The following is a 72,089-nucleotide window of genomic DNA, read 5'->3' as shown; positions in this document are numbered from 1 at the left end:
ACATCGGCCGCGCTCGGACCGAAGCTGAAACGAAGTATAGAATCCCGGGACAAGTTTCGTGTCCCTCTCTACTCCGTTGACCCCTGAGCTGATAGTGCGGTGGGAGCTGCGCGCTCGCAGAACCCTTCAGCCGCCTCTCTTCCGTCCCCTGACCCGCTCCCTGCGCGCTGGTGTGAGAGAGAGCGTGACCACGTGACGAAAGATAGACATGCGACTGGTCCCACGAGCCACTAGATTCCAATGCGCTGTCAACGTCGGGGGAACGGGTGTAAGAAATGGCGTGGGCGGGAGATTTTTTTCGAGGTTTCAAAGAAGACTATGATAAAAACACCCTAGTTCTTCGAGGTATTCCTCTGCCGATAAAGACGCGATTGCGACACTGCTGCGGAGCGTGGTGCGTTAGACTGGTGGGTTGGAGTGGTATGACCGATTTTTATGTGGCATTTCAGTCTCAACGGCGTGGTTGTCTCGCGTGCCGATAGGGATTATATAGGTTCTTGATGCAGGCCGTGGCTGGCAGGAAAGAGCGCTAGAGGGCCCAATTCATCTCGAACGTCCCGGAACAACTCGTATCCAAGTTTACGGCAATAAAAGCCTCTAAAGATAGTGATTCTTCAAGCATTGGCGGAGTTCCTTGGGTTCCCGATAAGTTACAACTATGCGATAAAACTTGCCGTTTGTACGGAGGAGGTTAGATTGCGATAGTTTTCTCTGTGACATGCGTTTACTCTAACTCACTCGCTGGTGTTTAGATATTTCGTTGTGGAAAAACGACTCGCGCAGTATTATTGCTTGTGTGGGTGGTAGATATTTGAATAAAGTAATAAAGAAAGAGAGAAATGTTTTTCTTAATTTACTATATGGCGATCCCTGCAATTTCTGCAGGTTTATAGGACCCAGAACAAGAATTTACTTCGGCTTCAGTGCTTTTATTTTTACATAAAGAAAACAATGCTCAAAACACGTCTGCTTTTAAACATTGACGGAAGGGGCCACCTGTATGATAAGCTTTTTTTATATAGTTACTGGAATGTTGCATAATACCATCTGTCAGCTGTCCGTGGTGTCTGCTTAAGATGGCAACATGGTGGTAGCTACACACGCGGCATGAAGCGTGCGACCGCTCTCGGATGATGGGAGAAGCGAGCGATTGTCAGACCTCTTATTCTAACCCGCCATACACTTGTGGAGGTTCTGCTGCTGGGGGAGTGTATTCGGTTGTATTTATTTCGCATCACTGATCTTATTCTCTTTGTCAAAGTAATCATGCTGGCGTTGATTGTATTAGGACGCTGTCAAACGGGGAAAATAATGATATTCACGGTGAAGGAGACTTGCACCGAACGTCATTTATGTACCGCTACGCTGGGACATTTAATTTCTTTATCCGAAAATTGCATTAGCTCCCAAATGAGTGTGGAGGAACTCACGCACGGTTGCTCTCAAATCGACTGAGTAATTTAGACAGCAAATAAACAGTAAAAAGATGCGACATGATATTTCAATAACAAGACGCGCAAATCAATAGTTATTTTTGTTTTTGTGTGTGAACACGCGCATGCGTGTGGGAGTGTGTGCATGTGTGTCTTTTTTTCTCGTGCAGCTGTATTACATGAAAAGGAATTACAACAATGTAATTCTGCGCTGAAAGCAAGAACCAGCAAGAAAGCCCAATGGAATTGCCCGGTTTTATTGCATTACCTACGCATTGGGTGAATGATTTCGCGAACACGACGTCTGGCAGTTTCAACCTCCAGTTTGTGCACTTGTTGTTCAGTACTATGTTTGGCGTGGAAACATGTGAGTGCCGAAGCGAGGCTTCGTGCTCGGAAAATATTCCAATCATATTGTGAAAAAAATTTTGATTCCAGATTTTCGTCACTGATCTGACACCAAGTAGCGTCAAAGTCGAGGAACACAGCACTAATACTACCAACTGATTCCACATCCATTAAAATTGGCATGGAAATAATTTTAATATCTCTGACCTTCAGCCTATGACCATGCCTTTTTCACTACTTAATAGGAAACCGAAAGATTTTCGTTTTTTGTATTGAATAGGCCTCATCGATACCATGGAGGCTATAATGACAACCAAAGTTTGCATGTGACACTATTTTCAGAAAAATGTAATTCATGGTTTGATTGATATTTGGTGGAAACTACAGTGACTTTTCTCTGTGACAGGGATACTATTCTCCACGCGTTTGACTTTCGTAAGTGAATCCGGACCGTCTGTATGTCCTTAAATATGTACAGCGTAGTTTAAGAGGTATGTACACCTAAGTGAAATACATTAACTAAATACCCCTACTTGTAACGCACTCAAAAGTAACTGAGTACATTACTTGTTACTGAAATTAAAACATTTACAGACACTTCGCCTTGAAAGTAATGCGTTTGTTCTCGTTACTCTGAATCTGTCGTTAGTTCTGATGCATTAGCGGCTTCAAATATATGTTAATGTTAACGCTCCCTTGGATTTTAACGCATTCAATGATGGATAACCATGGCAATTCTGACATTCTTTGTGCACATCCTTCTAAGGCGTATCTTGTGCACTCTATTCGTGAAAATTACAGGCCCGAGCTGGAATGAAAGCCACGTGTTGTACTTGTTCTTAGACGAACATTTCCCTCAAAAAGTGACTAAAACCGTCACTCGTTAGTTCATTAAAATTAACCAAATACATACTCGTTCCTTCGCTGAAAACGTAACAAGGTTGTTACTTTTTTACTTAAAATACCTAGGTATAGGTAACACGCTTGTTCTAACACGTTATGTACGAGTATGTTCCTCACATGGGACTTTATTGGAAAATTCAGCAGATGGCAATATCTACCATATAAGACGCAAATCGACGCTGACATTTTTTTTTTTTTTGTGGTGGTGACACCTTGTGCTTTTATCTAATAAGGCCAAGGGCATCTATCATCCAGTGGTTCTAGGTTTGCTACGTTACGCAACATGGTGAAACGCACTACATTAAACGTTCTTTTATTTAATGCATCAGCCTGGGGAGAGTTTGAAGAGAACAGGGTAGGAGTTTAAACAAAATTAAACTTGTAATTTCGAGGAGACGGATGGACTTTAGGTGTCGTACGCAAACACCGTTTAGTTCTAAAAGTCGCATATGGTGCCAACGCAATTTCGAACGGCTGAATGCATCAACACGGAGAGTCTTTAAAGTGGTCAATAGCTTCTACTTCGTTTCAGCCTGAGTAAGGACGCATTCACACGCTAGAATGCACACAAACACGGGTACACACACTAAAAGCACAAGGTAATGGTACATTCACCAGAGCTTGATGTTTTGGACCAGGGGTCTCCAAACCCAGGCCCGCGTACCGGATTCAGCCCTCGGAGGCGTTCCTTCCGGCCCGTGGATGGTTGCGGTCTTACCCGTGACGCCCTGCCCGCGGCCCGCTACTACCAACGCCAAAAATAAGCGCGTGTAAACAAAATCGGCGCTGCTACATGTACCAAAAGCGCGAAGTTAGATATCAGAAAGAATGAGAGAAAACCGAAGTGTTGTGAGAATAGACGAATTTTCGAATATTAGTTTCAAATAATACGTTTCGGGATTAACTCCGAGGCTCGTATTTTTCGAAGTGTTGACCGCGAACAACTCTGCACTGCGGATAACTAACACCCGCGGAGCTTGCTTCGGCAAATGTTTTATCTCCGCGGTGCTCCGGTGCTCAGTAAGAAGCGCACTCAATGCTGCTAACCCGCTGCTGTCGACACCTCGAAAAGTACAAATATCTTAGTCTTGTTATTAAATGGAGAGCCCACTTTCAAAGCGAAATGGTGCAGGCGCGCGCGTGGTATGTGTAAAATTAAATGATACTTTGTGAATGTAAATATCTACACTACAGTATTCTTTTCAATATTAAACTGTGGCTAATATGCAAGAGTATAAATAAGCAGAAATGTCCCAATAACCTACTTTGATCATTTATGATTCTCTCTGTTTTGTGTTATAAGATTCCGGATTTAATAAATGTTATTTGCAAAAATCTAGAAGATTGATAAATCCCCTCAATTACAAACAGCTGGGCATCTCTATGGGTTTAGTTTTATGTCAGATGCATCGTTTACTTGCCATTTTCATGTAGGCAATCTACTTTCTGTGGTCACAGCTCGTAAATATAGCTAGACTAAAATTACCTTAGATATGGACTAGTTGAATCTTGAAAACAACCTTTACGGGTACAGATTTTTTTTTTTCGTTTAGCATGGTGCAGTTGGGAATAACTTGAAGAGATTTCAATATTCTATTCAAAAACATTGCTGCAAACCACTGCTCGCTTCGAATTCGCTTCGAACACAAATCCAGTATAACGCAAAGACAAAAATTCCTTTGCTTTCCTTTGCGTTCTCGTGTATATCTTGCATAGTGATCTGATCTGCTCTACCAATTTCCATTAGTCTTCTGCCATATGTGAACAAGCCAAAGTTTCTCTGCGCTTTGATTTATGTCTGATAAGTTTCGAGGTCAGAGTTATTTTGTAATGTCATGAATGGTAAGATATTGCACGTAAAAATAAAGAATAAGCCATATTAAGTGCCTTTTCATTAACCCTCGCTCTTATTTAATTTTTTTTATTTAAATGATCATTTTGGTTTAATTTATTAGGTATTTCCTCGTTTATATTTTGTTACCTAGTTCGCAAACTTCGAGACTGCAACAGGTCCCGGTACCGGCCCTTTAGCCAAAACGTTTGGAGACCCCTGGTCTATAGCAAAAATAGTCCGCGCACTGAAACATGACAAACGCCTTGACGCTGCGTTTTGATTGCTTGCGAGATGTGACCCCGTCAAGTCGTAGTCTGAGATGAGACTACGATAAACTCGAGTAGTTTTCACTTTACCCAGAATTATAAACAACACCCTCGGCACAGTGATCGGTGGTTGAAATTTTTCTTTTCCTTCAAGAACAATTGTGCCGCTAGTGGGCGGCGTCATGTAACGGCAGGAAAGGAATTGTGATTTTGCATATTATGATTGACAGCTCAAGAGTTGCGGGTGGGGCGAGTCCGACATATCGCAATTATCGCTCCGAAGTCGTTAGAATTGCCGCATTAGACGATACAAAAACGCAGTAGAAGGACTCACATAGCAAGGAACGTGAGCATAATAAGCAGCGTACCTCCAGTTTGTTTAGCTGTCGGTATGGAAAGTTTGATAATTGTCCGCTTCGTGCATTGACACGGGAAAATGGTGGCAGTCAATCCAAAAGGCATGGGGTGCCAATGGTAACGTCGATGCTTACGTAGAGATGCGGATGTGCTACCTTGGATGGACAAGACCGTTTTGTGAATACAGTGCGAGGCCGTAAGGGGCATCACATTTAGCACGCCTTGTAAAATTGTTTTTCAAATAGTACAAACCTCAAACTGGGCATACGAACTCAGTTGCCAAACATGTTTTATGCCGATTTTTAGCTCACAGTAAAAAACACCGCGACTGGGGCAAGGGGAAAGAAAAAATAAGAAAAAAACAAGTTTTTTTTAGATATGAACAAATAGAAGTAATAAAATTAAAAATAGTGCAACAACTACGACCGTGCATATTCTTTCTCATGTACCGGTTATTCGCCTGCTGCACACTGGTTGGCCAGCTTTTTCCAGGGGATCATTGTTGGTTTATTTGGTCAAAAATATTACTTATCGAGATTATTCTGCTCAACGCCAGCCTATACTAGGCGTTCTTGGAGATTTTGCCTTCGGCGAGACACCCGGGAACGAGCTCGCAAACCGGTGACCACACGGCAAGCACGCCGGTATACGTAGTCCATAAAAAAACACAAAACCGCTGTTTTTGCATTTTTTGTTGTTAATTTTCCGCCACGCCGGAGTTGGGTTTTATTAGAATTCCACAAAACCTTCTAGCGAAACAACGTCCGCGTGCCAAGCTTAATGTATGCACGTTTGGAATTCGAATTTTGCGAGGCCTGCCAAAAGTGCTGTGCTTACAGCCTCACTTTTACATTGAAAACAATGGTAAACCTTTCCAGTGGTTTAATGCAACCATTGAGAATGATGAAAACAATCCCTGGAGAAGGGGAACAAGATGGACAAAGCACAAACATAAATCTCCAAACCACAGCTTGTCCAGCTAACTTGTACCTTTGCATCTAATTGCATTATAATCATAACCATTGAGAAGGTGAGGGTTGAGACTTTACGAGTGACTGTACCGATAGTCAATAAATAGATGATAATTGCAGGAAGAAGCTTCAGCTGTCTTGCTTCGAGCGCCAGCCTCTGACCTTCAATAATGCTTCCCCGTCTCTGAATTTTCGGGTGTGCACGAGCAGCGCCAAAGCACCATGGAAGGCAATCAGTGTGTACTAAAGTGCCGCGCTGCCTTTCTCATCATCTTACTAACTACATAGATAGTAAATATTTTGAGTGACTGGAAATTGTCATCTAATGTAGCGTAGTAAACGATCGCAATTTCTCACGCGATTTCTTTTATGCACGCTTTACGAGTTGGGTATAGTTAGATGCACTCAAAGTGTGAGGACATCAATCTATATGGAAATTCGAGACGATGTTCGCTTGCGTGCGTTGCGTAAACAGGAGTCTCGTTTCAGCAGAAGAGAAAGAGAGTGAGAGACAAAAAAAAGATAGAAAAGTGTTGAAATTTTTGCCAGTGTAGTGTCGTTTTTGATACACAGTTTTATCCTTGCATGTCAGTAGCAGCTTTGCATACTGAGTGCTAAATTACGGAGCAAAATTTATCACCGGATTATTTATGGTAAAACACATCCCATGGTGTTTATTCTTTTTAATTCCCTCAGCAAAAAACCTCCAGTTTAATCCTTGCAAACCGACACGTTCTGTTCATGTTTCGCCATTTTCGAGTCCTTAACTTTTTTTTATGGCCCTAAGGCACGCCAGTGTTTTGTACCAGGAACTCAAAAAGCTTATGAAAAGTCATCAGAATGATGTTTAAAAACAAATCCTGGCTTTTTTAGGTTCCCGGCATATTACGAAGGCGATCAAGTACTGCCTATTTGCTCGCTTTCATGATATGCTGCAAACATAAAAAGAGCGAGTGCTTGTTTTTAAACGCGAGTGGTTACACATTTACTGTCCAGATATAACCAGATGGTTGCCTTCGGTTCAGTTATTTGACTACCACTGCGGGCCCCTTTTTAATATTGAAATAAAATATTACCCACTGAAAAATACCATGTTCACAATATAACCCATATCTTTTAATACCATACAAAAGAACTTTACAAAGAAACATCTGAAAATTAGGTACTTTTATTAACGGATTTAAAATTTTAAGTGGTTTAAGACAATACACGTTAGCATAACCCTTATTACGCACATAAAACACGCAGAATATTGTCAGTGCTGTGTGTCACACACACGTAATTAAAATATAATTCATTTAGAAAATCAATAAAAACTGGGTGAAGAAGACAATGGCACTTGCATGAAAACTCACAGGGAAAGTTTGGAAGACATCCGTGGCCATACATTGAAGAACCTCTGCGTTTTTCATTGAGAAAAATGCACACAAGGGGTCATATGGTTTCCTCATATGGGATTATGGTCGCATGGGTGCGTATGCTTTTTTCAATAGGATTAATTAAAATTTGGTGCTTTATATGCACAGTCTACAGCGTGTTTGTTGTTTTAATCGACTCTTTCCAAAATTTAATCAGGCCACTTTGATCACTATGATCATCTAATAAATGACATATATGTCGTACTAATGGCGCCTTCTGTTTACGGATGAAAAAAGTAGTTGAAGATGCTTTTTTTTTTATTATTCGAGGCCTATACATTTGAGACCGTAGCACGATGCGAAACAGGAATTGGATGCAAGAGCTACGTAAGCGTTAATTTCTTCCTGGAGTTCGGTCAATCTTTTTAGAATCTTGATGCATAGAACTTTATCAAAACGTTTGTGTGGGTTTGCGCTTCGTTCTGAATGGTTGCGTCTTTGTAGCCATTGACACAGAGAGATTGAGAAAGAACTGCACAGTGAGGGGCACATTCTTGTTTGCCGTTGATTTGCGAAGGCAATGGTGCCGATAAAATACTGCAGCATACAGGTTCATTTCCGCCATTAGTACACAAAAGTTGAACTACCATTTCAGCCACCAGATGGTACTGAACTTTGAAAAGGGTCAATTCAGTTGAATAAGTTATATATAAACACATACGGGACGAAACCCGATGTATTAACAAATATTGAAGAATTACAAAATCACGAACCTCGCTGTTAACTTCGCGTTAGAAGAAGTTAAAAAGTAGCAGAAATATAATATAAAAAACACTTAAAAAATACTGGAAGTATGAGTTGATTTTTGCATTTTCTGAACCAAAAGATAATACACCGGGAAGTAATTTAAGGCCTTTAGAATATATCTTTTCCAAGACTGCTGCGGGCAACCCTGACACGTCGCGCTTTGACTATGTTAGTGGATACAACAGGCGAAATTGTCTACGCGGTGCGCGGCCATGGTAGTAGGAAGGGTTGCAGTAAATCATTTCGGCGCTCCTATAAAGATACCCTATAACGATACGATGCAAGTACCAGGACTCCGGGAAAGCATCGGGTATTGGAGAATTTTAGGGAACCGTTTTTGCGCATCCGATAAAGTACGATGGGTTCTCCGGTACGTACTGCGCACATGGGAGCCTTCTGTTGCAGCGCATGCGCAGTTTATACCGTAGGGCCCATCGTACCTTATCGGATGTGCAAAAACGGTTCCCTAAAACTCCCTATTCTCGTAGTTATCGCAACAATGTACTCAAGCTCTCTTCTGCCGATATTCTTGGTAGCCCGTCTACCCGTGGGTTAAGATACATCTTAATCAATCTATCCAATCAGGCGTTTAACTGTGAATATCAATCTCTTTCTAATGGACGCAGTTAACGACTACGACGGCGCCCTGAAGTATAGCTACCATAAATGGCGGCGTAGTTCCAAGTTTGCAACTAGCCAAAACTTCCAGCCATTATGAATTTAAGGGTGATATTTTTTGCGGTCTAATTCTCAATTTTGCATTACCTAATACTACGAGTCGTGCGCTCTAGCCTAGTTTGCTCTATCTATATCGTACTTCAGCTTTAACGAGTGCTTAGCATTAGGGAATTTATTTACATGCGAATCTAATTGCGCTTACGAGATGAATAGCTAATCTTTTCGCGCCACGTGCACGAGCTGCACGAATCGTCAAGAATAACGGCTCAAGAGATCTTGAGAGAGAAGCGCTGGTTAAGGCAAGTTTCCTTCACCCTTGACACGAAGGCGTCTGCGTCTATCCAATTCTAAGGAGCCTCCTCGAACGATAGCCGTCCACACTCACTCGCTCCTGCTCGCACACAGATACGAGCATAGAGACGCACACGTACAGACACACGCACATAGACACGTAAATAGAAAGACAAACACAAGCACACACACGTACTCGCACACACACCCAAAACATAGACACACATACTCACTCTCGCACACAGCTACTGTAGAATATTTGTATGAACTTACATCTGTTTCATTGAAGACAAAGAAAAGGACAGATACCCCCAACAAGCCCCCAACAAGTGTTACTTCAGACTGCTAAAGTACTAGCTAAGGGTCAAATTGAGACAACACTTCGAGTCGTGATCGATGGGGGGAGCCAGCGTTCCTTTGTAAAACGAACCGTCTCAGAAAAGCTCCGTTGCCGACCCGTCGGTGAAGAAGACCTCACCATTTTCGCCTTTGGTGACTCTGCACAAGGAACGAAAAGAAGGTGCCGCCGCGTCGAGATTCTTCTGAAAAGCCATCACAGCAGAGCACAGATTGTCATAGAGGCTTTGGAAGTCGTGATGGCCTGTAGCTGAGCCGGTTGGTTATCCATGCTTACTGATTACCAGCTGAACGTAATGAAAAGCGACGAAGAGAGAAAGAAACAAACTGCTGGTTTGTTTCTTTGGAAGTCCTTGGAAGTCCCCGAGATTTGTGGAGAAATTCTCTGCGTAACAGACACCAGCCTCATACAAAATCTACAGTCGAAGGGTATGACTCTGGCGGACCTTCCCTTAAAGAACGAAAAACCAGAACCTGGAGTGAACATCCTCATCGGGTCTGATTATTATTGGAAAGTAACGACTGGGAGTGTCAAACGTATCAACTCGTCTCTAGCTGCTGTGGAGACCATATTTGGCTGGTCTTTGCAAGGTCCCGTAAAAATGTGTAACGCCTCTAATGTATGCACTGCCACTGCTATGTTCACAACGAGCGTCGGCGAGGCATCTAAAGACGTCTGTTTAGAACTGCGCAAATTTTGGGAACTAGAAAGTCTGGGAATTAGGGACTCCCCATCGAAGGACCAAGAGTGTGGCTCTTTTCTGTATTTACTAAAATCGTTCAACTCCTCCGTGAAGAAGATAGACGGAAGATACGAAGCCCGGCTATTGTGGAAGTCCCCTGAACCTCTGTTACAAGACAATAAGGATGTTGCAGAAACTCGCTTAGCTGCATTGCTCAGAAAACTACGTAGAGATGACTGTCTGCTCATGCAGTATGACAAGGCTGTGAGGGAGTACCTTATTAAAGGGTTCGCCGAACGAGTCCAACCTGATGATGACGAGGAACACAGTGAAAAACGTATTACTTGCCCCACAGAGCCGTGATAAAAAATGATCGACAGACAACCAAGGTACGCATAGTGTTCGATGCGTCGTCTCATGCCCCACGTTGTACTTCTCTAAATCAAAACCTCCATGCAGGACAAAACTTAAATCCTGACCTGATGCAAATGCTGTTAAATTTTAGAAGGCACCCGATCGCCCTTTGCGCTGATATTGAGAAGGCCTTTCTACAAGTTTTTGTTGCACCCGAAGATCGAAACGCTCTTCCTTTTTTCTGGTTTCGAGACATCCCAAGGACTGCTCAACCACACAACCCTCCAGAAATCTGGAGAATGACAAGAATCCCGTTTGGAGCAACCTGCAGCCCGTTCCTCCTTGCAGCCACCATACGACATCATTTGGAGAGTGTCCGAGGCCGGTTTCCAGAAACCACCATGACCTTATCTAGCTGTCTTTACGTTGACGATTTACTCACTGGATCAAAAGCAGTCAAACAAGCTCAAGTGCTTCACGAAGAAGCTAAGGTTATCATGGGTGAAGCCGGCATAAACCTCCGTAGGTGGTGCGCAAATGACAAAAATTGACAATCCATCTTTGATAAGAGCGAATCATTAGAGGATACACAATTTTCACCAGACGACTCTACAGGGAAATTTATGAAAACACTAGGCCTTCTTTGGAACAGGGCCAGCGATCAACTTACAATTAACGTTGACAACATTCTGGGTGTCGTAAACCTTGCGAAGCTAACGAAACGCAACATTTTACAGACTTCAGCGAGAATATTTGACCCTCTTGGATGGATCGCGCCGGTGACCGTGAGGGTGAAGTTCCTGTTTCAACGACTCTGGGAACAGGCAGTAGGATGGGACGACGATCTTCCAGGTGACATCACCAGAGAATGGGTAGATTGGTGCTCGCATTTGTCAACTATCCACAAATTAACGATACCCCGGAGATACTCAAAACTAGACACCGAGGGCGATGGTACAGTCGTAGAACTTCATGTGTTTTCAGACGCAAGTCCAAGGGCATACGGTACGGCAGCGTACCTCAATATCGACAATGAGAAACATGTCACGACTGCTCTGATCGTATCCAAATCCAGAGTAGCGACCATGAAGAATCTTACACTTCCAAGACTAGAACTTATGGGGGCCTTGTTAGCCACTAGGTTACAACGCTATCTTATCGAGAATTTACACATACACATACAAACCGCCCTCCTGTGGACTGATTCAAATATCACGTTGCACTGGATCAAGGGTTCGAAGTCAAAATGGAAACCTTTCATTGCGAACAGAGTAGAAGAGATCCAACAACTAACGAATCCTATACAGTAGAGACATTGTCCAGGTACCGAAAATCCAGCTGATCTCCTAACTAGGGGTGTTACTTCTCTTTCACTTGCGTCAAGTGCAATATGGTGGACTGGACCACATTGGTTACAAAAACCATCGCGAGAATGGCCTGAACAGTCGATGAAAGATGAGCTAATGGAGGATAACATATCCTTAGAACAAAGACAAACAGTTCCTTGCACGACTCTCTTGATTGTAGAACCCCTTATTTCATTAGAAACTCACAACAACCTTAATCGCCTTTTACGTGAAACTGCCTGGATTCTCCGTTTTGTACATAACTGCAAAAGTCTGACCAAGAGGCAGGGAGGCTTGACTGCCGTCGAAATAAAAGAAGCCGAAATCACATTGATAAAACAAGCCCAACGTGAAGAATACGCCGATGATCTCATTACCCTCAAAGAAAGGAAGACTCTTGACAAAACATCACCTTTGAGTTCTCTCACACCGATTCTCGACTCCAGTGACATCATACGAGTGGGCGGAAGACTACAGAAGACACAGCAAAAAATAGAAGAAAAACATCCCATCATTCCGCCCAGCGCGCATAAGTTCACGGAACTATTAATAAGATCTACTCACGTGAGGCTTCTGCACGCTGGTCTTTGTGACACCTTAACCAGTCTCCGAGAAAAATACTGGATAGTAAGAGCACGGCAAGTTACTAAAAGAATAATCAAGCAATGTGTAACCTGCGATCGCTTTCGATGCAAGCCAGCTAGCGAAACAACCGCACGGCTACTGAGTATGAGGGTGAACCAAGCTGATCCCTTTGAAATCTCCGGCATGGACTTCGCGGGTCCCCTCTTCTCTAAAGAATGTGACAGTGTTAGCAAGTGCTACATTCTTATCATTACCTGCGCTGTGACCCGAGCGGTACATCTCGAACTTGTAAGTGACTTGACTACCCAAACATTTATTCTAGCTTTTAGACGATTCATTTCTTGCAGAGGAGTTTGCCGTGTGGTAATGACGGATAACGCGCAGACATTGCGCCGCGCAAATCGTGAACCGTCAGAACTGTGGAACTGCATACGTCGAGAGGAAGTCACAGCCATGTTTGCGTCTTTCCGAATTGAGTGGCGTTTTATAGCAGAAAAGGCAGCTTGGTGGGGGAGATTTCGGGAGCGTATGGTTCGTTGTCTGAAAACTTCACTGAAAAAGGTTTTAGGACGTAGTTACCTGAAATTTGAGGAGTTGATCACGGTATTAACGGAGATCGAAGCAGTGCTTAACTCCAGACCGTTGACCTTCGTATATTCAGAGGTTTCAGAACCATCCCCTCTCACACCAGCGCACTTCCTTGTTGGAAAGCGACTTACCTCACTCCCCCGCAGCGAACCTCCGAGCATTGTAAGTGCAAGTTCCCTTGACATTCAGAGGCGGTGGAAGCACAGACAAAAGGTAACAGATCACTTTTGGAATAGATGGCGAAGAGAATACCTTAACGAACTCCGGTCTGCCCACCATTCTCGTCCCGTCCTGTCACGCACTTTGAAAGGGGGGGATTTTGTGTTAGTAGATGAACATTTACTTCCCCGACGATGTTGGAAAATGGGTCGAATAGCACAAACGTTTTCTGGACGTGACGGCAAGGTGAGATCTTGTTCGATAAGTCTGCCATACGGCAAAGTTATCAAACGGCCTATACAACTTTTGTGCCCATTAGAGTCACTTAATGAATGAGCAGAGCTGCTCATTGCGGGGGCGGAAGTGCGTAGAATATTTGTATGAACTTACATCTGTTTCATTGAAGACAAAAAAAAAGGACAGATACTTGATCGCGAAATTTAAAAACGGAATGAGGAGGAGGATGAAGACGTGATCGCAAAGAAACGCCTCAACGGACCGCAACGCCTTCCAAATGTAAATATTGTATATAAATCCTTTTGATTACTCCTACTGTACCGATATTTTACAGCTACCAACACACATGCATACACAATACAAACGAACACAAATATCTGCACACGCAGACACGTACACATACACACGAATACACACCGCGCACACGCACACAAACAAAAATACATGTACACAAAACACAACCGCACGCACACGAACTGACACACACACACACACACGTGCACACACTTACACACTCACTCACGCAGAAAAAACCCAGCTGGATCAATGTTCCTATGCATCTCGCGGTGATGCGACAGGGTTTAGCGAAGCAGCTGCGAAAAACCTGCAGTGATACAACACACATCTACTGACTCAACTGACACACGAAAACGTGCAATCACACACACACACACAAAACACATTGCACGCGTGGTAAAGTCCCCCGAACGGGTAATCTATGTTGAAGGGATCAGCCGTCCGACCGGATGAGCGAGCGAAAAAGTGTCGGGTGAGGAACGGAATTTGTCCTCCTGTCCTGTCGAAACTTCTCCGCTCATCCCCACGCATTTCATTTGCTTACATTGGGGGCGCTGCCCGATTGGCTGGCCCCGCAGAGCGTGTGATGTCATTCTAAAAGCTTGGATAAGGGAGGGGGGGGGTGGATGCAACTCCACATAGAAAGTGGCGAACCCCTTTCGGGGAGCGATTTTGCATTTGAAATACGGGCTGCATGTGGCAAGCTGCGCCGTAGAGATTTGCGTGTGTCTCGTGATCGATATGCTGGGGTTGGAGGGCTTTGGCGGGAGAGCCTCGGCTGTCCCCTTTGCTTAGCAGATGTCCCATACGGTTTGCTAGACGACGTCGGGCATCTCTCGAGTGCGACGCGATCGATGCTCTCGAGGCAACGCGGTTCGCAAAACTGTGAGTCTTTGTACGATGATTTAGAAATCGGAGCCGTCAGGTGAGCAGTTAGCTCGCTCAACTTCGGCCCCTAGATTTTCTAGCTCCCCCTTCACCATACTTCGCTCGCCATTACTTGGAAAAACCGCGAACGCTACGGTCCCAGTGAGCCAATCAGCGTGTCGGACGGAATCACGTGACTATGTTTTTCATGACTAGTAGTGAGCTCTGCCTTCAAAATTAAGCCACGAGTGCGCGAGGGAGGAAAGCCGCTGTCGTGCGAATTTAGTGGCGAGCTAATCGTCCAGTTTGATCAAAAGCGACGTCTGTGAATCACGAAAAGGTGTTCGGGCAAGAGGAGCGTTCCTTCTTTCCCTCTTTTCCAGCTCCCTGGTTTCCGCCCTCGCCACTTTATTTTTGGCAAGGTATGAAAGCCACGTGCTTCGCCTCCGTCGCCTCGACTTGCTCTAAGGCCGTTCGCTCTTTGCCGAGTTACGGTGAAACGAAGTATGGATACAAGAGCAGGCCTATGACATGTGAAGAAGAGGTCAACAACAGAAAGGGATGGGAAAGAAGGAAGTTTGTAGTCATTCCCTGTATTCACGGCTTGGTCCACAACCTAAAACTCATTGCGGGCAGGTGTGACGTCGACGTTTTATTCTCTGCTCCGGACAAGTTGTCATGGTTGTGCAGATCTGGTAACCCCTCTTCGAGGGAGGCCGCGGCTTGCAGTACGAGGAATCGAGATTGCTTCGTCTCGTGTTCTGAGGGTGTGTTTTATTCTCTCCCTCTGACGCGTGGCAAGTGCTACGTTGGCCAGACGGGCCGCTGTCTCAATGACAGGTTAAGAGAGCACGCTTACAGTGTCTCCACAACCGTTTCTGGTCATCTGGACATTCATTGCCGCGAGTGTGGTTGCCTATACCCGACTTCCAACGGTGTGAGGTTGTTAAGCGTCATAGGGACCAGCTGACTCGTGAAATTCTGGAGGCTGCTGAGGTAGCGAGGTCGGGTGCTGCACTTGTAAGCAGTCCTCTTGTGGCCCTATCGGGCAAAATGATAAATTTTCTAGTTCCCTGACTTGCTCGTTCTTTAACACGTGCTCTGTACGGCTATGTCATGGCGCCTTTTTTTTATTTGTTATCGGTGATGTATCACGTGGGCTGAATTCTTCCTTTAGTTTCTTCTCTTCAGCGCTGCGTCCGTGTTACTTCTTGGTCTGGTCATCGTCTTTTCGCGCTGTTTTTAATTCCGACGTACCAACTGGCTCAAGCGTCAACTTTAGTAGGGATACAAAAGAAACTTTCTGACGTCACGCTACGGAGATGGCGCTGCTGTCGGCACTACGCATGCACAGAAGTGTAGGCTCAAACAAATCTGGTTTCAGTGCACGCGCTATGTCCATACCTGATGCGGGTAAGCGCGGGCTTGTTTGTAAACATCGTGTGGGTGCATGAAACAGCCCGTAGCATTCGTGGTATCGACCGTGGTTGCGCCATTCGTCTTGATAAGGTACGGTTCGGACTAACGGTACTTTAGCCACATCCCGGTTCTTAAAATCATCGTTGCCAGGCATCTGATGTTTTATCTAAAATTAAATAAAATGTTTTTTTTTTTTTTGTCTTTTGTCACAAACATTAAAACAGTCCGCAACAGCGCAACGCAGTACTGGGTGAGCTTCGTAACACCATATGCAAAGTTCAGGCAGTCGATTTTTTTTTTATCGTAGCAATGTCCGATACCAAATCGGGCAATGAAGTTTGGATGGGCAGGTCGTGCCATATTATGGCGAACTTTTGCAACTATAAGGCGACCCGTGGCCGCGTGAAAAATACATCACTTCCAAAACAAATGTCAGTTTACGATAAAGTTAACGTAAAAGAAACCTAAAGCCGCGACTTACAAACAACTAGTAAAGCTTGTACAAAATCAAGAGAGAATTTTTTATTACAGTTGAATAAAGCAAAACCCACAAATTTTATCAAACTTAATAATATGTACTTCTTTTTTGTGTCACAAAAAATACATCTGAAAAACTTATGATTACCTGTGTCACAATGAATATATCCTAATTTGCGTCTAGACGCCTTTGCGATCAGAGTGATCAAGACGGGAGCAGAACGTAGCGAATTATCAGCGCCCACACCGGTGGTCTCAAAGGAATAAACGAGAAAAGAGCGGAAAACGAAGGCCCACGCTATGTTATAGAGCGTGTTCATTTTGCCAGTTTTGCCGCGAGGGTTTGGAGTTGTCCTAGCGCTTGTCAACTTTTGCCACGTTGTAGTTTTTTACCAAGTACAAAATTGAGCTCGAAAACAACCGCTACAGACCTCGCAAATAATGATTATTTTTCCTGCTTCTTTATGTATATTGTTTATTTATGTGAAAATACTGCCAATACTTTAGGGATTTTAGCAGGAGGGACTACAGAAAACTAAGTACAAACTCGTTCACATTTCATCACATCTGCAACATAAGAATACGAGTAATTGGTACAATAAACCCTGAGATATAAAGAAGAGTAACGACACCTTTAAGAATAATGCAAGAGGGTAAACACAGTTTTTAAGTCAAATTACGCAACCACTGATCATACAGAAGTGAAACTGAAAAATATGCAAATCAAGTCCTTCTTAATTACACATCACAGTGTAATCAAGCATCCAACTGAGGCAGAAACTGTCTGATGGAGGTGTTGTTAGTAATGACAGGATCTAGTTGATTCCATTCTCTCGTAGCTAAAGGAAAACATTGCTAGATATACAGGTCCATCGGGACCACCCATGGGACCACCGCCGATATTCGCGTGTATGTCCCAAAGTGGCCGCAACGAATGTGACTTTTTCCTTTATGTTAGTCTATGCAGAGCGCAAGTTCATCTGCTTCTTGCACAGGGGTGGCGGTGAGGCCAGAATGCGAAGCTCTGACTGATTCTGATTGGAAGCTTAGTGGGTTGACCCCATGCACTCTAAAAAATGTCTGTGCGTCTACTCCCACGCACAACACTCGGAGAGCCGATCACCGCAACTTGCGGAGGCAGCTCAGCGAATGACGATGCCGAAACATCTGTTTAGACCAAAAAACGCAGACTGAGTTGTGACATTAGGCAATGCAAGCGTGATGTTTTGCATTGCTTAATGTCACAACTCAGACTGCGTTTTTTGGTCTAAACATATGTTTCGTCATAGTCATTCGCTGAGCTGCCTCCGCAAGTTGCGGTGATTGGCTCTCCGAGTGTTGTGCGGGAAAGTAGACGCACAGGGCGTTTTTAGAGGGTGGCACCTAGCATTGAGGCCGACCCACCACTCTCCGTCCAGTGAGAACCAATCAGAATTCGGCGTCTTGTCCTCACCGCAACCCCCCCGTGTATGAAGCAGGCACGGCGCAAAGCGTACTGCCAAGAAAAAGCGGACGACATAAAGACGAACTTGAGCTCCTCATTAACTTTGTGTAACGAATAGTTGTACAGGGCTCTCACCTCTAGTAATAAACTCCGGAAGTAAAACTACATGGAACGCAAGTAAAAACAACATAGCAACTACCTTAAGGTCGTCACGACAAGTACAGTGGACGGAGCATAACGCCGCGCGAACTACTTTGTTGTCATCATGCAGCGCTTACGCATAAACAACCTCCTCCGAACGAACACTCGCTTTGAGCAATGACTATCCGAAAACTAAGCTAAACTATGCGTTCATAAGATGGAGCGTGAAACACACGTGAAACCTTTGAATGTCGAGAGTTTCGCGCCCGATTTGCATCGGAGCCAGCGGCTTCGCACGACTTGTGACTGCCATCTCTCGACCAAAGTTTGATGGGATCGCTCCCCTCGGTCTCCCAGTTAGTCCGTTAGGCTAATGAGGCAGACAAAATATAGTAGCCTTTTTGTTATGCTCGAGTATATTTTATGTTCTAGCAAAGCTGGCTCTTAACTGTCACACCACGGGCCTTTCAAAAAACAGGCCGTTAAAGCGATGGCACACGTTTGGGTTGCCATCGGAAGCTTGACTGAGAGAAAAGGCCTCGGCCGTGCCAATTTTACGCGCTTATAAATCACTCGGATTAGTCCGACAAAACCAGCCTTACCCTGAGGCAGCCGGGAAAATGCGTCCCTGCCGTCAACCCCAAAACAGAAACAGGCATTTGAGTCGAACCGCCCGTCGCTTTTTTGTGCTTTTTATTTCATGGAAAGCCCGAGTTAAACTATGGCCTTTATTAAACTAAAGCGTGTTTCCTTCATGGGGGCCCGCCTTTTCGCGTCCCTAGCGGTACGGTTTGAAAGTTTGTCGCTAATGCTTACGTAACTACATAAATCGGCTTGTTTGGTGTTAAGCCCTTACGGCACGTTCTCTCGCTCGAAGTATTTTGCAGACGGAAAAATTATGACACTCAAGAAATATCAAGAAAGACATAAAAACGACAGTAACATGTGTAGAGGCTGTTGACTGCGCACTTCAAAGCTTCTGTAGCGTGTCTCGTTTGCCTGTTCAAAAATTAAATGTGTTGGATGCTTTAAACAGCGACTCTCTAATACTTTGCGTCACTAATACTAAAAGCACCAATTAACTTTTAGAGTATCTGCTCCCGCGTTTCCCGACTGTGTTGTGAACACCGCCATTCTGGTGCTTATTGCGTAAAGCGGGCGGGAAAGGTGGCTTCATTGCGAGACTAAAATTCCACTTCACAAGCTTTAGTATAGCACGTCACGAAGCTCGTTTGATATTGCTTGCTGTGTCGCTGACCGTAATAGCATTCCTGGCGTACGAAAAAAAAAGTTTCATGCTTACTAAAGCGGACAGTTGGGCTAGTTGGTAATAATCTGTATTGAAAAACCGCCCGAATGACACACGGACAAGGAGAAGAAAACACACAGGACAAGGCGCTGTGTGTTCTCTCGTCTTTGTCGAATTATTCGCGTTGTTTTTATTAGGTTTTGTGCAATTTCATATCAAGCTTCAATGACTTGCAACACTAAACTTATATGCCCAACTGGAAAATATTTTCAACCAGGGTGAAAAATCCTGCTCGCGACCCTTTCCGATTTTCCCTATCCCACTTGTGTCTCGACGGCGGGAAAACTTCCTTTGTTGCGGCATCTTAGGGCCGGATAAGCCGGGAGCTTAAAAAAAAGACCCTCCCCCCTCCCACCGTCAAGTGAAAGGGCCCATGAAATGAATTTTGGGCTGGGATAAATCAATTTAGATTGGGATTTTACTAATAGCACATCGTTCAGTGGGCCAAATGAAAAACGGTAAAAAGCCTGACTTTCTGTACGGAAATTTGAAAACACAGTGCACTATTTCGTACCTCCTTCCCTTTGTACGCTCTCTGCCTTTTTAGTGTGATACATCCGCGGACCCCGAAGCGCGTCACCGGGCCCCGAAGCGCGTCATCGGGCCCCGAAGCGCGTCACCGGGCCCCGAAGCGCGTCACCGGGTCCCGAAGCGCGTCACCGGGTCCCGAAGCGCGTCACCGGGTCCAAACGCACGTCACACGACACCGGACCGCATTTATTCCCTTCACGCCTAAGCTGACACTGCGATGGAATCTACGCGCTCGACGGACCAATCAGCAGCCTCCCTTCCGTCACCTGACTCCATTCGATGCGCGTGGGTATGCGCGAGAAAGCGTCATCACGTGGCAAGAGTGTGGCTGGCCTAACGAGCACGTAGCTTCCATAGCACTGTCAGCTTCGGGGTGAACGGGGTGGGGAAAGCAACTTTGGTCTGTATTTTGAGTGACGGGCTAATCTTCTAGGGGGAGAATAGCTGTGTCCGGGTACACAGCTTGTACCATCGGTTTGTTTTTGACCTTCGCGCTATTTATTTCGAAAATGCATATCCAACTAGGCCCACCTTAAAGGGCAACTCCGGCCAAAACTCAAAATGAATTAAATTACTGGTATCGCTTTAGTGACACAAAATACGACCCCAGCCAAAATTTCACGTCCGTGGGACGCCGCATTCTCAACTAATGCCGATAATAAAAACGCGACCCGCCGCGAGCCGCTGCTCCTTAGCGGGCGGCCAGCGGGTTGCCGATCGCTAAAGCAACATTGGGCCGTGATGTCAACATCGTTCTCTTTTTTTCCTCCGTTCCGGACGGGCGCACGGCGCAGCCGTCGCGCGCGCTTCTTTGTGCCACTACCACCGCTACTTCGGCTTGTAATTGCGTGTTTAGCCGTTGCTTTTACCTGTAGCCCGTGTAGCTTTGGTATAGCCTTTTTTTTATTTGCTTGTGAGGACTCCTAGACTCGTTTTAGCGGGCAACTCGGTGCGCCCAAGACTGCGCAGCTGTTCCTCGAAAGATGCCGAGCACAACTTAAAGCGCTGTGGGCTGCTCAAAGAAGCCGCTGCGCCACCCGGAGGTGCTTTTTCACTAGTTTCCAACGGATCGGAAATTGGAGAAGGTGTGGGTAAACGCTGTTCGACTCTCCCCTTTCCATCTTCTTGAACTGTTTGGTACAATGCGTGATTTATGAGTTGAGGAGGAAAGCTAAACTGGAAAAAGTTAAAAAAAATTGTTTCATGACCCCTTTAAGAGTGGGAGATTGGAAATAGGGAGGGTGACGAAGAAAATTTTCACCCTGGTTGAATAACATTTTGCAGGTCCGTCTGTAAAGGAGTCATGAAACGATTTTTAAACTTTTTTCTGTTCAGCTTTCCTCCTCCACTCACAAATCATGCACTGTACCAAACAGTTCAAGAAGTCGGAAAGGAGGGACCCCTCTCTTGCTGGGACCCTCGTTTGTGTACTGGGACACAACCATTTTTCTCCTAGAAGATTAGACCGTTGCTCCAAACTCGGACAAAACTTGCTTTCCAAAATCCATTCACCCCGAAGCCGACAGCGCCGTGGAAGCTCATGCTCGTTGGGCCAGTTACACTTTCGCCACGTGACCACCCTCTCTCGCGCATACTCACGCGTTGAGAATGAGTTCAGGTGATAAAAGCGAGGCGGCTGATTGGTCCGGCGCATAGCTTCCACCCCACGGTCAGCTTAGGGTGAAGGGAATAAGTGAGGTCAGGTGTAGTGGGACGTGTTTTGGGCCGGATGACGCGATTTGAGTACCGCGGATGTGTCACAGTGAAAAGGCAGGGAGCTTTCGAAGGGGAGGAGGTACGAAATACTCCGCTGTGTTTTGAAAGATTCGTACCGAAAATTAGGCTTTTGTCTTTCTACCTTCTATCTTTAGGCCCACTAAACAATATGCTATTAGTAAAATCCCAATCTAAATTCATTTATCCCAGCTCAAAATTCGTTCATGGGCCCTTTAAAGGGATGCTGAAGCAAACATTTCAGTGTCTATAATAAGTGGCGCACTATCTTTCAATGAGTAAGCAGCCGCCGGTGTGCGCGAGCACGCGCAACGAAATTGACGTCATCATATACGCTTATGAAGCGTTAATGGGGAATATGATGACGTCAATTTCGTTGCGCGTGCTCGCGCACACGGGCGGCTGCTTACTCATTGAAAGATAATGCGCCATTTATTATAGGCTCCGAAATGTCTGCTTCAGCATCTCTTTAAAGACCAAAATGGCTGGAGTGCCGTTACTCTGAAGCTTTTCTAATTCAGTGGCTCTAACCTGCAGCATTTTATTTTCTACGACGTTTGTGAAGCACTTCTTTGGGCGTAGGTCGCAAGATTAGGCAACGTTCGTTCACTCGAAAATCCGGAATCAAAGACGTGAGCATTCCAGCGGGCAAAAATACCTGACAATTAGCATGAAATTATTTCGGAATATCTGTTGCGTAACGCGAATCCAATTAGCTAAGGAAACCATCACAAAACAGAGACCGAAATCTTGTTAGAAGATTACACGACGCGAAAGTATGAGGCTGAACCGAGATTTGCCAAACAGCGGCTGAAAAACAAACAAACAAAAAACAAACAAACAAAAAAAGCACGAAAAAAAGAAAGAAGGAAAGAACGTAAGTACGACGCTCACGTTTGCTTAATTAGGTACACGAGATCCTGATTAGCCTGCAAGCTGCCTGACTCTGGCGCACGTAAAATGAAACAGAAATCTCTCCGAACTCATGCAGTAATGAAGAGCACGACGTAATGAGATTGGGATATATTCGAGCTAGCCTTTTTGCGCGCGCACGTAGGCAGGGTTTAGTCATCTCCGTATACACCGATGAAATCTAAAAAGTAGCCCCCGAGCCGGTTTTATACAACTCCATGGAAATATAACGAAAACCCGAAAGACATTAAAAGGTGCACTATTCCTACTGCTATTTTTACTATACGTCATGAATCTCAGACGATATTGCATGCTTGTCGCAGGAAGGGCGCCTGCGTGGCCCAACAGAGTATCTGTGTACCGTGTCCGGAAAACGTTTTTCACTGGACATTGTCGATAGCTTATTTCATGTGCCTCTGTATCGAGCGTTGTACTCTGAGGACAAGGACAATGTGCTCACCCGTGTGAAAATGAGGACAACCTGTAGGTCAGTTAGAACCTTCTTCACCTTGCGTAACGACAGCCTTCCGTAAAAACATGGCTGGCAAAAAGGGGTCTGCTGAATGTACCGTGGGTCGAAGATTGCAGCCTTTCTTGGAAGCCGCATACAGTGGAACACGAGTTCCTTGACTGTCGGGATGCCACCTTTTTTTTTTTTTTTGGGGGGGGGGGGGGGGGGGGGACGCGCTCCAGCGCGCCCTAAAAATAGACTTGCAACTCACTTTGCGTGGAATCAAATTTCTGGCAGTGCTGGATTATTCTTTCACTTATGACCTTGCACTGTTATTTGGCTTGCACTCCATATGGAGCGGTAGAATGTCCGTTCACCATGCTGATTTTGGATGTGCGTCCTGTACGATTTTACTTTATCGAGCATATTTCAAGGGTATGATCAATGTACCACAAAAGTTATCCGGGGATGGAATAGTTGCCGATATTTGAGAGACGTGCACTGCTGGGAGAATGTTAACGTCTTCACGCCAGCCGAAAGAGCGGCAGGCGGCGCTCTTTAAACCCTTTTAAGTTGCCAGCATGCAACGTTTTCTTAGAGTGTCAAAAGTGTTCATATCGTTCATGTAAAAATTTGAAACAAACAAAAACTTTAAAAAAGCGCGTGCTTGGCCGAATGGTTACCGTGCTTGCCCTTCTCGCGGAGGCCGCATGCTCGATTCCTGGGAGCGGACGCTTTTTATTTATTCTTTCAATTAATCCTTCTCGTAAGTTGGACAACTAATTATCCTCTCATCGAGGTACAAAGTTCCGAGTCACCGAACTTTCGACGGCGAATGTTTTGGAATCCCACGAAGGTACAAAGGTGCTTCGCGTGGCGGTCCGGGATCAGTATCCTCCCCAGCCCTCGATTCTGCTGTTACGCTGCCATCGACGTTAGCTTTTCTCCTTTTTGTTTTAGGTACAAGTTCGCCCCCTTAAAAGTTCAGTTTGCTTCAGTATTAGTCGCCTCATCAATTGTCATTCGTGACAATATCGCTTATAAATACACGTCCCCCGCGTTTATCACACGGCCAAAAAAAAATGACCGGCCCCTAAGCTGTGGACCCGTGCGCTGCGTCGGACATTACGCAGAATGTATATATCTATTTCGCGTTTTGGGCAACTTGGGGATCGAAAGCGTTGGACCGGGTGGCGCGCATGCCAGTTCGTTTACAGTCATTTTCACTGCGAGGTGGCAAAAGGCAACTGGCTACGCGAGCGGCGCTCAGCCGCCGATAAAAAGTCGTCGCAGCGTAAATATACGTGGAGGCTCTTGGGATCGCAGGGCGGGCAATTACTGTCTACAAAAGACCACGTGTTGTTGAACTGGTGTGTTGTGTCGTTCTTCGAGATGGGTTACAGCGAGGGAATTCCTTAAACGTTCGTGCCCAGAACGCATTCCACAACCCAATATATAGTTACCGACGTAATAATAGCCGCAGGGACGTCATTCGGTGTAGTCCACTCTCGAGTGCAAGCTCCCCTCCTTGGCTAATAAAAAACGCCCTAAAAAAAGCCTTTTTTTTTTATGCGGGCAGATAAATTATGCATTGCGGAAAGCTCTAGCTCTTTGAGAACTTGCCTCTAGCGCTTCAACTATAAAACGCTAAAGTTTGAGAATATGATGTTACCTGGATCAAACGATGCAGAGAAAGATGATATTTATCCATTAGCCGATGTCTATCTGAGCCTAAAAACGTCAAAACAAGAACATACACTGTGGACGCATGTGGGACATATATCAGCTAAAAACACTCGTCAGCAAAAAAGATAAAAAATTTTATTTCTTCATGACAATATTTTGTTTTTCACTGAAGTGGTTGCTACAGGCGCCGACCATGTGATTTCTTTTTTTGACGTTGGTGAAAATCGGCTTTTGAATAAATTCCGTGTGTCTCAATTATCGTTTGATCTAGTAAGAACATCGTGTTCTCAAGCTTTCGCGTTATATCCCACCCATTGACGTTACATTCTAGCGAAGTTTGAGCTGGTTTCGATTCATAATTTCTTTACCCGGGGCAATAAATCGTGGTTCACTTTTCTCGAGAACACCCTGCAGGTGAAGTCTACGCACTAAACAAAGCTACGATCTCGTGCTAGAGGACGGGATCACAAAAAGATACCCTGCCCTTCTCACACTGTTGGTGACTGTAAGCGAAGATGGCTGCGTGCAGGAGGCAACAATTCGAATGGTCCATATAGGGTAAATAATGGGTCTTTGAGGTGGGTGTTTTCCCTTGTCTTGCCCACGACACTGCGCAGTATTTCTAGCTCTGATGGGGGCGTAACTCAGCGTTGCCAGATCGGAAGGACGTGGCTACAAGACTCCCATCAAAATTTCAGCAGTCTTCACCTGACAACAAAAAAAAAATAAAGCCGCTTACAACTCCCTGTAACGCCGAATTAGAGCGCAGCTCTTGAGGAGGAGGAGGGAAGGGCACTGGGGGGGGGGTTAATCTAACCAGGGGGGGGGTCACGTGACCTTGGGGGTCACGTGACCCCCAATGCCGATGATGTCATCACTGACGTCACTGATGACGTCATCAGTGACGATGACGATGCGGGTACTGATGACGTCATTAGTGACGTCACTGATGACTTCACCAGTGATGATGACGATGACGATGCGAATGTCGGTGACGTCATCAGTGACGTCGCTGATGACGTCATCAGTGATGATGACGATGACGATGCGGATGCCGGTGACGACATCAGTGACGTCACTGATGACGTCATCAGTGATGATGACGATGACGATGCGGATGTCGGTAACGTCATCAGTGATGATGACGATGACGATGCGGATGCCGGTGACATCATCAGTGATGATGACGATGACGATGTGGATGCCGGTGACGTCATCAGTGATGATGACGATGACGATCTGGATGCCGGTGACGTCATCAGTGATGATGACGTCATCAGTGATGATGACGATGACGATGTGGATTCCGGTGACGTCATCAGTGACGATGACGTCATCGGGGCGTCACGCGACATCGGCGGGGGTCACGTGACCTCGGGGGGTCACGTGACCTCGAGGAGGGGGTCACGTGACCTCGAGGAGGGGGTCACGTGACCTCGAGGAGGGGGTCACCCGACCTCAGGGGAGTCACGTGAACTCGGGGGGGGGGGGGGTCACGTGACCCCCCCGCGAGGTCACGTGACCCCGGTGGGGGGCTCGCGCGGTGCATTATGGGACATTTCCCATGATGCATCGCGCGGTTACGCTGACGGCGACGGCGACGCCGACGCCGCTCAAGCCGGAAACGGGCCCCTAAGAGCTGCGCTCTAATATGTCAAAAAAAGTTCTATAAAACATCAAGCATTTGTATCCATGAAGCATATTTTAAGAATAACTCAATTTAACCCAGTCGGTTTAATGTACTTTTGAACAGCGCAGAACGAAACGAAGCTAAAATGGAACAAAAAGGTTCAGCGAAGCAAAAATGTCACCCTTCTCTTTGCAGTATAAGCACAAGAAAAAAAAAAGACATGTTCTACGTATAGTTCATGTACAGCACGAAATAGCTTTCAAAAAGTTCGGTTGTACAAAAAGTATATATATTGTTTCCGTTTTAATTTTGTACGTTTTGATAGAACCTCAAAGAACTCATCCCACAAGCCCACGTAGAAATATCCCATCAGCCATGTCGGAAAGAAAATTCATTGTCTGGCATGTTCTCCCTGGAGTGCAACTTTTCTCCAGTCTCTTGTTCTTTAATCCAGCACATTTGATTCGGTGTTCCCCGGCCCTACAGCCCTACTACAATCAATCGACGACTGGCACCAGCATGGGGTGGCTACTTTAATGTAGACAGGGTACCGTTTTCAGTTGCTCGTAGTTCTAAGATTTGTTTCCATATAATTTTGTTCTAGGTGCTTGTACCACAATGCTGTTTTGCAGTTCGTCATACTCGACCCAATAATTATTTCACGGATCTTCTAAAGACGACACTACGCGCTGTTCCACCCACAGCGGGTGTCCACCAGATTTTCTTAGAAGTCGTGGACAACCATATTCCTGTAATATGGTGACGAATTTCACTATCTGGCAACACTGACGTAACTTTTCAAAGAGGTAGTTAGATCCCTCACAGAACACACAGACATACAATGGCCATGCCTCGACAACCCCCCCCCCCCCCCTTCTTGTTTTTGTCTTCCCCAAATGACGTCATCTCCGCGGCGGCAAAAAGAAATAGACGAACGTGCGTCATTCCCGGCGGTCCAACAATATCCGCGTGGTTGGTTCCTCACCGGGCGTTTGGCTCTCGATGGAGCTATTTGTGGTCGGCCAGCTCGGCTGATTGCTGGCGGGAATGGCATCGGACGGCGGGGAAGAAAGCGATCCGGGGAGTCAATGGAGCAGGGACGCCTCCCCCCTCACCCAACCTCAGCACCGATTCCATTTCGGCGGCTGATGTCTGCGGTGTTCAAGACCGGAGGATAGCATCGTTCTTTCCTCCACTGCTGACGTGCAGTGGGACGTGGTTCGTCCCGGTCGATGGTTTCGGGCTGTGCGGGAAGGTCGTGGAGACGGGTGGTGGGTTTAGTTAGTTTATTTATGATCCTTTCAATGGCCAACACGTACACCCAGAGCAACACGACGAGGGGACAGAGGTGAACAAAGTAAAGGCAGCAATGTCAAAAACGAAACAAACGGAGCAATCATTAAGGCTATCGTCAGGGTCACTTCATTAGGTTTGTAATGGACGACATCGACAGGAAAACGATGAACCGCAGGGTTGAAAATGTTTAAATCTGGAAAAAGCAGTGTCATCGAAAAAGCAGAAAAAAGCACTATGTTTTACGTATAAGGTTTATTTGTACAGTCTTCTGGGTTTCCTGACATGGATAGGTAGACTCAACAAAATTGTCAGTTCGACCAGGTGGATCATTACGCAATGAAATCACCAAAAGACAGGTACAGAGTAAAGACTACTCAGTTTCGCTCCAAGTACTCCTCATTCACGCGCCATGTGCTGTCGTCGTCTTTGTTCTGTCCCCGTTTTTGAGCGCGTTTAGTGTGCATAGGGAGAGTCCTGTGAATGTAGCCCATCTGAGTACTGCCCTGCAAGGATCAGGACAAGTCCATCACTGCGATTTAACGGAAGGTGGTCCACGACCAGACGAGGCGCTTACATAAAGTGGTTGCTGAGATGTGAAATGCGTTCTAAGATTTGGAGCACATGAACGTCACGCACTCAGAGTTCCGTGATGCAGGTTCATTTTAAGAACACTAACGTACTCGCTGTATTCGAAACCATATAGCTTTTTTCGTTAAACCCTTCTGATTATGTCTATGAAGAGGTCGCCAGTTTCTGAAAGATGACATATTTTTTGTTGAGTTTACTATTTGGTAGAAACAGTAAAGGGCATTACGACAGTTCAAATATACACCACCGAAAACAGTAAAAAAATTTGTCTGTATTTAGATGGATAAGGCAACCATTTAACGAGGCATAGGTATTGTCTGAAGAAATATCAAAGCAGGCGAATACAAAAAAATAAATACCATATTTTAAGTATTCTTTTTCTTCTCCCATACACACCCAATTCATCAAGCAATAAAACAATCAATCAACCTCCAACTAAGTTACAAAACGTATTCCCTATTTCCCTTAATAGCACTGCTAACACTACTAAACCTTCATGAAAGTTTTCACTCAAAATACCGATGTACCTGCCATTTTAATTTTCGCGGAAAAAAACAGAACTACACTGCACGCTTACGACATCATTTGCTTCAGACGTCTCGTGTCCACACCACACGGTTCGAACGCGTAACACTAACCAAAGCGTACACGCGACTGAAAGCTGCAGATGTTGCTGCGCCACTAATGCAGCCAGTCATGCGAGCCGCGTTCGTAGTTTACGTATCTATCCTTGTGATAATATAACTGAACAAAACCGAAATACCCTAGAATCCCCTTCAACCCTCTCGCTTTCCTTACGCCAGTTGCAGAATGGCGACATCAAGCTCCTCCCCGAACAAACAAAATCCCAAGTAAACAGCTGGGGACAAAAGGAATCTCAACGCGCCCGTGCTGGAAATAGCGTTGCGTAGCTATTTGGTCTCCGCAGCTTTCTGCCTTCAGTCTGTCTCTTATTTCTTCTCATATTTGCTGGTGCAGTACTGGTGCCGGCCTCCAATATTGCCCTCTTTCTATTTAGATTGTTTAGTCTTTCTTCACCCCCACCCTTTCCTCTTTTGATTAGTTTTCCACCCAACAACTCCCGTCCCCATGTTACGTCACCTTCTCTTTCGGAACGCATTTTATTTCTCGCCTCCCACGCAGAGGACTTCTCTGTTACTCTCCCTTAGTGTTTTTTTGCGTTTCATAATTTATTTATTGGTTCTATTTTTGTACAGAAGTTGCAGCTCTCCCCACTCGCTATTTGATCATTCTCTCTTTCTCACAGCCTTTCACAACCTGCCACACTTCCTAATATTTTCCCATTTACTCTTGCTTTATTACACCATGGCTGCCATTCTGTCCCTTTCTCGTTCCTTCTATATACCCGCTTCCTGTTTCATCCGTATATTTGCCTCTCCCTCTCTATCAATTTCCCCTACCTTTCCCTCGTTTCCCTTACATATCATTTTTCTTTGTCTTTTCCTCTCCTTGTCTATCAATATTTTCGTATTTCTTTGCTTCTCTCTGAGTTTACATTACCTCCCTCAAATCTTCCTACTCTCTATTTCAGCCTCTCCTCTTAGTGTCTTCTTCGTTGTTTATCTATGTCCCTTCCTGTATCTTCCCGTTCATGGCTAGTTTTATCTTTCTGCACTTCTCAACATTTTCGCCTTTCCCTACTATCTGTCTTGAAGGTATTCACACTCTCACACCCAACCTAACACTCCGGTATAACTAGAGGACCTTTCCCATCTCCCCTTTCTCTTTTCCCTCTGATATGAGGTGACATCCCATCTCTATTCTTTTTCCTTCCCAAAAGATAGACTTGTTACAGTTGTATGTGCAGTCCATTTTCGAATCTCTTTCCCTCTCATTCCATCTCTCCCTCTGTTCCCCTTTCTCAATATCCCCAGCCCAGTCCCTCTCCCTTACTCACCCACATTCTGTTTTACTTTACATCGACCGCAGAGGGACGCTAATAACCATCGAAGCCACTGCAAGTTCGCCTGAGTGTCACGCGACATTCGGAAGGGGCCCGGCGACACGCTGGTTGCCAAATCACGTGATTCCTTCTCAGCGGCGGATTGGCTAGCTGGGCTCGAAATATCCGCAGCGGTCCATCACTAGATAAAGCAGAGCCTTCCTCGTCGTGCTGTCCTCGCTGATCGAATCCTGGCCTTTGTCGCTGAAAGTCATGCGGTAGAGACACACAGGCGGGACGCACCACTTGTTCGTCGCAATTCTCCCTCGGAGTAATCCTCCTCCGATCTCTCTTGCCGCCAACAGAAACTGCGCTATGTCCCTAAAACTCACAGAAGCTACGATGTATCTTTGCGACCACACTTCTTTTTTTCTTTTGTCTGATTTCCTTTCCCGTCCCTTTGTCGCGACTCGTTCGCGACGTCTGCTTCTCCCAGGCTTAAGGCCCGCTTCGAGGCGGAAGTTGGTTTACGCTCTGGTCTGTCTGGCATGTGTGTTTCTGTTGGTGTGCGCTAGAAAGAGCGATCTGATTGCAGTGTAGTCTTTGCGCCAAGCTACACTTATTCGTCACACTAGATTCTGGTACAACTCGTCGACACTCCAGACACTGTAAACAACCGGTCTTACTCTGCCGTGAAACTTTTCAGCTTTTATGTTTGAGAAGCATATTGTCTGGGTTCGTGCTCCAAGACGCGATATCATATGTGTGACGAGGCTCATGAGCCTCGTCACACATATGATATCGCGTCTTGGATATCGCGTCTGCAGTCTTTTAATGAAACCATAAATTCAGCATTTTCTAAAAATCACGAGCTCCGCAGACTCGACAGTAGAACAGAATGGCGTCTTACCTTGCGAGGGCCAGCCAGGGTTTCTTACATGTCAAAAACACAAACCGGAGGAGAGAACGCGCCGATTTCCGGTTGTCATACTTCCTGTCGCAGTCGCTAGACTTTTGGCATCTTCGAAAATTCACCGAGCTTTCGCAGTATGCGTGGCTTTTGGAAATCACTTATGCACTAAATATTCCCACTTAACCTAAGTCCCGCCACGCTTTCATCATAGCGCCCGTCTTCGCATTTGTCTACTGTAGTCTCTGTGCGCATCTGAAATGCGCCTCCCTGGCTTAGGCGCCTTGTCGTATTGGTCTGCCTTGGCCTCCGCCATTTGCGCGCACTCCTGTTAGACTGCATGATTGCCGCCGACGCGTCGCCATTTATGGCTCGAGCGAATTGCCTCCTGCACTACGTTCACATGTAGTCAATAAAATATCGGGTTGGACCTAGAAAGTAAAACCCGAATTTTCGGCCCACATAAATAAACTACGCACAGCAGAAAGCTGGAACTCTGTGAAAGTGATTGAGTAGGCGGCGCTGTATTTAAGGCTGCCAATCTTCGGGAAACAACAATTTATACTGTTTGCCTCTTTCTGTTTTTCTCTCTCTTTTTCACTGTGATAACGTGAAGCTACCAGTGGTAATAAAATGCGGAAGTTTGAACACATAACGTTATCTGAAAATCGAAAGAAAAAGATTTGACGAGTCAACGTTTTTTTAGAGTTCAATATTCACCACAAAGAATTTTCATATTGTGGACGCCTGCGGCATTCATTTTTCTCAAAACGACTTACAAGCAAAAGAAAAAGAAAGAACATTGTATTTCTTACTGACAGTTTTTTTTCTTCGCTGAAATAAATGTTTGTTTCTCACAAACTCAATTTTTTTTATAAATATTAAGGGTCGGCTTGTAGAAAAAATTGCTTTTTCGCACCTTTTGTTTCAAGTGGTACGATGTTGTCTACTTTCCGCATTTTATTATTAAAGGTAGAGCCACATCCTCAGGGAGATTCAGCGTTCAGGGATGCCCTGTTAAATTTTGAGGTTTCATTTTTCAGGATCGAGAAATCACCAGGTTTCATTTTCTCGGTCCAACACGGTAGACCCAGTGCTTCAAAGCCCGCTACCGTTCACCCGGTAATGCGATCAAAGACTGCACACACAAGTGGAACGTCAAAGTCTCTAAACCCTGGGCTGATGTGCCGGTGTCTGTGGGAATTTCTCCCGGCAGTTAAAATTTCCAAGAAGGAAATATCTACCGTTCCCGCCGATTACGCTCAGCAGATGTAAGTTTTTTCCGCCGTTTTTTTTTATTTATGGCACGCAACTTCCTTTCCATAAATGCCTTTACCCGTCGCTCGTATTGTACACCAGGGCAGTTCATTTCACTTACGTTTCGAGCCATATTAATAGGAGCAGCGCGTTATGAAAAAAAGACACAAGGAGATGATGCAATACATAATTCATTTTGTCCTTGTTTATAACCTCTTGCTACTAATATATTATTTTATCACCAACCCGCCAAAGCTTCTATCTTAACATTTCAAGCCACTTCACTTTTAGTTTTGTGCCCGTCGAGTCGGATTTTAATGTTCAAAACGAGGACTTCTTTATGGTAACCATTTTGCAGTGAAGATGCTGTCCCACTGGTCAAGTAAGGGTAAAGGCGCAGTCTAGCTGGTGAATGGTTATACTTAGGAAACCCCGAGACAGGGGAGAAAACAATAAGGAAAAGGGGACAACACAGACGTCGTTGTGTTAACCCTTTTTATTTTGTTTGTTTTTTCCCCTTGTCTCGGGGCTTTAAAAGTGTCACCGCTCATACGTAGTACAAAACACGGTGTTTGCTGCAAACATGGTGACATGATTATCTGCGTACACTCCTTGAAGAAGCGATGCAACAATTCGAACTTTGAATAAAACTTTCGGTTTTTAAGTATTTCATTTCATTTCATTTCATTTCATTTTATTACCTTAAAGACCCCCTTTTAGGGGGTATTACATAAGGGGTGGGGTTACAAAAATAATCAAACATAGGTGCTGGTCTTCAGGATGAGAGATGATTGGTAACATTTTCGAAGAAGATTGATGGGCAGGTGATGGCAGCAATGTGGTGGGGAAGGCCGTTCCAGTCTGGAGCTGCTCGGGGGAAGAATGACGCAGAAAAAGTGACAGTGCGAGCGCGTGGGCGAGCAACCTGGAGAGGATGACTGGTGCGGTGAGATATGCGTGTGGGAGGTACGATGTAAGGTGAGATACAGAGGGGGGAATTAAATAACTTGTGAAACAAACAGAGGGTAGCGATGCGGCGACGACAAGCGAGACTAAGTAAACCTGATTCGGCTTTCAGGGGTGATACGCTGGTATGGTACGAGTATGAAGAATGAATGAATCTAGTTGCGCGATTTTGGACTGCTTCGATTGCGTTGATGAGGTGTACTTGGTGAGGGTCCCAGACGGCGGATGCATATTCAAGCTTTGATCTTATTAGTGATTTGTAGGCGAGTAGTCTTACTTCCTGAGGGGCGTGGCGTAGTTGACGTTTAAGGAATCCCAGGGTTTTGTTAGCAGATGAGGTAATGTTAGTAATATGCGCACGCCAAGATAAATCGCTGCAAAGGGTGACACCAAGGTATTTATATGATTCGGTTAATTCTACGGGGGTGGTAGTGATGGTATAGGGAAAGAAAAGGGGATTGCGGCGGCGGTGAAAGGACATAACTTTACATTTAGTAGAGTTAAGTGACATTAACCAACGGTCGCACCATTGCAGGACGCGGTTAAGGTCGTTTTGGAGAGCAGATTGGTCCGATACGTTAGTGATGGAATGGTAGATGACGCAGTCATCTGCAAACATGCGAATATTACAGGATAAATGTTGCGGTAAATCATTAATATATATTAAAAATAAAAGCGGACCAAGAACAGACCCTTGGGGGACGCCCGATGTGACTGGGATGAGATTAGAAGACTGGTTGTTAACTAGGACAGATTGGGAGCGGTTGTTAAGAAATTCTTTGATCCATCGTAAGATATTATGGTCTAAGTTCAACTGAGCAAGTTTTAGTAGCAAGCGCTGATGAGGTACTTTGTCAAATGCTTTTGAAAAATCTAAAAATATGGCGTCAGTTTGTATGTTAGAGTCGAGGTTAATGTGCAGATCATGAAGAAAGAGGGCTAACTGAGTTTCGCAGGAGAATCCTTTACGAAAGCCGTGCTGCGAAGGATGGAAGAAGTCGATCGAGTCCAGAAAATGCATGACTTGAGAAAAAATGACGTGTTTCATGATTTTACAAGGCACGCTCGTTAAAGAGATAGGGCGGTAGTTTAATGGGGATTCTTTATTACCTGATTTGTAGACGGGAACGACCTTTCCCACCTTCCAGTCTTCCGGAATGTTACCTGTAGAAAGTGACTGAGAGAATAACAAGGACAAATATGCTGCAGAGATGTGTTTAGTATTTTTTAAAAATTTGGAATTAATTTCGTCTACGCCGGCTGATGATGACAGTTTAATGTTATCAATTACTGACGCAATACCATCAGCAAAAAAAGTGACGGGAGACATTGGATACTCGGTGTTTGCAGGGAGCATTGTAAATGACACATCAGATTCTGCAGTGAAAACCGATGAAAACGCGCTGTTGAAAACGTTCGCACATTCAGCATCATTCACAGGTTCGCCCAATTCATTGATAATGGCAACAGTACGCTTTTGCTGAGGGTTTATCACTTGCCAGAATTTTCGGGCGTTTTTAATCAACATATTTGGTAGGTCCACGTGGAAAAAAGAGTACTTGGCGTTTCGGATTACGGTTAAATATGCATCCTCAGCCGCGTAGTATTTTTCCCATGCACTAGGGCCAGCCGACAGCTTGGCTGAGCGGAAAATACGTTTTTTTCTGTTCTTTAATCTTTTGAGGCTTTTAGTGAACCACGGTTTATGTTGATCTGCGTGGAAACTGAACAAGGGGATGAAATTATTTGCTAGCTCGTTTACCTTTTTTTTTAAAAATCAACCAATTTTCATGAATTGACTGGTTGTGAAATGTTGCTTCAAAAACTGGAAAAAAGGTGTTCAGCTCGTTATTTATAGTTTCATAATTTCCTTTATCGTACAGGCGAATTGTTTTCTTTTCGATATGACGTTTTGCAGGAGTAAGCTCAAAGACAGCATGAATAACTTTGTGGTCACTAATCTCTCGAAGGTAGTTTATGGATGATAGACTGTCAGGTTGATTGGTTAATATGAGATCTAAAATATTTGCAGATTCGCGAGCGACGCGCGTTGGTTCTGTTACCAGCTGCGTGAGATTAAAATTGAGACAAACCTCAATGAATTCTTTTTCTTCTGAGTTGCTTACAGTTAAGGGTGATGGGTCAATCCAATTAATATTTGGGAAATTAAAGTCACCAAAAAGAAGAATTCGTGCATTTAGGTACTCTGCAGAAAGTTGACATAGTAGGTCGTTTAGTTTACGGGAAAATTCGGTACTATAATTTGGTGGTCTGTAGCAGATGCCCAGTACAACTATTTGCGGAGAAGCCCGACATATGAACCACAATGCTTCAATATCAGAGGGAATGGTAATGAGAGAACAGGACAACTGTTGGCTGACGGCGATGAGTACACCTCCACCTCGTGCGCCTTTCCGATCATTTCGAAAGATTTGAAAATTTGGCAAGTCAGCAAGGACTTCTTCGTCAGTGACGTCGGCAGTTAACCATGTTTCAGTTAGTAGTAATATATTGCTGCTGGATGACGACACGAGATTAGATACAAGATCCCGCTTTGAAAGGAAGCTCCGTATGTTGGTAAAGATAACAGATAAGGAAGTATTTTCACGAGGGGTGGATTGAGGACGGTTTATTGGTCGTTGATAGATTGGTGATTGTTATGCAATTTCTTTGACAGTTTGTGACAACTCGTCAAACATATAACGTTGTTTGCCAATGAATAATGTTTTGTAGCGTAGCGAGAATGGGACTGCCTTGTTTTTAGCAAATGCAACTAACTGCTTCCGGGCGTTTTGGACGGGGCGCGAGAAATCTTCGCCAATGCTAAAGACGGTGCCCTTTAACTTACGGCCGTTCGAAAGAATGACCTCCTTGGTTTTAAAAAAAGTTAGTGTTACGATTAATGGGCGACAGCGTCCGTTTGTGTGATGGCCGAGACGGTGAGCTCGCTCTATATCTGTAGGTTCAAGCGTCACGTGGAGATGATCAGAGCATAACTTAATTATTTTTTCTTCGGACTGGACTGAAGTCTCATGTGGGACGGGATCAGGAACGCCGTAAAATATTAAATCGTTTCTTCGTGAGCGGTTTTCAGCATCGTCCATTCGGGCGTTCATCTCTAAAACCATATGGGATCTTTGAGCAGTATCAGCGCGTGCCGTCTCGAGGTCCGATTGCAAGGTGTCAATTTTTTTGTAATGAACCTCTAGTTCAGCCATTCGCTCATTCAGGTTGGCTGTATTTCTGTCCGCAGTTTGCAGTTGGGCTTTGAGGTCTTGTACCTGGGAAATTATCTGAGCCTGCCCGACAGACAGCTTTTTTTTTAATTCAACAAGTATAGCTTCCGTAGGTCCCGGGTTGGTCTCTACGTCGCCAGACAACAATACCACTAACAAGGAATGCATGACTTCAACACACTCAGTGGCAAGAGACACACAACACTGCGGGCTCGGCAGCTGTACGAGAAAGTAATCACTTGATTTTTTAAAATAAATAACATACGGTTTACTAACCTGCATAGCGAAAGCGAGTGGATTAGTTGACTGTGTCGCAGCACAGCCACCGAGCTCACAGAGCCGCGCGGGTAGCTGTCGTAGCTTTATAGTTGACATGGCTGGGTCCGTTGATGATGGTGATGGTGTTCCTTGTGCTGGGTCGAGGGTGTAGTTTCCGATCGAAGGCGTTGCCACACGTGCCGTCACGCAGAGGGAGGACAGATGGCAATCACCGGTATCGCGTCCACAGTACGTAGGCACACATTCCGAGGTGACGCTGGGGAAGGCAATCAGTAGAGCAGGAAGTAGCATACGGTTGATGACGGAGGAAAACACCTGCATAGCGAAAGCGAGTGGATTAATTGACTGTGTCGCAGCACAGCCACCGAGCCCATTGTTTATGTTAACAAGGTGGCTTCAAAAACGACCTCTTTGTTTTTATCAGATATCGCTATTCCGTGGTGTAATAGCAAAGCCAAAGAACGAGATAATTTCGCGATTTAACGGGGTGGCGACCATGGGAAATAAAGTGACTGGGAAGAGGGTGCAAGAGTTCACAGTGGTTTGGAGGCGCCGAAAACGTACACGTTTGACAATTAGAAAAAAAAATTAACGGAACTAAGGAAGCAACTAACAGAACTAGGAGAAAAACTACCACAATTACTTGACTTAAGTCCAAACATTTTTGCACGGCCACTTTAAGCATAATAGAATGATATTTGCCTCAGACATATGTCTGCTTCAAACGTGTCTGAAGAGGTGTTTGTATGAAAAATATAAGAGGTCATTTGTATGCTGTATTATCTGTGGGACCACGAACTAACACAAAGTTAATTTAGCTTCCTCTGCCCACCCACGCAGACGGTCCTGCGACCAGCCAACCACTCTTGCGACCATTTCACCCGCCGGTTCAGATACTCCACAACGCTCAGCAACATCCCCCCCCCCCCCCTCCCCCGGTGTTAAATGACCATAGATTCGGATGTCTCAACACTCAATTATCTTTCCGGTTTTTAGGATAACGTGTGGGCGCTCGGAGTTAAGGACCTCTTTCGCTCAAGCATGCGGCTTGTCTCCCCAGGGGCCGTTACCGCATTACGTATTCCATTACCGGGAGGTACCCCCACGCGGGGAGTCTCTTTTTTACCGCGTCCTCGACGGTTCTCCGCACCTCGGCATAATCCGGCATATATACTGCGTGCGGAAGAATTTGCCTATCATTTTTGTTGTAGGACGGAGATTGAGGTTTACCCGTGGTCGTTACCTCTTGGAAGGACGTTAAGACCCTCGCTTACATTTTCGCCAGACTTGCTGGCAGGTAGAGAACGTTCTCTGGTCATCAAGAGGTGGGTGTGGTCGCTTAAAAAGGGTATGGTTTTTAAGTACTAATTCGCAACCTATAGATAATTTTAATAAGCTTTCTGAAAGGAGTAATCGACATGGTCGTTTTATTGCTCTCAAGATATGCACCTAAATTGTTGTTTCTATAGTCACTTTCCAGAAAGTTATCGTTTAATTCATCCCCATACTCTCGCTACTGTTCCTTCTTTTGTAAAATGTACACCTAAGATAAAACTGATGAAGCAAGTTACAATCGATATAGTAAAGTCACTTAATAAGAATCTACGGAAGTACTTAAGTTTTGGCGATTGTTACGTCGAGGGAGTCTTCATGTGGACTAAGTTTATTTTTATATACAACGTCCCAATATTTTTTTTTTTTTAACTTTCAAGAGCGTGTGTACGAAACTGCACCCTAAATTTTGCCAGTGTGGATGGCTGACTTTCGTAGCTGCTGTGTGACGTCAAATAACGCAATAGATCACCGGATGGCCGGGATAGCGTTAGTGTATGGGTGTCTTGTATTTTGTTTCGAACTATAGAGTCTCCTAGGTTGTACCCTACTGAACTGCGTTTCATCTAATGCAGTTCGCAAGCGTGTGCAAAATGTCGCGCCTTTTAGCGGAACTTTACTCGAAAACAGTCGTTAGCTACGAGCCGACGCATGCCGTTTCGCGCATACACAAAAGCAAAGGCCACTGATCGGACAAGGAGTGCTTGAAAAGAGATGGATGCAGATCTTGCTTCTGAAGCGGCATCTGGATTCCCGAAGTGGCATCTGGGTCTACATATCGGCGCGATCCACTGGATCGGTTATGTGGCTGCGGGACATCCCCTCGAAGGCGGTGCCCGCGGGTCGAAGGCAAATGACGAATCGTTCAAAATGCACGTAATATTCCTAAATCGTCACTAGACTCGAACGAGCTTGTTGAATTGAAGCCACGCTCCATTTTCATACGCAGGTCAAACGAAATGCGGCTGCAGGCGTGCTAAACATATACTTTGTCATCGTTTCAAGATGGCTTAGCTGTTGGTTTCGGTTTCGCTGCATAATCAAACCGAGTGATTCGATTTGGGCGGCGAGTGGCTGGACGTCGTTGAATATCGTTGGCTCGGCGCCAAACCTCAGCTGACGAGCCTTCTGTTGGCTTAGAGCTCAGCCTCTTAGCTCCAATGTGTGAAAAGATTGCTGCATAAGCGGGATCTCGATCTTGACATGAATCTACGCACGGCGACGATTCATTTTTCTCGTCGCTGCGCATCTCGCGGATCGCAGGTGCTGCCCGGTGGTTGTGGCACCCAATCGCGCAATAAAAATTTCACCCACCCACGAAACAAGCCGATCGCAACAAAAATTAAGCCTGCTGCGGCATTCACTCGCAGGCAAACGACGAGATGGAAATGCTCGCTTTGCGTTATGCGACGTCGGAGCTTCAATGTTGCCTACGTAAGCACCGTTTACGCTAGGATGTCATTTAAAATTGAATTACTCTTGCAGAGGGGCATATAATAGTCAGATATTAAAAGGATGGTTCGTTTCGAGGCAATAACAACGATATTCAATTGTTTTCTGGAACACAAAGTTGGACCGGACAATCCCATTAGGTATTATATATATACATGGTTTCTCGTAGCCCTCACAAAAGATATCATGTTAAAAATATGGTCACTTTAAAAAAAAAACTCTCTGAAAAATACTTGCATTGCTTCGTGCGATTGTTCTCATAGAAAGCATGTGGTCAATTTCGTTTTAAATATCTTGAAATTATTCTAACAGAAACAACTGAAACGCAATGCGTACAGGGTCGTATTCGTTGAAACAGAGACCCATTAAAAATAGTGTAAAGAGATTAACCATTTACCATAAACATTGTGAAAAACAGTACATAATTCATGCAACCATCGCATAAAATATTGCGTAAGAGTTAATCCGATAATTTGTAAATAAAGTGGAAACACGTCGCAAATATTGAGATATAAACCTTGTGAAAAGCAAATTGGATTTCCTTATGTGTAATCTATTATTTTATTCGGCAGCGTGCCGTCGCATAAATATTCAGTTTTTTGTACCTTCTTGAGAGCCACTTTATTGGCCTTATTCCTGCAAAATTTAATTTTATTATGTTTGTCTATTAAATCAGATTTAATTTTCTCGCAAACGAAAATTTGATCTCCAAAGACCCTGGCCATGTAAATATAATTGCCTGCCGCAGAGCAAGATATAATCGATAATTAATCTGCTTGCTTCATTTATTGCATTTTTTATTTGATATACACACCTGACAAATCTGTTCATAACGAAAAAAAGAAGAAACCGCGTTTTTCATTGGTTTATCGGAGGAAAATATATATATATATATATATATATATATAAATATATATATATATATATATATATATATATATATATATATATATATATATATATATATATATATATATATATATATATATATCAGTGTGTCGAACCGAAAAAAATACGGGTTCGGTTACGGTTCAGGTTCAGGTAAATTAATTTTGTTCCGGGTTCGATTAATTCGATCCGCGAACCGGTTCGCGAACCGGTTCGGGGCGCTGAACCGGTTCGCGAACCGGTTCGGAAATTATAAATGACAAATTGCAACATCAAAATAAATTACAAATAAAACATCTGAAATCAGCATATACGAAACGGGATACATCGTAGTGTAAGGCTCAGGGATTTCTACCAGGAATGGTTTCTTTATGTGCACTCAAAGGTTACCTCACCAACGTTTACGCATTCGGACTTCATCTAATTGGGTCCGACGCAGTAGCTGTAAAATCTGCGACCTCCTTACAAACCCACTTACAAGTAGAACTCGCTAATTATCCCGCCACCTCGGCGTGTAAGCAATTGAAGGAACAGTGGGGAGAAAATACAGCTTTCTTTATTTGAACTAGCCTTCGGTAACTCAAATTAGACCCTTAAAGAAGTTTTCATTAAACAAGATACGGAATATGAAAAACACTTCACCGAACGCAACGCCAGAAGGACGTAATAGGATAAATATTCAAATAGAAGAGTTCGCTGTCTCACAAATATGTCAGCTTCTAAGTGCCTATTCAGTTCCGGCATTATTATCAAACTCCACAGCCTTTTCTTTTCTCATTCCGATGGAAGCAAGCTTCAAGAACTCGCGCGTTCTAGAAACGTGTTATGAAATGAGCACACAGCAGCATTTAGGATTTACGAGATTGTAGAAAAATGAAACCCCGTGACGCGATTTTTTTTTTTTTTTCACCGCCTTTTAATTTTTTTTTTTTCGTGCAAGCCGCGACCAGCGCAATACTGGTTCCTATGTCAAGATTCATGGATGCAGCGTTTGTCAAGATTCATGGATGCAGCGTTTATATTCCTAAGACTGAGTGGAGAAGAAAAATATGTAAGCGAGGTGTGTGTCAGTTGACGGCACTTAAAAAACGAATGGCATTGATAACACATTCATTGTCAACAGCGCGTGGCCGAACCGTTTTGGCATGAGCCGGTAACCGTTATTTTTTTTTCCGGTTCAGTTCCGGTTCAAGTTCATCGCGATAACAATATAACGGTTCGGGTTCGGGTTCAGTTCCGGAAAAAATACCGGTTCGGTTCCGGTTTTCGGTTCGGTTCGGTTCCGGTTCGACACCCTGATATATATATATATATATATATATATATATATATATATATATATATATATATATCTTTGTTTAGCTCATTCGATATATTTCGTTTATTTTAGATGAATACATTATTACGGAAACAATCTTTCTATAGATTGTTTAAGGTTCAGAAAAGCGGCACAAGCCCCACTTACTTGGATATCTTCTCCTCACGAATGGTGGTTTCCTGCTCTCCCCTTGCCTCTTCTCTGGCGTTCGACCTGCTCAAGTGGATAGAAGGCGGCGGGGCATGTGGGAGGACCTTGCCTGGCATTTCTTCACCCGCAACAATCTATAGAGGGAGCTAACTTGCTGTCAATCACATAGCTTAGATGAGAATATCAAATCGACAATTCTTGCCTCAATTCTTCATCCAACCCTTCAGTTAAATACTAAGCGGTTGTCGCGCCTACCTTCACAGAAGGCGCCAGCATTAATTGAGAATATCCGTATAACATATAAAAAACTTAAGATCGGTCAGTGATCATTAATTTTTAGACAGCTAACAGAGTGTTCGAAGCTGGTATTGGAAAATTATTAAGGAATTTAATTTAAAAAAACGGCACTGCAGTCGTGAAACGCGCTTTCAGATTAGATTGCTTAAATAAAGTACTATAGTGTTAATAAGTAGAAAAAAAACGGTCCTTATAGATTTTCATTTATGTCTTCAATTTTTCTGAAATGAGTTCGTTTAAATGTAGATCACTATGCAAAAGAAGCTATTTTCTAATTATTTCAAAGCTGATTTCAGTCTCGCTGTAATACTTTTTCGGTGAGGAGCAGAATATTGTTCCGTAGCACATTTCTCAACTTCAGCGTCAAACACTCCAATGGTTGCACGATGTGATAAAAAATCCAGTTTTGTATTTCATTTACCTGATCGCTCACTTATCATAAAAGAAATAAGGCGAACATACCAACGCGCAGGAATTCATAGCAAAACTTCTTTTTTTACGCCACTTGTGTCAAATTGTGTCTCGCGGTAACCTCGTGGGAGCCCCTAAAATCCTTCACTTTCGTGTCTACACCGGACACAACATCTTTCCGCCCGAAAGGCGTCCATGATATTGATTTAGAGCAGAGGTGTCCAAACGTTTTGGATAATGACGATTACGTCTACGGCATCGCTTGCTTTGTCAAAGGGTTCGACATTGATCGGAGCAGCGATGAGAGTGTTTGCTATGAAGAGATGTTGGAAGCTGTTCATTTTGACTGCGACCCGCTGGCGACCAGCTCCAGCGACGACGGGTTACAGACGAACTCGCCGTGAACACCGTCGTCCGGGAATATTTCGCCGGCGCATGTACGGTGCAAGCTCAACGGGCCGGGGGCGAGAGCGAGAATAGCTTTCGGGTTGCCCAGTTGGGTGAGCGGTTTCGATCGTACAGCGGCGAGGAGAGCTTAGGCGATCATGGGAGCGCCCCGAATGAAAGAGCGTTCATGATCACGTGGTTTATGGACATCATGGGTGTGACTAACTTGGGCAGTGTTTTCTGGTTGCCTGACGAAAATGATAAAGATTCGTAAATTGAATATTGAAATTACCAGAGTTCTAAAAAAATCGCGTAACTTGGTGTATATACTAAGTAGCCTATAAGCATTCCATTTCACAAATAGTCTATCCGTTTAATTTTCGTGTCATAACCCCTTTAAGCGCAAACTCGGTGACGTGTGCACTTTGTTTGCTTTGTGTTCCGTATGCTAGCCCTGTGCGCAAAAGTCTAGCTTAGCACAAGCACCGATTCGGCGACTCATCGCCACTCGGCGACGGGCGAGTCCCGGCACCGTCGGCACCTCGACGGGGAAGGCGAAGGCAACCTCCTTGAAACAAAACGGTGCCGCCATCCTCGACGAAGTGCGCATCAACGCAAACAGTGCAGTCCACCGCCGGCGTCCTCCGCCGTGGCCGTCGCCGCTGTCGATAGAGCACTGGACGGGTCTGTACGTGTAGGCTCCTTGCACCGACGTCTCATCGCATACTTTTGAACACCATGGAAAAGGAGGAGAGGGAAGCTGCTTTTGTAAGGATTTTGGGTGACAGGTTAATATTATATAATCTTCTGGGAGGAGAACAGCGACGCCTGTGCAAATCCGGGAAGCACAAAGGAGGATCCTGATCAGAGGAGAGCTCCTTCTTCCCCTTTTCTCTGGAGGTCGTCGGAAATGACGTCATGTGCAAAAAATCGGAAATGCATCGGAAATGACGTCATGTGCAAGCCTCGTATACGTGGCTTGCACATGACGTCATTTCCAATGCCCTTCAGAGAAAAGGGGAAGATCAGGAGCCTCCTGGATTAGCACAGGCGTCGCTATTCTCCTCCCAGAAGATTATAGAAGATTAACCTGTCACTCAACATTCTTACAAAGGCAGTTTCCCTCTCCTCCTTTTACTTGGTGTTCAAGACTAAGCGATGTCACGTGAGTGCAAGGAGCCTATACGTGGCTTGCATATGACGTCATTTCCAATGACCTCCAGAGCAAAGGGGAAGAAGGAGCTCCCCTCTGATCAGGATCCTCCTTTGTGCCTCTCGGATTTGTACAGGCGTCGCTATTCTCCCCCAGAAGATTATAGAAGATTAACCCGTCACTCGAAATTCTTACAAAAGCAGCTTCCCTCTCCTCCTTCTGCATGGTGTTTAAAAGTAAACGATGTGACGTCAGTACAAGGAGCCTATAGTCCGTTAGAGGTGAAGAAAAGTTTTCGAGGGAAAAGAAGGCTGGTGAGGAGAACGCAGAAGAGGCGAGCAAGTTTCCTTCTCTCCTCTCCGGCATTCCGTTCACTTTCCCCTCCCCAGCCCTCCTCAATATAGCTCGCAAGATTTTCTTTCGATCAGAGCTTCTCGCAGTTGGCGAGAAGAGGCTTCGATCTAGCAGAGAGCGCCTTCTGCAGGCACGAGAAACATGTGCCCGTGACGGCCAGTGTTTTTTGTTTTTGTTTTTTGTGTTACTTCTATGGACTCAAGATATAACGAATCGGGTGTAGCGGAGCGATTTCAGATTTCCGTCGACTTTGTTATAACCCAACTCGACTGTCATTATAACACAGGGTGCTAAGCCCAATACACAAACAAAACGCGATTTCTTTTTAACCTAGTAACACAAACACGAAACAGAAGACTACGCACCGTAATGCCGCTGAAGACAATGTACACTAAATAATATACCGAGAGAACCCGCCTTCGGATCCAATTTTCTCTTTCTTTCTGATATCTTCGTTTTCGTGTTGACAGGCCTGGCGGTGCTTTTTTTTTTCTTTTTTTTTTACGCGCGTTTAATTTTGCGTTAATAGTAGCGAGTGTTGTACGTAGCGCGTTACAGTGAAACGTTACTTCTGTCTACTTATTTTTTTTTCGGTACCAAAGTAACGACTTGGTTTACGTGAGAAGGAACGGATAACGTATTTTCATTGCTGTTTGATGGGATAACGAGCAACAGCATTTAGTCACCTCTGGATAGAAACGTGTACCACAAAAGTTACCCTTCTTGGTTTTCACCCCAGCTCGCGCGTGTAACTTTCATGGACAAGAAAGGGCCGCCCCGCCCCCCAAAAAAAGACGTTTACAATTTTTTGTAACGCGAATTTAGGGCGAAGCTCTTGAGGAGGAGGAGGGAAAGGTACGGAGGCGAAGGTGCACCCCTTCTCCTCCCTACTGTCCTCCTCTCCTCCTAACCTATTTTTACACCTCCTCCATCTCCTTTGCTCCTTCTCTCCTCCTCCTCCCTTCCTCCTCCCCTTTTCTCCACATCCTCTCCTCCCCTCTTTTGACTCCTTTCCTCCCCCTCCGTACCTTCCCATCCTCCTCCTTCAAACCCTTCCCTCCATCCACATTTTTGTCGCTAAATATAGCGAGGAAAATGACGTCACATGACTTCGTGTTACGTCACAAATGAACAAATTCAGTTTCTTCGGGAGATTTAGGGGGAAAATTGACGTCACGTGACCTCAACACCAATTTAAGTTCCCGCTAAATTTAGCGGGGCGGTTACGCCGAATGCGACGGCGGCGCCTCTATACGCGGACACGGGCTCCTAAGAACTGTGCTCTAAAAAAACAACAAAGATACCCACGAATGCGTTAAAAAAGCTAGGCATTATTAAGGACACGAAATATTGGAAGGCCGCCCCTGCTTCAGAAGAACGCACAGTCAGAGTAACATAAAGGTAACTCGTCAATTTTGAGCAGCGTTGGACAAAATACTCGATAAAAGTATTTAAGTTACTAAATACCTATTTATAAAGTGTTTAAAATACTACTCAAATTACTTTCACTGTAAAGTATATTGAGTAGAGTACAAATACTTAGAAACGTAATTCAATTAATTTTGAAGATACTTCCGCATGTGTAATTTGTATCGACGTCAGTGACGACGAAAATTATACATCTCCGTAAATCTGGGTTACCAGAATGGTCTATTAGCACGCAACAACAAAAAACAGAAAAAGAAAGAAAAGTACCGTAGGACTACAGGGCTAACGACCTCCTCTTTTGCAATCAACACGGTTTTCGGAAACATAAATCATGTGAAACGCAGTTATTTGAATTGGTTAATGATGTTCATGAAGCTACTCATTCTAGGGTTCAAACAGATGCTGTGCTTATAGATTTCTCTAGGGCTTTTGACAGGGTTCCTCACCAGCGGTTACTGAAAAAGTTAGGCAGTCTAAATCTTCACCCTATGTACACCGATTGGATCCTTAATTTTCTCTCGCACCGAACACAATCAGTAACCATTAACAAAGAAACCTCTAATACAATAAATGTAATATCTGGAGTTCCTCGGGGCTCAGTTCTTGGACCGCTTCTTTTTCTTGTTTATATCAATGACCTCCCGACAAACATAACCTCTAAAATTCGACTGTTTGCTGAGGATTGCGTTATTTATAGGCAAATACGTAACTCGGACGATGCTTCGCAATTGCAGCGGGATCTTGATTCCATCACAGCTCGGTGTACGGATTGGCAAATGTGTGTTAACGTATCGAAAAGCAAAGTCATGACGTTCTCGACCAAGAAAAGCAATATTACTTTTGATTATTCACTCGCCAACACAAATCTTGAAAGGGTAACAAAGTATAAGTACCTTGGCGTTATTTTAACGGAAAAACTGGATTGGAAGGAACACATAGACTTTATTGTTGGTTGGGCAAACCAATCGCTGGGATACCTGAAAAGACACCTGTACTCAGCTCCTCCTGAAGTCCGCATCCTTGCATACACATCATTTGTTCGTTCTAAAGTTGAATACGCACGTGTGATTTGGAACCCATGGCAAATAAATCTTACACAGAAGTTAGAGTCCGTACAAAACAAAGCTGCGCGTTTCATTTATAAAGACTATTCACACTCATCCAGTATAACTGCCCTGAAATCGAGAGCAGGCTTGCAATCACTGAGTAGCAGACGTAAACAAGCGAGGCTTTTATTTTTACATAAATACTACAACCAGGAACTCAAGAAACTACTTTTGCTCCCTCCGTACCATATTTCTGCTAGGATTGGTCATCCCTTCAAGATAAGATTATCTCCTAGTCGCACCAAACAATTTTCGGAATCGCCTTTGCAATTAGCCATTAAAGACTGGAACAGTCAACCTGAATCGGTTGCGGGTCTAGCGGACGTCGCTCTTTTCAGAGACGCCTGTGAAACTTTAATGACTAATATATATTTTTTTGCGTACTGTGCGTGTGCACCACCTGCATGTTTTACCTTTATTGGTATATGCGCTTGTGTTACCACTGACTGTCGTCTGCTTGGCTAGTTGAACCATACTGTATGCTTTGTTTTGTTTTTTTTTCTTTTAAGTACGTGCTGATGTTTCGCCTTTCTCTCATTCGCGAGTATTTTGTATTAGAATATAGTCACCTTGTCTCCTCCCCCCTCATGTAATGCCTTCGGGCGATTTGAGGTCAATAAATGAAATGAAATGAAATGAAATTTTATGCAGTCCAACTATAAGGAGCAGAATATTTTCATGGGTGACAAATGATGAGGCGGCGAATAACTGAAGAAGCTAAAAGTTCAATGGGACGAACTTGTGTCCAAAACAAAAACGAGAAAGGCTAGCATCGCAGGCGTCGACGTCAGCGAAACAGCAGGATCGAGCGCTGAGCCGAGACTGACTCCGGACCGCCAATCGGAGTATCTTTTGCACCCGCCTGGGTTTATGAAACATTCGGCGTAGAAAATGCGGCGCGTAAAACATTCGTAACTTGATCAGACGACAAGGTTCTCGAACTTACGAGAACGTCAAGTTGAAATAATAAATAAAAGAGGAATCCGCTCCCTGGTATCGAACCCGGAGCCTCCGCCCGAGAGCCTCCGCGCGAGACCCAAACGCGGTAACCATTTGGCCAAGCGCTCGCTCGGCAACACGCGAGGCAATATCACTGATAGATGTTACAAAACATTCCTGGGACGACAAGAAATAAGTCGCTTTAGCTATTCGAGAGACGTCAGGCCGTGGCGCCCCAAGCGGTTAGCTTTAGAACTACATGGATGCGGACAACAAATACAATGACCTAGCGCTCGGCTGACTTAACCGAACGCGGCGTCAGCGTTCGGGTGGAGTTCGTGTTCTCCGGTGAGGGGGAGGGGGAGCTCTATCGTTACCTCTCCGGCCTGCATGAACAATGCAGCATGCATGGTGCCCAGCTCAGGAAAAAAAAACCAAGTGGGTCAAGCTCGTATCCTTTGACGACTGCTTTCGGGAGAGATCCGGCACTTAACGTCACTTCACCAATTGTTGGTATTTTTCTATTACACTGTGCACCGCGTTATACTACAAAAAATGACATGAACATGCCCACAATGCCTGTGGGCATGTGGGCAGGCATTGTGTTGGGTAAACACCGAGGTGTGGGCTGACAAATGGGTCAGAGCGCCTGGCCAATAGTGACATCGCTGAATATCACGTCCTGCGGCGCACCTTAGACACTTCGTTTGACTACAATCTATATTTCCTATATGAGGAGTTCATTATAATACGCTTGAAATACGGATACCAACGGACGGATAACAAAGAGAACCCACATAATAGCCACCGCGGTGGTCGCACCTTCTTCAAGTAGGTTGTGTTCAGAAAGGCACTCAGCGTTGGGGGGCGTTTTGTTGGGATTTTGAGAGGTCATCCAGCTCTTAGTTCGTTTCCTGCCCTGTTCTCTGCTTATCAATATTTCGCTTACAGATAGTGTTCGTAAGAGCAATAAGTGACAGACTGACGACAAAACGAAAATAAACAAAAGAATACCTCGACGTATGGCCCTAACAAAGTCAAACATACAAACAGCAAAACAAAAATGTCGTTTTTGTGTGTGTGTGTGTGTGTCTGTGTCCACTTCTGATTTTCTTCTATTTGTTATTTTCTTGACACTCAAGTCTGCATTGTTGTCGTAGGTCGTTTTCCGGTCTATGTTGCGCTCAGGGTGGCATCTTTACTTCCGTAAAGCCACACCTTTTGTTTGAGGATTTTTTTTGGGGGGGAAACTTTATGGAAACAAATGGCGCCTTTGGCTAGGTGAGGCGAAAACCTTTATTGTACGAACTTTGGGCTGAAATATGAGTTACAATCGGCAAATAAAGCGATGTTTCCACGAGCTCTATCAAAGTTACCGTAGTTAATTGGAGCTAGCAACACGATTTGGTTGCTCGAAAGAACGTTCACGTTTGCTCGTGCCACGCCCACGCCACTTTATATGAAAAACTCGGAAAATGGCGGAATGTCAAAAATGTATTTGATATAATGAGTACCAGATACTCAGAATTGTAATTAAAATAAACTATCAAATACTCTCAGTCAAAAGTGTTCGCTACATACCAAGATACTTCAAAAATTATTTAAAATACAGTATCTTGAGTAGAGTATTTGAGATGGGGCACAAGTCTGATTTTGAGCTAGAAACGCGTCCCTTTTCAATCTAAGTAACAAGCAACGTACTTAGCTACTTTTTAGCAAGTAGAAAGTAACTGATTTTAGTTTTTTTTCTCGCTATCGGGTACATGCTTAGTAGTAGCGGGCCGCAGGTTAGGCGTCAACGGAAAAAAAGTATTTTTCGCCCAGGCTGTGCGAAGAAACGAAACCGACAGCTGTAGAACTGTTGCGCAATGCGCGAGGACTAGTGAAGTCACGTACCTGAGGACGGAGGTACGACGTGGCTAATTTTAATAGCCGTGGTGGCTGGCGTCGTGGATTCCACTGATGACCGCCACCAGTGCTCTGTGATCCCTGAAGTAAGTGGGTAAGCCCATTTTTAGTTTCTAAAACCATCGAACCTTACGCGTAGCAACTGGATACCGCCAAAGTGGGATTTCGCATAAAGCGAGTAATGTTTGAAAACAAGTCTTTGAAGCAGACGCTACGAAGATTCTCTCTTTGTCGCGCCATTCTTAGCGGGACCACAGGGCTGCCCTCTTCACTCTCTTTGCGCGGCACAACCAACGGGAAGTCCAGACTTCCTTCTCCTCGTGCGAAGAGTGAAGCGACAAAGGGTTCTTGCCTTCTTCGCGCGCGGGGCGACGACAGTTTATGAGGTCAAAATCCCTGCAACCTGTCGCCCGTGAAGCTTTAAAACGCAGGCCATCCGTGGGCTGGCTGGTCTACGCTACTGCGGGCCAGATCTTGCCAGCGGGCCGGGCTTTGGAGACCCCTGATTTAGAGCATTTCGTCAAGACAATAACTCTAGTGGGAAGCTGCAGGGCAAAGAAGATCATTCGCTTGTCGCTACGAAACCAATGCCGAGACGTCCTTGTTGTCCATAACATCTCTGGTGGGAGGAACCGCTTGTGTTAGCTCTAATAATCTGCGCAGATAAATTTTAAATCTAAATTCTGGCAGCACCAATGGAGGTTCCTACATCAGGACGCCAGCCCGTAGAGACAGAATGGTGGCTCGCGGGACCACCACAGACAACTCTTTTGGACAGTGCAGCATGAAAATAGCTACCGGACTGCGTCTATTGCCGGTGTGTTCAGCGTCCAGCCCTGCCCATGCAATGAGATGCCGCTAGAACGGTAACAATCTACATCGCAGGAGCCATCCAAAGACGTTTGACATTTTTTGCGGTCCTGGTGGCTGCTGGTAGAACCAACGGTGCAGCTGAAGAACCGGGGTCTGTTGTGGCTTGCGGTTATCTGTCCCGTCGAAACAGTAGAAGATAAAGACCGGTAACATCTCGGCGGTGTGCTTAATTTAATCTGAAAGTTTTATGATTTCCATTTCTAACCTGAACAAAGAAAAACTGCGCTAAAATACTAAAAAAAGCCTCGTAAATAAATATAATTTGAAACTTACTTTGAGAACGGCCTAAACGGCTTTGATTTCAGCATCACGCGTGCATCTCCTTATTTTTTAGGTTCTCAAAATAAAGTTACAAGCTACAATTAATGGCCCATCAAAAATCAGCGACTGAGTGAATCAACATGTCTCTTGCCTCAAATACGTATTTTACTGTCACATTTACAGGATAAAAATTCGAATCTCTACTCCAAGTACGATAAAAATAAAAGTAAAAGAATGACGCAATTCAAAGCTTATATAGTTGCTTTGTTATTTCATATTGGGACTTACGATTTTAATGTGCAAATCCAACCAGCACAATACGTTTCTGAGGTATGTTTCTACTTGAAACGTCGAGTCCCTGGTTTTTGCAGGTTATTTTAAATCACCCTGTACCGAAACTTAAGCTTTTTTTATGTTTTGTATCATTTATTGTAAACGATCTTTGTCGCACGTTAAACCCGTGATGGTCGTGAACTAACGACGACTCGTGATGGTCTACGCATTTGAACACGAATCCCTCAACGAAGAAGTGGTAGCTTCTGTCGAAGGGGCGCTTTGACTCCAATCGGTTCTTGTAAAAGCGAAGTACTTCGTCATCTTTAATGGCTGCGAGTTGCCAAATGTCGTTCTCCCAACGCGTGATCGGAAAACGCTGCCTGCAGCCATACAGAGGCGAAGGGATAGAGGCAACGCAAGAACGCCACAGTGTAAACAACTGTACCGTCCGCAATTGAGTCCTTCACCGTGGCCTCGGCCGCCCAATGTTGTTGGACTCTTTCAGCGCATTTTCGCTGTTTCCTAATTTTTCTAAAAGGGTCTATAGCACGCGCAAGATTCTCTCGCCTCCTACCGCTAGAATCACGGAGTGATATTTCGAATGTACTCGGCTCGTCGTCCATAAACCCCGGACTACGATTTAACCCATTGAGGGCGCGCTCGAGAGCTGACGACCGGACGCATCACTCCCGCGGAAGAAGAAAAAAAAAAAGAAAAAACGTAGTTCGCTGTTTTTGAGACGATTATTGCAGTGCTATGTTCCCTCTCCATGCAAATTTGTTTCGACTACTCTTACTTGCTTCTATCAGCTGCAAAAGCATACATATCTTGTAATTTTGTAATGAAAGCGTTTGCAATCTTAACGAAATGTCGCATTTTCACTGATTACATGCCGTCCTGGCTGCGGGCACAATGCTGCTCCCATGGCCGGAGATAATTTACCGTTTGATGGTTCTTTAACTAGGGAAATCGGTCTCGCATCGTTATGATTTATCGATTCTTAGGATGCTTAGAGTTCAGAGTGAGTTATCGCCATTGTTTAGTCGATCTCAGAAACCTCCTCAGAGCAACTTTAAGTGTGATTGTCTCTTAATTAAGATTAAGGACGAAACAAAACGAGGAACGCTGTGAATATATGAGATGGAGTCGCGTTTAGGGCTCCGCAATGTACGAGGTGATTGATTTTAATCTGGATACTTTTAAAAGAGGTTATTAGCTACATGAATGCAGTCCTCCTCATGTGTTTTTCATGTTCGGTGGACATTATAGAAGGGAATAGCCGCCACGGTAAATTGTGTAACGAACTTAAATATATTATTTATATTTTTGAATTATTGCTTTTATGGGACATGTTGCAATTGCACTATTGATGGCAAGGGGTATTAGAGTCTAGACCAATTTAAAGAATTCGCGGAACTGTAATTGCTTTTTCTATTTTTAGATGATCATGAATCAATATTTTTTTCACAATTTTAAAATTATGAAGGAAGAGCGCCGCAAGCCCTGCCCACATGTCCGCTTCGAAGAGTGACGCAGTCGTTTCAACCGGGTAGCCACTCTCTTGGCAGCGCGTCCTTGGAGAAGGCGCGCCGGCGACGCAATGGCTTCGTTCGTTTTACCTGCACCTCTCGCACCAGTGCAGAAAGGTGGAGGGAGTGAGGATGTTCTTTCTTGGAGATTGCGCCGGGACCCGACGGCGGAGGCAGCTGATGGTCGCTGGCGGAAGAATAAACCAGACAGGACTCCGCGGATAGGAAAAAAAAAAGAACACGTCTATTTACAAGCGAAGCTCATTTTCGAATGTCGCCGCAGAAGGTTACCGCACGTGCTGTCCTTGTCTTCTTCTCTTCTCAAAGCCCCCCTTGCCCCAGCTCGCACGAGCGTCGCCAGTTCACCCACACACAGGGGCGCACGTGCAAACGCCAACACGCAATGGAAAGAAAAAGAAGCTCGGTCCTGTTCCCGCGTGCACCCACGGTGATGGCGGGGCCGATTCTCACACCTCCCGACTAAGTATATTTTTTAGACCCAAATGTCAAAAATAATATATAACTAAACTCAAACGCGTACGCATATCAGACACACCTTACATAGAGTTTGTGACTCAACCCGTCAGAATCCAAACTATCAAAAAAATTTACACCAAAATGCAAATCACACGCCAGTAAAGTGATTCTTATTGTGCCCGCCAAGGCTCCAAAGCAGTGACGAATTTCGCGCCGAGACTAACGCAGCATCTAGCCTCCTAGCCTAGGCCTCTTTGCCGACAGGTTATTCAAGCCACCCAGATTTCGGCGGGGCTTGAATCGGACGGTGTGTAGCTGGTCCCGGAATTTCTCCGCGCAAGAGCGACGACAGTTTATACTCTGTCTCGATTTACGAATCGGGAAGGGGCCTGGCAGGCGGTCGCCGTTGTCGACGTCCTCTGCACTCCCAGCTCTCTCATACGTGGTCGGCTGGCAGGTGGTCGAGTCTTCATCGGCGTCCCTAGCTATATTCTGGGACATACTCATCTCGAAGACGGTGTCCTCGTCGCTGTCCCCGCTTTCCCTGACATCTTCACCGGCCGGCTGTGACGTCAGCCACCCTAACAAGATGTCCGACTTCTTGTCGACACCCACTTCCCTGACGTGGTCACTATCAGCTTGCCAGAGCGTCTGCCGCCAAAGCAAGATAGTCGGTTCTTTCTCGTCGTCGACGTTCACGTCCTCGTCGTGATCATCCTCCGCTCGAAGAAACGCCTGCCGCCCAGGCAATAAATTCGGTCCTTCGTCGTCATCCACGTTCTCGCCATCGTCGTCCTCGGCTCGCCGAAACGCCTGCCGCCCAGGCGATAAGCTTAGTCCTTCGTCGTCGTCCACGTTCTCGCAGTCGTCATCTTCGGCTTGCCGGCATTTCCGCCTCTCGGAAGATACCCTCGGTTCTTCTTTGTAACCGCCGCCCATGTTCTCAACGTGGTCGTTATCGGCATGTAGGAACTTGTGCAATTCAGGTAAGATATGGGGACCGACCTCGACGTTGTCGAAGTTCACACATGGGTCGTCCTCAGATCGCCGGGACGCCTGCCGCCCAGGCCAAGTGCACGGCCTTTCGTCGTCGACGTTCACCTGCTCGTCGTGGTCATCCTCGGCTCGCTGGGACGTCCTCCAGGCACGCGAGACGTTCAGCTCATTTCTGTCGTCAACGTCCGCCTGCACAGACACGCAGCAGCGATTGTTCTTCGACGACCGTTTCGTGTCGTCGGCTTGTAACAGAATCTGAGGCACCTCGCGGACCGATGGGTCCCACCTCTTCTGATCTTGGTTGTCCAAGTTGGTACCGTCGGTCTTGCCCACCTCGGTCGTCACCTTGTCGGGCTCACGACTGGAATCTTCCTCCACGGTGACATTCTTGGCGTCTACTCTTTTCTTGTGAAACAGAAGTTCTTCTGGTGTCTTCGTCCGGGGACATTCGCGGGAATAGTGCCCCAATTCCTTGCATTTAAAACACTTCACCCGATAATTTTCCGGTACGATGCCCTGCCTTGGGCTCTCGCGTTTTTCCTTGAGAGAAGTGGTGGTTTCAATAAAGGGCCTCCAGACCTCAGCTCGAGACAGTCCGAGCTCTAACAAGACCCGTTCTTTGACCGCACCATACCCACTTCTTTCACCCATGTTCAGCCTATTCACTAGTGCACGCATGCTCTCCGTGAAATAAGGTCGCACAAGATATCCTCTGAGCCGCTCAGGGACTTCATATCTCTCGAAGACGTTTTCTACGCCATCAAACCAGCTCGGCACTAATATGTCGGACGACGGCATGGGAGTCAGCACTCCCTTCATTAATCTCGAAAAGCGAAAAACTTCATCTCGGAGGTTGAACTCCATGCCGCCTCCACTGGCTCGCCTTCGGTTTTCTGAGCGTAGATGTTCTAGCTCTAGCTCGAGACGTATTAGCCGTTCTTTCTCCCTCACTAGTTCTATCTCCTTTTCAATTAAGCTGTCTGATCGAATTCCTCCGTTCCCCTCCCCTTGTCTCTGCGAGTTTGCCCCTAATCCACTCGAAGGTGACGATTCACCTGGCCCGTCAACATCCCTATTCCGACCCCTGTTCTGCTCGGGCATTAGAACCGGCATCCGCCGCTCTGCACTGTCTGTATCCATGGCGGGCACACGTCAAAGAATCACCTTACCGTAAGGTCAACGACTGCCGCCGGATTACAGACGCAGCCCGCTGCTCAGAATAGTCAGGCACGAAAATGATGTCCGAGCTGTAGACTCAGGCGTTCCTCGCTGGAGTGGGACGGCATCAGGTCCGATGTAGCTCTGTCACCACGAAGTAGGTCGGTGGTCCAGTCTTCAAGGAGCTCGGTGGTCCAGTCTTCTCTTTAGAAGGCTCCACCCGTGCCACGTCAAGTCGCTGTCCGCCGATTCCGTTGTGAAGATCACGCCGCCGGGGTCCGCTGACGCAATCCTGTCGACTGCGCCAGTGAGGATGTTCTTTCTTGGAGATTGCGCCGGGACCCGACGGCGGAGGCAGCTGATGGTCGCTGGCGGAAGAATAAACCAGACAGGACTCCGCGGATAGGAGAAAAAAAAGAACACGTCTATTTACAAGCGAAGCTCATTTTCGAATGTCGCCGCAGAAGGTTACCGCACGTGCTGTCCTTGTCTTCTTCTCTTCTCAAAGCCCCCCTTGCCCCAGCTCGCACGAGCGTCGCCAGTTCACCCACACACAGGGGCGCACGTGCAAACGCCAACACGCAATGGAAAGAAAAAGAAGCTCGGTCCTGTTCCCGCGTGCACCCACGGTGATGGCGGGGCCGATTCTCACAGAGGGCGCTGTACTTCCCGTCGTATCGCAATGCACATCCTGGAAGTAGACTGTCCTAAAGCTTTCTGCACCGGCGCTGGAGGTGCAGGTAAATCAAACGAAGCTACGGCTCAGATACCATTCTTCGTACCTCTACTTAATTTATTTCCCATTTTTGTTTTTTCCCCTGCAATCAGATGAAGGAAACTATGCTCAGATGGCTAGGACGGAATGTTAATAAGGGCGTTTTGATTTGTCACAATCCTTCCCAAATACAGAGTCGACAAAAATATATATATATCATATGCGGTGAATTAATAGCATATATCAGAGAAGGTCTGCTAATGACGTCATGATTCGTAGAGCAATCCCGACCTACCCCAACCGCTAAAACCAGCTGAGACGCAAAGAGAGACGACACAACAATATACGGCTCTTTTTTAGCCGGTATTGGTTAAACTCTCAAACGGAATTCGCTTCTTCGTACAGGCCAACTGTAGCAATAATTTACCACCCCTAATTAACGGTTATTCAACTTCAATCGTCACTGCACAACCAAACAAACCTCCCAAATTAGGCCCAGGTTACCGCTACGAGTCGCCCGTTGTTGTCCATACATTTGCCAGGTTTTCGCCAGGGGTTTATTGCGACGCAGGCTCCGAGGAGATTTCCGCTCACTTATTCAGTCCAAGCAGAAACGCACGGCCGCCCACTCAAGGTGGGTATCGGGCATTGGAGCAGCCCCCTAGTAGCTCATGAATATTAACCCGAATGGCTAAGCCTTTTTCGCTGCTACCCACGCCTTTCGTAGCGCAAGACTAACGATGTCGACCGAGTGCGGTCTGCTAGCTGCTCATCGAATCGATGTCTACTGCTGCGTACGGTACGTGATGACTAGCGATACCACATAGAAGACAAGCCGTGCGCCATCGGCCCCCCCCCCCCCCCCCTCAAAAACCTCCTCACTATGCGGAGCACAACGTTCTTCTGCTTCTTTTGGAGGGATTGTGGTGGCGTCAGAACGCCGAGCTCCGATTGGCTCTGATTGGAAGGATAGTGGGTAGACCTGAAGGCAGCTTGCTTTAAGGTCTACCCACTATCCTTCAATCAAAGCCAATCACAACTCGGCGTTCTGACGTCACCGCAACCCCTTCAGAGGAAGCGGAAGAACGTTCGGTGCCCATTAAATCTACGCTGCAGCGACGTTAATAGCTATACGTCAGCATCGCCAATTGGGCGTCTTGCAGCGTCTTAAAACGAGAGCGACGCTAGCCAGTACCACCTAAGAGACCATGCCTGTTCGTTACATCATCCTTAGTAAATTCCAGACACGCTCTAAGCGGCACACACGCCGAAGCTTGACGACTGCCGTTGCAAAGCGTCAGACGCGTCCGTCTTGCATCGTCTAACAACATCTTGCGGCGTTATTAGACGCTACAAGACACGCTGGAGATGGTGTTAGCGCGAGGTGGACGGTGCTGCCTCGATGCACGCAGCACGGTCGACAATATTTCGTTCACATTATCACGACTCATGACCTACATATAAATATAATATTTCACCCGACATATAGGGAATTCATGCGCTCGAAGCGCGACGTTCTTTGGGTTCGACGCGATTCCTCCCTAGAGTCAGATCAGTCACTTGTCATCCTTAGTCCGCTCGAATCTGCCGAAACATCTTGTTCTAACGACGTTTTGCGGACATTTGCGAGGTTCGAACGTAGTTACCGGACGAGATTTTTCTTCTTTTTTTTTTCTGCTAGGCCTGTGGCCGAGCGAACCCTCGTTTGTGTTTTTAGCGTGATCCCGTAGCTGACTAATATGACTGGTCTATTTCTACCCGAGTATATCGTTCTAACTTAGTCTCCGCTGCGAGAAAACAGTCTACTGGAGAAATTGAAATGGACGTACCCCACGACAGAAAAAAATAAAAAAATATATAATCACGCGGCGTTTTTTTATGTTTTCTTCGTGAAAGAGAGCAGCCTATGCCATCGACGAGGACCAGCATCCAAGTGCTTAAAACACAGTCCAAACTACAGCCAGCTTGCACGTAGAACACTTTCCTCGGATAGTACGGTCGTCTTCAACGCAGCTACGAGGTGATGGGAAACAAGCCAATCGCGCTGAAAAAGATAAATTAAAAAAAAATAACGGTAGTAGGTGGCACGTCTATTTTATAGACGCTCGTTCAAACGAGCAATTGCCGCCAGTAATACATACATACATACATACATAGGTGGGATTATAAAAGATGAGCCTGAAAGGGGGGGGGGGGGGACGCTTTTATTTCCGCTTTTGTAAAGGAGGCAAGCCCGACGAAGTCTTCGCTTTTGTCCGTTTTCAGGCATCATTATTAGAATCCTTCCTACCCGAGTGAGCCTCGCAGCTATGCAGTTTGAGTGGTGCCCTCTTATATATATATCTTCCATATCAATCGCAAAAAACAAATGTTATAGTTATTACTATTTGAATTGGATATGATAAAGTAGTTATTGATATATGTATTCTTTGTACGTGTGTGTTTCTATGCTGAAATTTGCTTTATTTCTTCTTCTTTGTTTCTTCTTTAATTATTGTTTGTGTTGAGTGATTTATTCTTCCACCCACCCTGCTTGGCTTTTGAGGTTCGGACTAGGTTCTAATAAAATGAAATTAAACATTAAGGCGCTCTACGCAATATAGAACTGCCCTCGTCTGCCTGGCTTCATTGGAATTTAGCCGAAATATTTGGACGTTCACCTCTGTTCCGCTAGTTCCCATACAGGGTCGCCTCAACTTATGAGAAAAGGGACCTACTAAAACTCCATAACGTTAGAACGACACACATATATACAATAATATATTTAGCGTTTGAAACATTTGAAAACAGTTGTCAGTGTAGTGCGACCACTTAACGCTCAGAGTTGGCAATAAAAACGCCATCTCGCAAGCGTATGCCGGCGGCTCTGCCGATTTGAAACTTCCCAGTGTTGCCTCATTTGGCCACTGTGGCGTTGGTGATCAACCGATGGTGGCACACTCTGGAATCCTGCCCATCGCCTGCGGAGTTCGTCTAACTCGCTTAATTAGCGCCGAATACCGGAGACGCCTAATCAATAGATATATTTTGATTAATGATTTCCTTCGCATAAAACATTTGACGAAGACGAAAAATGCACTAAATTAATCTGAGTTGTAAAATAAGAGAGCGCACTTTTTCTTTTGCTTTCCACTTTCGAGCATTTTGAGATGAGGCAAAAAAGAAACGAATAAAAAAGTCAGCAGCTCAAACGCGGCAATAATAAGGAAGAAAGCTCGCGCTCTTCGGTATTGCCTGCCCCCTTTGAAGTTGGGAATTCCCAGATTCAATTTGCATACTGAGTAAAACGAAATAAAAAAAGGGTGGGTTATTCCTGATTCGAACTGCACATATTGATTGCACCGCGTCTGTTGGTCGGTGGCCCGTTCGGCGAAGCTGTCATTGATATTCATGATATGTGCTCGTGAATATGCTTCCGCACATTTTATTCGAGAAGTGAATTCTCCGAAATGCCTCAACGGGGATGGGAAAGAACTACTGGGGTAAGAATATGTCGCGTCAGCATTCATGAGCTATAAATTTTCTGTGCTTAAAAAGAGTGGCAAAGTTCATTCACCCTTTGCCGGATTTTGCTCGTCGACCTCCCTGCAGTATTTTTCTTTTTATTTATTTACAATCTTAAGTCTGGTGTTCGTTTCCTTTTCAATTTGTGAAACTCAAGGAGAGATCTGTAATGACCCAAGAATCAAACTGAAGAACTGTTTATTGTGTGTGCCACAGAACTTTGCTCTGGTCGTCCATTGTGTATGGAGCTCAGATCATAGACAATTCTGTGTCGAAGCTTATTTTTTCTATGTTCCACCATGCCTCCAAATTGACATAAACATCCGTATTCTTAGAAACTCTGCTTTTACAGTCCTGCAGATAAGTTAGAGATCTAATCACATGCACAAGGTGATCTTGGCCAAAACTTTAGATGAGGTGAAGGAGAAAACAGCGGCGTTGCTGAAAGGATTAGCAACTAATGACCTCCGCCACTATTTTTAACAATTAAAGCTTTATATGTAACGTCGCATAAAGATTAAAGGGAAGTATGTTTATCTGTATTGCAATTAGGTCGTCATATTGCATTTTTAATTCCAGATTTGGCCACCAGTCTCGTTATTTAATAGACAGAGATCTTGCAAAAAATTGTTGAATTTGTTTCTGCGTAGAACACGCCCATACTGGCTACGTACATTTCGTCTGAACTATTTGTTTAGGAATTTTGTGTCAACATCTTTCATTAAATATCTCATCCTTCCTACGATTGTCTCAATAAAATATACTTTACTTAATAAGTTTCAAATATGCCGATAAACATTTTGGACATAATATTTTCAATTATTACGTTCTGACTACTTACTAACTACTACCAACTATCTACTAGATAAATTTGAACCGCTAGAAGTGTACCAATAGCGCAGTCAATACCGTTTTACTCCAGTATTTTAACATGCCAGTTTTTTTTTCCTATGGTGTCTCTCCCCAAGGTCACGTTCCATTCCATCAGAGGTTGAGTGGCATCGTCGGCACAAAACTCAGTCAAAATTAGTTTTAGATTACGTTTCGGGACCACCGACAGCTCACATACAAATGGACGTGGCTATCTTTCTCATTCGCTGGCATAAAAACAGAACACGTTGAAAATCGATGAATGAATGTGCTCTGTGTATGTGTATACAGCTGGGAGTTGGTCATTCCAATGGGCGCCTAATGATTCAGCTCTAGATCAGAAATTCAACCAGTGCAGTAAAATCGCTAGCCTGGGTCGACGAGTTGATTGGGAATTGAAGCGGCGAAAAGGACGAGGGACCAGATGAAGAAAGACGCAGAAAAGCGCGGCGTCTTTCTTCGCCTGGTCCCTCTTCTTTTGTTCTGTTTTCATTCTCACGCATGTCGTACCAACTGGCCCAAGCTTCAACGTCAGCAGCTTTTGAATAGACACGTCGGCCCAGCTGAACGCTGAAGCAACGCTCGCGTCCAACCTGTGTCTTCGCTCCATCTTACTGCGGTGTCGTCATGGTTTCAGCCCACAGCAGTATTTTAATTATTCTAGGTAGTATCGCGAGCGACGCCAGGTGGTCGCAATCACGTGACGTATTTTCGTATTCAGGATTGGCTGCCAAAACTCGCAGCGTCAGCCTCGCTCCATCTGAAGGTTAGAGGGAGTACAAATCGGAACTGACCAACTAATCCCGAAAACTAATCCTAATATTTTTTTTTTGTAGTCTTTGTACCCGAGGTAGCCTTTAAAGTGTTTTCGTATGTTTTCTGTCAGGCGAAAGAAAATCGATGAACAGGCGCCGAGCTCAGTCTTCGAACACTGTGCTGGAAGCCAGACTCGAAGTTGTCCAATTAGAGACCAGGCTGACGACGCGCTGCCAGTAAAAAACAACCCGTTGCTGCTTGCTGCCTTAATTAGACGCGCTGCTTTACCACCGGGCTCTGACCTTTCCTTCCTGCCTTTTGGTATGTCATTGGTGATGTGTAGAGGGGGATCAGAGCCAGGGTTTGCCTCCTTGCTCTGCCTTTGAAACGCTCGCACGAGGAAGCTTTGGCCAGTGGCGAGAATACCTAACGAGACTGCTTCTAGTGCACCATAGTGAGAGTACTGTTTTTCTTTTGATAAAACGGTTGTGTTGTGTTCGTACTCGTCGCTATAAAATAAATAAACGAAGTGTTTTTTTTTTTGTCTATGGTGTTGAGATGAACCAACTACCCTTCTTAACGCTGTTGTTTTGCTTATTGCGGAATGAAAACAAAACAAAACAAGTGCTTATTTCAAGAAGATAACTCCGAATAATTTAATTATCAATTTTAAATAATCTTCGGAATTCTCCGAAAACCAAAACTCTATTGTTGCACAAAACGCAAGCTTGACAAATCTTCCTTTTCAATCAAAACATGATAAAAACATATTCATGACTTGTTTGATAGTTACGTGGTTTTGAAAATAATTAATGCTTTGAAAGGTGGCGTCTGATATTGCCGCATGAGAAACGCTGAGTCAGCAGCGTGTTCGACTCCCACGCTGCAGCTCGGGTTTGATTCTCGCCAACGCTCGTCCGTTTTATATTTCTTTCGTTCACAAGACTGGAATGTTCCAGATGACCACAGAAGAAATAGCGCTGCTGTAACAACGGAGGAGCGATGTATGGATGTTAATGGTCATACCCTTTGTAAGGAGTGGTAGCCTGCGCCACCTAGCTCTAGTCTAAATAGACCAACATATGATTCCTCTCGCCTTTCTTAGACGAATTTTCTCCCCTATCACCAGGCAGTGTTGCCAGGTAGGTTCTAGCCCAAACCGCCAAATGACACAGACGGTGTAGCCCAAAAGTAGTGAAATGCAAGATATTATAGAGATCAAAAGTAGCCACATTTAAATATTTTCAGAGCTAAAAAAATTGAGCGGTCAAATTTACGAGGTCATCGCGAAGGCACCGTGTCTGCATATCTAGGGTCTAGAAGCAGCATGCAAGATATACGACATTTTGAAATTTATTCAAAACGCTTTATTGCGTACAGAAAAAAGTATAAAAATATTTCACACGCGTTTTTACGGTCAAGTAGTCATGCAACACTCGCTCGTGCTATGATGCATCGCCTCATACTTGACTTCCGTGCTAAAAAAGGCTAATATTTTTAGTAGGGTTGATGTTCATGCAGCACTCGTTCTTCCGAAGAAAAGCAAACTTTACATGAAGGATGTTTTGAAAAGTTGGAAGGGACATCCTGTTAATTAGGTCTTACTTTGTGAGGGACACATGACTGAATGCTCTTTCCACGGCGGCATTGGACAACGGCAGTTCAGGAGCGCGATGGCAAGCTCGGATAGCAACGGACACATGTCTCCTACTGCATTCCGAACTTGGCCTTCTTGGGATTTTCAAATACTGTAAATATGTTGTCCTTTGTGATGGCTCATTTTGCTTTAAGAAACTTTTACCTTTCCCAGAAACACCCTCTTTTGTTATATCCGGTACAGCACGCGCGATATGGGATGTCGAATTCGGCTGGATACCTCGAGTGCCTGTAGTGTCCTTTTTCAGTGCAAGAGGTGCTTCGTATAGGGTGATGGTGGAAAACTCGAGGAAATACGAGACTCCAGTATGAAGGAGAAAGGACTTTAGAGCAAAAGATAAGCATCAATGACTACAAAAGCGATGTCTCAGGAGCTGAATTTAGGTCACTGCTCTGGGTCTCGGTAGCTCGCTGGAGCTGACGGGATCTAACGTCACGCCCATGCATCTTCCCAGTAAAATGCATGAAAGCGCGAATTCAGGAAAGGTGGGCTGTCGCTTTGTGTGCATGCTGAAGCGTCTTTTGTACATCCATTGAAAGCAAGCAAAAACATTTGCCGCGTTAGGATCTGAAATAGCCGAAAAATAGCCACATTGTCAACTGCGAAATTTCGACGCCAAATGCAGTACAAAGTAGACTAGTTTGGCTATTAATAGCCCAACCTGGTGGCCCTGACCAGCGGATTTAAAAAAAAAAGAGGTCAGCATTTCATGCGGAAAAAATCCACTTGAAACGAAGAATCTTACGTTCAGTCGAGATGCCGGGCGAGATGGAAATGGGGTCTTCTTGCTGTTTGTTCTTAGCAATGTCAACACAGCCCGTAACAATAGAAAGCGTCACCTGATTCACCCGCATAGACGAAAAAAGGAAAGAGACCGTCTCTTCTCCTCTTCTTTTCGCGGTCTTGAGAAGGCACCTGATTCACCCCCGCCGGAGGTACATCGTTGCATGGTTGGTTTGCCCTAGATGTCCTCCTGCATACCAAAGACGGAGTCGTCGTGGTCTCGTCTTCTATGCGGTATAACAAGACCATCTTCGCTCCGGTCCTCCCTTGAGGCGAAACAAGCGCGGCGGTGCATAATCCAACATGAACAACGTGAATCAAGCCTACTCGTACTGGACGTTCACCGAGTGACTGCGAGATTTTGCCAAGAGTGGCTGAAAGCAGAAGAGGAGAAAAATCTCGCGCCTTCTCGTCGCAGACGCTATGCTCCTAAAGCAAATGGGGAAACGGCCGCCGCTGGCAGAGATAGGTTTTTAAACACGTCCTGTTTGACACCACCACTGGATTCGCTTCAGCGGCAGTGAGCTTTTAGCAAGTGTAAATGCACCATAACAACTATCGCAGTAAAATAACTCCGCTCTATCACTCTATAGCTCTTGCAATTTATTTAACCGATAGTATTTCAGTCTTTCTTGGAGGAATCAAACACCGAATGACCCGTGACGGCCGGTATGCGACTCCACAAAGACAATGCGCACTCAACCGAACCGACACATGCCTCTTATGCAAACAAACCCCAACGTTAGAAAGGATCAAACCCTCGCTTCCAAGATCCGACTAGCGGATCAAGCCAGGGCATTCTTCAGGAGAACAAATGGCATTAATAAGCTTTACAGTCGAGGGTTACGGTCGTTGAAATTGCGCGGCTATAATCTGCATCGAGTGCGCCAGTCGAGCGGGAGAAGCGTACGGACCCATATGGAGACAAATAGTGCGAACCAATTTAAAGCGAGAGTCTCGAGTATTCGTGTCGTTTCTCGGGGTTCAGTCGGAAGTCGCTTCCTCCCAGCCCGGACTCTCGGGCCCAGAAACCCGGATGGCAATTATTCCAGACAGATCGGCTGTCGTTCGCCGTATTGCCTCCGCTAAGATTCACGCTCCTCGTTTTTAAATACTTGTTTCCGGCTTCGAAACAGTATACTTTTATTTTTTTTTGTAAGAAGGACTTACATGTTTTTGCACCTTTTTTGTTTTATTTCTAGATACTTTTATTAGGATGTAAGAGAAGGCTGCGGGAAGGAAACTCCATGCCGTTCCCTGTCCGTATTTTTCCGCTACGGACTCTGAAAGCTCATCTCTACAAATTACCGAGAAAGCAAAAAAAAAAAAGTGATGAGCCCTTTCAATCTATTGTCTTAAACATAATAAATAAAATGTAGGATAGTATGAGTGTGAAAAAACATAAATGTAAACTTTCACACACTTTTGATATTTTACGATCATTTCTCCCACTTTGCCATTTACCAAACTTTTATTTTAGATCATGACGATTGATCCTGGAGTGATTTGGTTGAAAAAGTAGACGGTTTGTTTTTGGAAGCATGGCACGCGTATAAAACAGGGCGAAGTTCTTATAAGCGTATACCTTATTTGCTCGAGTAATAGCTGCGCTCTTTATGAAGAAAACCTGAGGGTTCGCTTTTCCGCGGAGCACGCTGATTGCCAATCACCGCGATCGACAGCATGATTCCAGCTGTTTACAAGACAGAGATAAAGTCTTCCCGCTAATATACCGTCTGTGAGGATAGAATATGTATGGAGAATCGTGTTCTCGATCTGGTTATTTGTTATGTTATTTATGCGCAACCCAATGATTGGCCGTATATGTGTTTGGAGGAAAGTAGACGCGAGGGCCTTGTTCATAAATAGTGCGGCTACTACTCGAGTAAATACGGTATATGTAAAATAATTTAGGCTTGCCACCAACCTACATGCAAACGCGTTTAATTTGGAACAATATATCTCCATAGTTAGTACTGGTACCTCTCGGTAGCAGCTCGGTTTATTTAGCTTAATTTGTTCAAGCCTCTAAAATCTGCAGTGATAACATTGCGGGTTTACATGCTCATTAAAAAAGCAATACGTCGAGGTCGCCTCGTGATATTTAGCCTTCTGCTAAAGTCACAGTTACTTGGTGTCCAGAAGTTAAACTTTATGTTATCCATTGGGCGCACATTTATAGACAAGCTAATGGAGGATCTTCAGGGAACCTCGACTAGTAACCAGGAAGAACGGCTTGGATAAATTGACGTGATGAATGCTTTTCCGGGTATCTCTACTACCCCTCAGCTCAAAAAAAAAAAAAATCTAGGGCAGTTTTTAAAATTGTTAATGAGCTGCTCAAACTCGAATTCAAGGTCAAAGTCAAAACTTATCTGGAATGCACAAATTAAAGGGAAGCTGAAGATGTTCTCCAAAAAAGAAAAAAAAACTATTTGGAGTTGAATTTGAGAGTGTTTGTAGCCCGTGAATCTTAATATGCCGGTCGTTTTTCCCCAAAATATAAAACTAAACGCGAGAAAACCTCCGACCAGTCGTTACGTCATAAAGCAGACTTGGACGTAGTTCAACTACTCTACTCAAACTACTGTAGTTTAACTACTCTTTCGAGTAACTTGGTAACTTTCAATTACAACTTGATTTGGGTAATTAGTAGTTTAATTTAACTACTTTTTTCAGGTAACTTCTACTCAAATTACTAACTACTTTCGAAATTATATAGTGCTAATTTTGCCCATCACGAAAGTTTGAGCGCAGAAATGAATAAGACGCGGGCAGATGAAGTGGCATTCCCGAACAAGGGGCCCCCTTGTTCGGGAAGGCGTCCTTGGACCAAGGTGACGGGTTATGCCAAGACATAACACCGGTAATCCGGTAATGCACGCAGGCGCCGCGTTTCCAGCTGCAACCGTGAAAGACGGGGACACTCTGAGAGTTGTTTTCGTGTTGTCTGTCTTTAGTGAGTTCTGACTCAAGTGGCACGTTCCACGGGAGGCGCCACTGGAATGACCTCGCAGCTGGGCGCCTCCTCCCATGGTCGCCTTGTCGTCAGCGCATACGCCTTTGCAAAGCCGGACTCCCCCGCGCACAAACCCTGGTACGGATAATCCGTTCATGGGAGCACGTTCCCGCTTCCAGCTCCAACTTTATACGAGCGACGATGCTTGTTCACGTATACCTTCGCGTCCTTTCGAGCATCCATGCCTGGGAGACCTCACCTTTGTTAAAAAAGATTCAGACGCGTCAGAATATTGTAGTCGCCGGCGAGGATTGCGAGTTACCCTTGGGAGATCCTTTTGTTAGGCCCGGCGTCAGCGGCAAAGTATGCTTCGGTTCATCTTCTGTTAAACCAAAATATTTTTTTTTTTTCAGTAGCGTAGCACTAGCTGTACAACGGGACGCGCAGTCGTCCGGATGATCTCATCGTCGTGGCGCGAGACTTGAACCCTTGACTGTCTTGTGCACTCGCTCAGCGTACTCTCAGAACGCCGTCGGAATAAAGAGGGGCCAGTTATAACAATCTCAACTTTACGAAGAAAAAAAAAAAAAAGGAGGAAAGTTTGTTATAAAAGACCCTCTACCCGAGGCAAACCTCACATGTTTCGTCATGGACACCTAAGATAACGACACTCGCTTACCCTACCCTGCACAGCCTGTTTCTCAAATTCAACGCTGCCGTTCCATCCAGCCCGTCGGTGGAACGTCTATTTAGCTTGGCTGGGGACGTCTTTAGAAGGAAAAGAGGAAAACTCTCCTATCAAGAACTTTGAAAGTCAATTCCTTTTGCGAGCGAATGAACTATTTTGGCGAAAACGCAAGCCATAAAGAGACTGTATTTATTTTAGGCTCGCAGGGTTTTTCATTGATCAGAACTGCTGTTCATTTTGCTACCACAAAAATATAAAAAAGTAACTTCGAAAGTAACTTCAAAGTAATTCGCTACTTTTTACAGTAGTTAGTAGTTTACTCAATTACTATTACAAATGCGTAATTTCTACTCTACTCTAATTACTTTTGGCGTCGATACTCAGTAACTTAACTTAACTACCTTTTTTGAGTAATTTGTACATGTCTGTCATAAAGGGATCCTTCGGCCACCAAACAGGTGTCGCTCCTGTGCGCAGCACGTGCAATTTCAAGCTTGCCAGGCATATTCGCCCGCACTGACACCAGTCGTGTTATTTCTTTCTCTTTTTACCTTTTTTTTTTTTGAAATAGCAAGCGTGGGCGTGCCTAGCTTTGATCAATGCTGGAGACGCGCGGAAGTCGAAATTCCAAAAACTCCTCTTTTAACGTAACCCTCCGAAAAAAAAGGGCTTCAGTTTTATTAAAAAAAAAAAAATTGCTAATGCCTTCGTGCTCAAGATTGAACAATAATTTCGATATTTGTAATCTTTGAGGCCAAATAGAGACGATTGAAGTGTTTCTACGCAAAAACAGCGCCGCTTCAGCTGCCCTGTAAAGTCTAGCATCAATACACGAAGAGTGAAAGTGGTAACTCTCCGAGTGAACAGCAGAACTCTTCCTGTGGATCTTGAGGCCAGACATGACCAAGAGTAAATGAAAGCTTGGACTGCAACTTTTCTATAGAATACCGGTACGTTTATTCAAACCTCCCGAACCACGCTGTCTGCACTATTTTCTTTGTCTACCACATCGCTCACTTATTATTTATTCAAATATGCTTGCCGTCATAGATATTTACACGCTTATTACGAAAAAAACACGAAATACAAAGCACAAGTCAAATCGAAAGTGTTTGCTAGCAATATTGCAGCCAACGTGCTTTGCACTTTTGTTCGTCTTTTTATAAGCAACATAAATACAAATCGACATGTTGCCCAGCTCGCTCAGTCACCGAGCAATAACGTGGGGCCCTCGACAAACGTACAAAACAAAACAAAAATGCAAAAAGTATAGGGCGAGCTGCGCCGAGACACAAACAAAATTGTTCAACAAAGAAAGGAACGCGAGACAGTAGGTACCATAGCGCACATAAGAAAATCTGATAACGTCACGTCGTCCACACTAAAACAAAGCTTACAAGACAAACCAAAATAAGGACCCCAGACGGGAAGCAATACCGTGTTCGACAAACAGTAGAACGGCAACGGCAGGGCTCGCGGGACAGGCCGGCAAATGAAGGCTCTTCACGGCTGGCGCTTCAACGTTGAGCTGAGGCCGTCGATGCGTTCGATCGGCGAGCTTGAAACCCGGATGCGCATCGACCCTCAGTTCGGACGAAAACGACAGGACGTTGGAACCGACCCTGCCGAAAGAGAAAAAAAAAACTAACGAAAAAGTCCCAACACTTTTGGACGTCTTTTTTGCAGACACTCCAGGCAGCTCTTAAGTGGAAGGAACTGTCTTTGCCAAACACGCGGCAGAGTGGATGAAGGGCTTGGGGATGCTCGCGTCAAACCCACGCACTATTTCGTTCTTTTGCGGAACCATGCCACTGTCAATCCAACGCGCTTCAAGTACTCGTATTGTGTGTGTGTGTGTGCGTGTGTGTGCGTGTTCGTTTGTTTGTAGTAAGCAGTTAGGGAATGGTTGGTGTTTCCGAAGTGAACTTGAGTCTCAAGTAGTGCTCAGTTGCGTTCGAAGCGTGGCAGGCAATTAACGAACGATGGCTGGATCTTTTTTGCGTGTCGCACTTGTTTGATGAAGGAGTGGCTATACACATTATATATTACGAACCGGTGAGAAGGAGAACACAGCGACGACAAAAGTGAAGCATGACTTTAATCACCAATTAAAGAAATACAAAATAAAAAAAAAACAGAAGTCGACGGGTATGTTTACTGCTGCTAAAAATTAATACCCCGATCTTAAAAAAAAAAAAAAAAAAAGTATGAGAGATTTGAGATTTCTTAGTTTCAGCGTTCGAATCACTTTCAAGGAACCCGAAGTTTGATGGCGACTTATTGCGGAGAAGAGGCCGAGCCAAGGTCGAGATTTTGGTTTCAAGTCATTAGTATCCTCATGTGAACTGAATATAACCCTCCAAAAGTCTTTTGCCCAGAGAGCTCGTGCCAGATCCCCTTCATTGCTTTAAATAAAGAAATTAATTGCTCGCTTTAGTGCGTAAACCCAACAAACTAGTTCAACATTTTTTTTTTAAATAACTTCATTGAATATTGTAGCTAAATTAAGTTGACCATTCCTACATAACGTGCCTAGAGCTTTACAAGCACGCCTTGCTTTGTCAGGGAAAACATTGAAAAAGCTCCCCATCTGTTGCTCTAGTCAAAAGAGAGCTTAAGAAAAAAAGAGTGTGGCGAGTCTTCCTGCATCTCATTATCGCACCTCAGCAGATCAGTTGGCGGCACTGGGTGATAAGAACGCAAGACAAACAATCACGATGGAAGAAGAATCATGCACGCTAGAGCCAAACCCTGCCTATCTCTATCTGTCAGTATCTATAGTGTACCCAAATACTGGTGAATGTAGAGTTATCAAACCTTTGTATATAATATATATATATATATATATATATATTTTTTTTTTAACAGCTCGTCACGTGTTTTGCTCTGGCTTTGAGGGCCTTTGCGTTCAACTTTTCACCTGGCTTCCCAAGGGCGAGAGTCTGCACGAGTGCAACAACGCCACCGAAGGCGGCATACCGCCACAACCGAGGAACGGTTGCGGTTAATTGTTCGCAGCTAGGGCGCTCCTGCTACGTCGGGGAACGCCACTCTCGCTCCTTGGGGTGGAATCGGGTATAACTGCTCAAAGGTCCCTCATATCAGTTAGAGACAAGATAACGTCGGTTGCCCGCCATCCGATACTGGTTAAAGACGGGAAGGGGGGGGGGGGGTTGTGGACGCACTTTATGACACTGGAGCAGCTGTGAATGCTATTGATATGTCCTTTCTTTCCTCGGACATTAAAGCGTTCCCTGACTACCCAGTTCTACTAACTGCCCATGGGGAAAGCATACCAACCGAAGGAAAAGTGAAGCTAAAATTTACACTATTTGATCGCACGTCAGTCGAAGACTGATCTGTAATTCGAAACTGTGTGTGTCCGTTAATTCTTGGGTAAAACTGGTGTACCAAAACCGGCTTATTTTCTTGGAAACCTTCTACGGCTTGTCAAGAGACTCTGCCATCAGATCAAAGCGCATGCCATGAGTATGTGCTACTTTGGCGCTTTTGGTCGTATATTATGACTTCCTGGGCATCATGCGCATTTTCTTGCTACTTCGACTCTTTTGGAGTAATTTCATACTTCTTTGGGCATCGTCTTCATCTCATGGAGCAAGTGTATTGGAAACTCTACTACGCAAGTTTTTTTTTAATCATCCTCAGTTCAAAAAGAAGAAACGTGGGATATTCATATTGCGGCTACAACAGTGCTACAACCAGAGAGGTATCAAAGTGCGATCAAACCCACCCCATCTTAACGGTGACATTGTCTGTGAGGCTTCCCGGATTTCAAAACCTGGCTACGAAGTGGCAGTACCGCGAACGCTGACTGCAAGTTTAGCAGGTCATGTCAGCATCCTGATGGTGAATCTCGGGCATAACTCGGCCACTCTGCAGCAAGGACACTATGTCGGCAAGTCGTTTCCTCTCACTCTAGCTGCTAGCAGAGCCTCTAACAGCGGCTATCGATCAACCAAAATCGTCAGAACAACCCTCGAAAGAATGCACACAAATACCATGGGCTTTGCTTCAGTTTGGTCCAACCCTCGCCAATTATCAGATTAAATTCCTCAAAGAACTAATCACAACCTAACGGGAATGTGTGGCACTAACTCCGAACGAACTCGAATACACACATCTTGCGGAGCACAACATTAATACAGGCGATCATGCCCCCGTTCACCAATCCTTAAGTCGCCTTGCTCCAGTAGAGCATGCCGTCATCCGAACACAAGTTGACGATATGCTTAATAGAAGGATTGTCGCACCACCCAACAGCCCATCGTCGTCTCCGGTTGTCTTGGTACGAAAAAAAGATGGGACTGTACGCTTTTGTGTATTACAGGAAGGTCAAAAGCATCACGAAACAGGGGCCCTCATCTGGACACTTGGCCAGAAAGACGGCGAGATATCTGACGGATCCGATTGGCCGGCGCCAAGGTCAAGTGCGGCGTCGGCCAATCACAGCCGCCAGATTTTTCCCCGACTTTTTCGCCAAGTGTCCAGATTAGGGCCCCAGCACACACATCCCCTACCTCGCCTTGATGATTCACTATACTTCGTTTCAGCTTCG

This window comes from Ixodes scapularis, unplaced genomic scaffold (genome assembly GCF_016920785.2).
Source record: "Ixodes scapularis isolate PalLabHiFi unplaced genomic scaffold, ASM1692078v2 PGA_scaffold11__112_contigs__length_91849675, whole genome shotgun sequence".
In the NCBI taxonomy this organism is placed as follows: Eukaryota; Metazoa; Arthropoda; class Arachnida; order Ixodida; family Ixodidae; genus Ixodes; species Ixodes scapularis.
The sequence above is the reverse complement of the archived record's forward strand: the minus strand, read 5'-3'. Positions refer to the sequence as shown.